At 32.0% G+C, this 72,089-nt stretch overlaps 7 protein-coding genes across 10 annotated transcripts in view; 1 reads left to right on the plus strand and 6 right to left on the minus strand.

The window, feature by feature from the left end:
• Positions 1 to 4,247: 4,247 nt before the first annotated feature.
• On the minus strand, positions 4,248 to 10,060 carry LOC139515128 (uncharacterized protein PF3D7_1120000-like). The gene is made up of 3 exons (XM_071304688.1): positions 9,653 to 10,060; positions 4,507 to 4,986; positions 4,248 to 4,253 (listed from the first exon to the last, which is right to left on the minus strand). The coding sequence occupies exons 1-3, from the start codon at positions 10,058 to 10,060 to the stop codon at positions 4,248 to 4,250; spliced, it is 894 nt and encodes a 297-aa protein (XP_071160789.1).
• A 5,506-nt stretch (positions 10,061 to 15,566) lies between these two features.
• Positions 15,567 to 17,321, minus strand: LOC139515129 (uncharacterized). Its single transcript, XM_071304689.1, has one exon. It carries the CDS (start codon positions 17,319 to 17,321, stop codon positions 15,567 to 15,569), a length of 1,755 nt encoding a protein of 584 aa, XP_071160790.1.
• Positions 17,322 to 21,767: 4,446 nt separating this feature from the next.
• On the minus strand, positions 21,768 to 23,006 carry LOC139515130 (uncharacterized). The gene has a single exon (XM_071304691.1). It carries the CDS (start codon positions 23,004 to 23,006, stop codon positions 21,768 to 21,770), a length of 1,239 nt encoding a protein of 412 aa, XP_071160792.1.
• A 5,427-nt stretch (positions 23,007 to 28,433) lies between these two features.
• Positions 28,434 to 30,288, minus strand: LOC139516110 (uncharacterized). Its single transcript, XM_071305963.1, has one exon. It carries the CDS (start codon positions 30,200 to 30,202, stop codon positions 28,532 to 28,534), a length of 1,671 nt encoding a protein of 556 aa, XP_071162064.1. The 5' UTR covers positions 30,203 to 30,288; the 3' UTR covers positions 28,434 to 28,531.
• Positions 30,289 to 38,509: 8,221 nt separating this feature from the next.
• Positions 38,510 to 40,376, minus strand: LOC139516108 (uncharacterized). The gene has a single exon (XM_071305961.1). It carries the CDS (start codon positions 40,286 to 40,288, stop codon positions 38,597 to 38,599), a length of 1,692 nt encoding a protein of 563 aa, XP_071162062.1. The 5' UTR covers positions 40,289 to 40,376; the 3' UTR covers positions 38,510 to 38,596.
• A 3,693-nt stretch (positions 40,377 to 44,069) lies between these two features.
• On the minus strand, positions 44,070 to 66,445 carry LOC139516114 (titin homolog). Its single transcript, XM_071305970.1, has 11 exons — positions 66,322 to 66,445; positions 57,901 to 58,352; positions 57,331 to 57,515; positions 56,670 to 56,700; positions 55,972 to 56,058; positions 55,473 to 55,578; positions 52,501 to 52,531; positions 51,740 to 51,848; positions 49,474 to 49,590; positions 49,033 to 49,098; positions 44,070 to 47,608 (listed from the first exon to the last, which is right to left on the minus strand). The coding sequence occupies exons 2-11, from the start codon at positions 58,301 to 58,303 to the stop codon at positions 47,406 to 47,408; spliced, it is 1,338 nt and encodes a 445-aa protein (XP_071162071.1). The 5' UTR covers positions 58,304 to 58,352; positions 66,322 to 66,445; the 3' UTR covers positions 44,070 to 47,405.
• Positions 61,790 to 72,089, plus strand: part of LOC139516113 (5'-3' exonuclease PLD3-like) — a 16,191-nt gene continuing 5,891 nt past the window's right edge. The window contains exons 1-6 of one of the 4 annotated variants that reach the window (XM_071305967.1): positions 61,813 to 62,034; positions 62,676 to 62,735; positions 69,038 to 69,276; positions 69,671 to 69,854; positions 71,150 to 71,267; positions 71,578 to 71,711. In XM_071305967.1, coding sequence (XP_071162068.1) covers positions 69,053 to 69,276; positions 69,671 to 69,854; positions 71,150 to 71,267; positions 71,578 to 71,711 — 660 coding nt within the window. In that variant the 5' untranslated portion in view covers positions 61,813 to 62,034; positions 62,676 to 62,735; positions 69,038 to 69,052. Of the gene's footprint in view, positions 62,035 to 62,675; positions 62,736 to 66,579; positions 66,704 to 69,037; positions 69,277 to 69,670; positions 69,855 to 71,149; positions 71,268 to 71,577; positions 71,712 to 72,089 lie in introns of those variants that run through there. The other 3 variants (XM_071305965.1, XM_071305966.1, XM_071305968.1) reach the window with 3 other exon arrangements.

Genomic DNA, 72,089 nt, shown 5'->3' on the forward strand with positions numbered 1-72,089 from the left:
TAAATGGTAGTTTCAAAAGAGAAAATATTTGTTCGAGTTAACAGATGGCGACGGACGACGGACGCCCAAGTGATATTTTCTCATCACTTGGCCCTCTGGGAAATACTAACATTACGGTTTTATTTTTGTTATGTTATAACGAAGATCAATAATTTTAACCATTTGGTAAGGGACTTCCCTTTTCGAATTTTCCTTGAGTTCAGTATTTTCGTGATTTTTCTATTTTATACACAATGCCATGCAATTCTTATAGTATTTGATTAATAATGGTAATTGTTTGATTCATTATCTAATTTCGACAAACATCACAAATATCTATCAAAGTTGAAATGAAGTAGATGTAAGTGATTATAGGCAAACTAAACGGCCTTCAACAGTGAAAAAATACATACTGTATGGTCGGCTATAAAAGACCCGACATGAAAAATATACAGCAAATCAAATGGGAACTAACAGCCTAAGTTATAATAAAAAAAACAATAACCGAAAAACAAAAATGACAGATATGAACCGCTGAACTACAAGCTACGGACTACAGATGGATACAAATATATATACATCCAACAAAACCGCAAAGTCGACGTGGACGGGTACTTTTACATTCCCCTAAAACAAGTACAGATCTGTGAGTACTCAAAGCCAAAGAAATAATTATATACGTGGATACTTTAGTTGGTTATATCTTATTCAAAGTATATGAATTTGTGATCAAACAACACAAACAAACAATCTCACATTATCGTGATCACAAATTGGTAGTTTTCCCTCATTTTTTTATTCTTAGAAATATTTAACAAAAGCACAGTTTTATTTCATCTAGAATAACCCTAACAATGGGGTTGTTCAACGAATTTCACAGTATGTAACGTGGTGTTTTCCTTGTACAATTCATACTCTGAACAACCGATTAATAACTGTCCCTTGTTAAAACAAATACTAACTGGTTTTGTTATTCCACTTGCTGAAAGACAATTACAAATGAATTGTCCTTCCTTAGATAGAACATGAATTGCATTGGTGCATTTCTCAGCTACCAGTACAAGACCAGAAGATGTTGCGACAACGTCATTGGGAGAAAACGAAAATCTTGAATTTATACTTCGGTGACCGTTGTATGTCCATTTTGGTTGTCCCCACTTATCAATTACTACAATTCTTGCCCTTTTTGATTTCAGACGGTCTATCACACAAATATTATCATTAATATGAGAAGTTAACTTTTCAGGAAGAGTAAACAATGTTTCATATTCGCGGCTATTCCATTCCATCCGTTTCATCAGGGATACATCGTTATGTTTATTAATTCTAAGTTCCAAAATTCCAGCAGATCCCGATGTATGAGTAAAACCGACGATAAATTTATTACAGTAAGCAGAATGGATGCCATGGAAGTTAAGATCGTCGCTGTTAAACGACAATGATAGGTTTTCAAATATTCCACTATTCTTTAAGCGTCTCATATCTGATAGGAAAATATCTCCTCCGTAAACTTTGGTTAAATCTAAAAACGTTGTAGAATTTTCTTTATCTCCTTTTTTGTTTTCATCTATAAAATCTTTAATAGTTATCAACTTAGGACCTGATATTGTGAAATATTTTAATTTGCGAGAAGTAGTGCTATGCATAACATATATATCATCACCAAGAGACACTAGTTTACTTAGATTGGGAAAATTTGTTTTAAATGTCTCAATTAAAAATACTTTCGGTACTCTTAATACTGACCCCAATAGTTTTTCTTTCACATTTTGCTGTTTTGGTTCAATGTAAACTAGTTCTGGAGGCTGTATTTCCAAAATTGATTTTTCTGGTATTTCTCTGCTGATGTTTTCTACAATAGAGAAAATGGAATTTGGCTTTTGTTCTTCTATCGCTTTGTCAATTACAATTTTTCTTGCTCTTAATTCTTGTTCTATTTGACTGAGCCTTTTGTGTTCTGTTGAAACTGGATTATTTTCTATATCCCATATCTCTTTCATAATGCCTACAAGCTTCAATCCTTCACTTGATACTAGTTCTATTATTTCATTTTGTCTTTTAGAAATTTTCTTGTGTATTTCGCTGTGTTTAAGGACCTGATGATCATCCATTTTTTTTAAATCAGCTGCTTTCTCTTCAAAGAATGGGAGGCATTCGTCAATTTGTGTTTTGATATCTTTGAGTAAAAGAATTTTTCCTTCGTATACTTTACTTAATTCCTCATACTGAAATGGTCGGACGAAACAAGACGAGCATAACGATTTATCGCAGTTTAGACAGTATGATTCACATTTCTGATCAATATGTGTTGAACATGCAATCTCCTTCAAGTCTACTTTTTTAAGATGTTCGACACCTTCTCTATTATCTCCATGTTGCAAAAGGAAAACGTCGTGTTCAGATAGTTTAGCAAGTTTTGTATGAATTTTTATATTGCATGGATCACACAGATATATATCACATGTCTTGCAATGCCAATTAACACCAGCTGATGATTCTTCACAAAATTGACAGTTTGGATATTTACTAGCCATTTTTCAACGTCCGTCCAATTGCGCTCAAATATGTATTTCATCAGAATTATAAACACGATTGGAGAAAATTTAAAAAATCCAGTACCAGTACACATATATTGTTTTGTATATACACTTCTAAAATTTAAAGTTTGATGTCTGTTATCTTTATCCATCCGATTTGTTTTATTGATTTGATGAAAATTCCACGTAGGAAAATACGTCTAACACTATCGATAATGGTGATAACAGAGAAGTTGAATAGTCTGGTTGTCAAAATGAAATAAATTCGTTTAATCATCATGCTGCATATCAAACGATATTTAGTATTTTTTTGCCCTGAATCACCCTGCTTAATGGAAGCAGGGATTTGTGTCTTTTTACAGGAAACACCAATAGCCTGCTAATCTCATCGCTTGATTTTTTAAGTTGGAAATGACAACACCGTATAGTATCTATTATTTTTTTATTATCATTATTAGTATTTACTAAAGAGTATTTTTTAAATTTATAATCCGTAGTGTTCTTCTGGAGAAGGAGAAAACGTTGAATATTTCTATTTAACATATATGATCCACTTTGTTACTGCGTTTTTACGCCATATTTTCCCGTTTAAAACCAATTTCTATAACTACGTTATATTTTCAACTTTCCTAATAACAAAACAAACAGCCTAATTTATGAACAAAACAATGACCGAAAAAACATAGCAACTAACGACAAACACTGAATTACAGGCTACAGGTACATGCATACAGAATGTGGCGGCGATAAACATGTTGGTGGACGCCAACACTTCCCTAATCCTGCAACAGAACAATAAAAGAATTATACAAAACAAACAACACCTATTAGTTCCCCATAATAAAATGGTCTCTAGCCTAAAAAGCTGTCGCAATTCATACAATTTGCACCACCTTTCTTATCCAAATGTATTAAATAGCTACTGTCCTACAAATCCAGTTTCCCCGGGTTTAGAATTCTGAATGTCATCTATAACTTTTTTTAACACAATTTTATGGTCACATATAAATTGCAGAAAAGAATAGCATAAATTATAAGGGAATTCATTAAATAATATAGTTTTATTTCATAATAACAATAATCACAAACACACAGTTTGAAGACTGAATTTCTGTAAGATCTCACACCATGAATTTTACTAGGTGCAACTTGGTTTTCCGGGAATATGAGAACCCTATCATTAACTGTTCCTTTTTGTCAAAACATATACTAACTGGATTCGTAATCACGCTGTCTGAAATACAATTGCAGATAAATTGTCCTTCTTTGGATATGACATGAATAGCGTTTGTGCCTTTCTCTGCAACAAGAACCAACCCTGACGATGTTGTAATAATGTCATTCGGGGAAAACACAGTTACTGAATTAATACTTGGGTGACCACTGTATGTCCATTTTGGTTTTCCCCATTTTCCAATTACTACCACTCTTGCTTTTTCTGAATTAACACGGTCTATCACACAAATATACCCATTGGTGTTTGTAGCTATTTTTTCTGGACGATTAAATAACGCTTTGTCATTTTCAGTATCGCATTCAACGCGTCTCATATTCCTGCGTATTTGGTAACCGCAACCGACATAAGTTAGTTCAAGAATTCCAGCAGTTCCCCAACTAGAGGTAAAACCTACAATAATTTCATTTTGATCTAATGAATACCTGTACATTTCAGGTCACCGATGTTGAATGGCAGTGATAATTTTTCAAATGTTCCAGTATTGTCGAGGCGTCTCATGTCTGACAATAATATTTCTCCATTATAGTTGGTTATATCTGAAACCTTATCATAATTAATTTTACCTTTTCTATCCACATCTACTACGTCTTTTGTAGTTACGAACTTAGAACCTGATAGGGTGAAATACTTAAACTGGCTAGAATCATGACTATACACAACACAAATATCGTCGTTAAGAGACACTAGTCCACTTATATCACTGAACTGGACATAAAATGTGTGTATTAAAGATATTTTAGGTTTCCTAATTACTGATCCCAAGACATCCGTCATATTTTTTTCTTCTGGTTCAATGTAAACGAGTTCTGGAGGCTGTATTTTCAAATATGCTTTCTCTGGAATGTCTTTTTTAATTGTTTCTACAGTTGAGAAAACTGAAGCTGGGTCTTTGTCTTCTAATGCATCGTGAAGTGTATTTTGTCTAGTCTGTAATTCTTGCTCTATCTGAGAAAGTCTTTCGCGTTCTGTAACCAATGGATTGTTTTCCGTATCCCATATACCTTCCATAGCGCCTATAAGGTTAACTGATTCCTTTGTTACCGCATCTTTTATTTCACTTTTCTTATTACAAATTTTGTCTTTTATATCGTTGTGTCTTTTTACCTCATCATCATCCATTTTTCGGATTTTGGCTGCTTTCTTTTCAAAAAATGGATGACATTCGTCAATTTTACGTTTTAAATCTTCGAGTAAAACGCACTTTTCCTCGTAAACTTTTTTTAATTCTTCATACTGAAATGGTCGAATAAAACAGGACGAGCATAAGGGTTTATCGCAATTTAGACAGTATCTTTCAAACTTCTGACCCGTATGTTTCGTACATGATATCTCTGTCAAGTCCAATTGTCCTTGATTCTCCAATTCTTCAATATTTTCTACGTTTTGTAAAAGTAGTATTTACAACATATGTTTAGATAAGTCTTCACTTTTTGTATGAATATTTGTGTTGCATATATCACAAAGATCTAAATCACATGACTGGCATTTCCATTTAATATCAGTTGACTCTTTGCAAAATTGACATTGAGTTTGATTGCTAGTCATTTTAAAATATTCATTCCATTTTCTTCAAGTTTTTTTATCGAGCTGCATTAACGTTCAAATGAACTGAAAATACCTAAGTTATGCAAGTTCAGTCTAGTTGTTAACTAGTTTGTGAAAAAAAGTCATTTTTTATCCTGTTTAAATAATATAAAACTTTTATGTGACATTAAATATACTAGTACTTGTTGTTCTTCACTGGCTCAATAGAGGTTCATGTGAGCATGTAAGTATTTACATTATAACGTTGAAATGAGATATTCCCATTGTTGTAAAAGAAAAGAAAAATTATGAATCTAGTCATCATTCAATAAATTCACTGTGTTTGAAAATATCACTTACATATCATTTTCTAATTGTAGATCAGTTTGTGGGGGTTGTAATTTTTGTCCCCATTCCAAAGTTTAAATCTCGAGGACAGTTTATTGTATTCTCATTTAGGGCAGTTTAATCAAAATTATATATATAAAGCAGCTTATAGTTTACTACTTCTAAATATATATATCTACTAGTATATGCATTTACGAATTTCGTTTTTAAATTTGCAGTGAGATTTTTTCAACTTTTTGAAATCAAAATAATAAAACAGAGGAATAAACTCCGTCATGCAAAGTTCTAATCAGTATCCGGATCCGGATATACTTAAGATCCATAGTTGTGTCCCCTCTTAAGTTTTAGATTAACAAACATATTGGCTTCGAGCAACACTGAAGAGACACTACTTGTCGAAATGTGCATCTGGTGCATCAACATTTGAAACCTTTAAGTTATTAGATGCACCTGAACCTGTCTTCATACAATGAAAAAATGGGCACTTCAAAAAGAAGCAGCATATACAAATTTTGTATAAAACACTGAGAAAAGGACTCATTCAAAAATTCGTTTAAGAAATATTACTTTTTTTTAGTCGTTTCATTGGTGTATATAGTCGAGCGTATGATTTTATCTAATGTTAAGGATTTCACTTTTTTAGATTCTTTAGATTCAATATTTTTGTGTTTAAATCACATTTGAACTTGGCTGTGTCCCCTTTTTATGTGCTGGTTTAGGTTGTTTTACGTATTCATTTTTATTCTGTAGAAAGTCGATCACCACTTCGGTTTTAACATGTATATCTATTATGCAGTCATTCTTATAAATTTACTGTTTGGAAAAGTATGAATTATTTTAAATATTAAGGATTTTCTTCTTCCAGACAGACACCTTTGCCGTATTTGGAACAGCTTTTTTGAACTTTTTGTCCTCAACGCTCTTCAACCTTATACCTGTTTTGGCTTTCGAACTTTTTGATCTGAGCGTCACAAATGGGTATTGTGTGGACGAACCTCGCGTCCAGCGTATTAAGCGATAAGCCTGGTACCTTTTAATAGCTATTATGTGTGTGTTTCTCTGACCTGTATGTTCTCCCACTTATTTGCATTTTAGTCCTGCCATGTAATATTGTCATTTTAATAATGTTACATTTAACATTGCCGTAAAATAGGGGAGGTTTGGCTTACCACAAAACCAGGTTCAACCCACCATTTTTTGTAAATTATGTCCAGTTCCAAGTCAGAAGAAATGGCAATTGTTATCGTATAGTTTGTTTCTGTGTGAGTGGCTTTGTCGTTTTTTTTTTTTGCTCACTTCAGTGTTTCTAATGATTTGTTGTGGAAATGTACTATATTGACAGTATTGTTTATTTGCGTAATTCTCTATCCTGAATGTTTTTGCATTTATGTGTACTGTATTCCTGTCATGTGATGGTGTCATTTTAGTTTTATATTTAACATTGCCATAAAAGTTCGAGGTTTGGCTAGCCACAAAACCAGGTTTAGCCAAAAATTTTTCTTATATGTCCTATACCGTGTCAGGAAAATGACCATTGTTATGTTATAGTTCGTTTCTGTGATGTGTTTCTGTTGTGTCGTAGTTCCCCTCTTACATTTTATGTGTTTTCAGGTCCTTTTTCACTATGTCAGATTTTTGCTATATATGCCAAGTTAAGTGTTATAAACGTGTCTTTTACCTCTTTGTTCTATTTTCAGACATGTTGCTTGGATGTGTTCGGTGTGGTCATAACTTTAAAGCTTATACCACAAGGATAAAAGTGACCAATATGATAACCCAAAATTTTCATAGACAGTAAATAAGACTTGGTGCTTTCGGCAAGGTGGGCTAATAAGGAACAACTATTTGCGGTAAAAATTCCACCTAATATGAATAATTACTTCCATAATACCGTTACCAGAAGAAGAAAAAAGTTATCGTTTAACCAGTGATTTTAAGTATTTCGATTGCATTTTTAAAAGCCTGATCTAAGTTTTCAGTTTAAGCACATTTACATTGTAACTATTCTCAATATGGTTACACATAATGAAAACATAAAAGGAATTGTATTTTTCTTTGCAAAAAGATTAAATTTTCATTTCTATCATTTTTTTCACAATGTAGAAATTATGAGAGAGGCGATTCCGAAAGGGGCGATGCAAACTCTTTAGTTGGGTAAAGTTTAAAATACCATGAAAAAGAAACCTGGAAAACGTTCATAAGACACAACAGTTTTCAAAAACGACTTAAAACGTAAACCATACCGAAAACCGGGTGTAACCTAATGTACTCCTGCAGGATAAGTACAACCCATGTAATAAGTCTCTATGATACAAAACTACTGTGTGCGGAATTAATGGTTATCAATTAAAAACAAACATGCAAGACACATACCGAATAACGTATTTCCCAACAAACACATTTTGAATCTATTTAAAACATTAAAAAACGCACTGTGAGCTGTTTATTACTATGGTGTCATTCAATTAATTCTACAATATGAAGCTTAGTTTTTCCAGAGTCTGAACAACCGATCATTAATTGTCCCTTTTTGTTAAAACATATGCTAACAGGTTCAGTTATTTCATTGTCTGAAATACAATTACATATAATTGCCCATCCTTAGAAAGGACATGAATTGCATTTGTACTTTTTTCCGCTATCAAAATCAGACTTGATGATGTTGTGACAATGTCATTGGGAAAAAAGTCTTTCGAAATTAATGCTTGGATGACCGCTATATGTCCATTTTGGTTGCCCCCATTTCCGAATCACTACAATTCGCCCATGGGTTGAATTCATTTGGTCTATCACGCATATATTACCACAAACGTCTTTAGTTATTTTTTCGGCATAGTAAATAAAGAATTTTTACTGCAACTTCCGCATTCAATCTTCCGGATCTTGCTAAATACCTTGAATAAATACCAATTTTCATATTCCTGACTTGGTACAGACCTTTTCTTATTTAAAAATATTGGATAAAACCTAGCGTTCAGCTAGCTACACCTCTCACGTGTATGGCAGAAGCATGAAATTCCATTATATTGACAACGATCTGTGAACAAAACAAACAGACATAACAGGTAAAAATGTCACAAATACGGTTTCACAACTTTATTTTATTCGCAAAAACATATTAACAGCATAAGTTGTTGCTTGTTACAGGATCACTCAACGAATTTCACAATATGCAAACTTGCATCTCCCGAATTTCTAAAAAAGAAAGAACCGGCACCTGAGTGTACCTTTTTATTTGAACCGATAATTAACTGTCCCTTTTTGTTAAAGCAAATGCTACTAGGTTCAGTTATTCCAGTTCCTGAAATACAATTACAAATTAATTGTCCATACTTTGATAGGACATGAATGGCATTTTTGATTTCCTAAGCTACGAGGAACCAGACCAGAAGGTGTTGTGATAATATCATTTGGGGAAAAATCATTTCCTGAATTTATGCTTGAATGACCGTTGTATTTCCACTTCGGTATCCCCCATTTCTCTATCGCTACAACTCTTCCCCGTTTTGAATTCAGACGGTCTATTACATAAATGTAACCATTGATGCTTGTAGTTATCTTCTCCGGAAGTGTAAATAGTGTTCTAAATTCACTACTATTCCATTCAATTCGTCTTTTCTTGCATATTTCGTTACGATAATTGATTTCTAATTCAAGGATTCCAGCAGATTCCGTTTTATGCCTATATTTGCTGACTATTTCATGCGTAGAACCTACGGTTAAATGTATAATAGTTATCAGAATGGATGCCATGAAAGTTCAGTTCCTCGCTTGTAAACGACAATGATAGGTGTTCTTATATACCACTATCCTTTATAAGACTCATATTTGACAGCACAACTTCTCCTTTATAGTTGCTCATATTTGCTTTTTTGTTGAAACCGAATTTATTATCTGTTATTTTCTTTACAGTAACAAACTTTGAACCCGATATGGTGAAATACTTAAATTTGTGAGCAGAGGTAATATGCATAACACATATGTCATCATTAAGAAACACTAGTCCGCATATGATGAAAGAATTTACCTCAAATGTCTGAACCAAAACTACTTCCGGTATCTTTATTACTGATTCCAAGACTTCTGTAGTGAATCTCTCTTTGCCCTCAATATAAATAAGATCTGGAGGCTGTATATCCAAAGCTGTTTCTTCTGGTATCTCTCTGCTGATGTTTTCTACAATAGAGAAAACGGAATCCGGCTTTAGTTTTTCTATCACTTCGTCAATTATATTTTTTCGAGCTCTTAATTCTTGTTCTATTTGAGAAAGCCTTTTGCGTTCTATTATAACTAGATTATTTTCTGTGTCCCATATCTCTTTCATAAATTCTTCAAGATTTAAAGCTTCCTGTGATACGAAATCTTTCACTTCATTTTTCCTATTAGAAATTTTCTCTTTTATTTCGTTATGTTTAACGACCTCGCCATCATCCATTTTTCTAAAGTCATCTGCTTTTTCTTCAAAGAAAGGATAGCACTCGTCAATTTTACTTTTTAAATCTTTCAGTAGAAAACATTTTTCTTCGTATACATTGTTTAGTTCCGCATACTGAAATGGTTGGATTAAACAAGAGGAACATAATGATTTATCGCAATTTAGACAGTATGATACACATTTCTAATCCATATGTTTTGAACATCCAATCTTTTTCAAGTCCACTTTAGTTATGTTTTCCGAATCTTCAATAATTTCTTCCTGTTCTGAAAGTACAACTTTGTGCTCAGATAATTCTTCAAATTTTGTATGAATTTTTGTTTTACGTACATCTCAAAGAATCAAATCACATGACTGAATGCTCGCAAAATTGACAGTTTGCATATTGACTTGCCATTCTTAATTGTGTATCTTATAATCGTCAGATGAAACTTCTAAGATAAGAAATTCAGATGTACAGAACTTTGTGAAATAAATTCTTTTTCAGGGTTTATGATTTAAATTTGTACATGCCTTTTGGCAAATCTACTGTTTTAATTTAATGACTCTATAAAAGTCAAAGTAGGCATGCAAGTCTTTAACTAATTTTACAGTCTAATCAGATATTGTAATTGTTATAAAACAAAGGAATTTACATTCTCGGGTCGACCGAATGCAAGATATACACTGCGTATACAAAAATATCACTGACATATTCTAAATAAATTGCAAATTGAAATACTCGATTGTAAATCTTTCCCGTTGCACAAACAGTCATTATTGAAGCAGGGTTTATAGTTATCAAAGGTACCAGGATTATAATTTAGTACGCCAGACGCGCGTTTCGTCTACATAAAACTCATCAGTGACGCTCATATCAAAATATTTATCAAGTCAAACAAGTACGAAGTTGAAGAGCATTGAGGATCCAAAATTCCAAAAAGTTGTGCCAAACTCGGCTAAGGTAATCTTTTCCTGGGATAAGAAAAATCTTTAGTTTTTCGATTAATTCAGATTATCATCTGTTACTTCTTGACATATGTTGTAACTGGTTTAATTTGAAGGCAACATAAATACTGATATATTTTATTTTGTTAATTGGATAAAGCAAAAACATTTACGTTCGGTATAATATAAAAAAAAGTCTGCGAAATCTAGATCACCATCTGGGGGTTTTGGCAACCTTCTTTCAGATCTTCATTATCCTCTAGGGTTACATTACATTAGAACTATTCTTTTTTCCCTGCCAGATAATTTTCTAAAATGATTGAGAGACAAAATTAAAAAATGCATAAATACATTTTCTCCAATATGCAGACTTGTCAGTATAATTTGTGATGTAGCTTTCTACCATTTTCTACATTTGAAAATGCCTGTACCAAGTCAGGAATATGACAGTTGTTGTCCATTCGTTTGATGTGTTTTTTTCATTTGAATTTGCCATTCGATTAGGGAAAAAGTAAAAACACAAAAACACCGAACTCCGAGGAAAATTCAAAAAGGAAAATCAAAAATCAAAAGGCAAAATCAAAAGTCCAAACACATCAAACGAATGGATAACAACTGTCATATTCCTGACTTGGTACAGGCATTTTCTAATGTAGAAAATGGTGGATTGAACCTGGTTTTAAAGCTAGCTAAACCTCTCACTTGTATGACAGTCGCATCAAATTCATTTACATTGTCAACGATGCATGAACAAAACAAACATACTCAAAGATTAAAAATGTCAAAAATAGGGGTATAGCAGTCAATATTGTGTTATAATCTTAATATCACTATAAAAACAACAAATGTAACGAAGAAGTACAAAAAGCAGCCATCAAATTTAACATACTCATTTTGCTATTCTTATACGACTTAATTTATCTATGTAAAGTATACCCGTAAAGGATAGAAGGTTTTCATTACTGGTGTAATATTGCGCGTTTGAAATTCGCACAGGTAGACATAAAAATAATTTTGTCGTTCAAAGTATGACGGCATACATATATATACATATGAGTCACGTAAAGTAGATATAACAAAAAACAGACCTAACAGTAAAAGTAATATAATAAATAAAATAATTGTGTGGTTCAAAGTATGACGGGATACATAAGGACAGTTTCAGACTTAACAGAAAAAGTAGTATTATTGAATAAAATAGTTTGGTCATTCATAGTATGTCAAGATCCATAAGTAAAAGTAATATTAATAAATGAAATAATTTTGATGTTTTACATAACCACAGAGTCACTTCAAAAGAATATCTAAAAAAACTGACTTATCAGTACAAGTAATATTAATAAAGACAAATAAAAGAATACTGTAACACGTTATTAAGATGATAACCAACGTCAGTACGCAGAATCTATACTTCAAGACCATCTTGTATTATTTGTGAAGTTGATACGGAATATTTATCAACGAGTTCTGGGTATCTTCCGATGAACTTTTTTAGAAAAAGGACGAGACGTTCTTAGACATACCCCTGGTTCATCAACTTTCTGCTCAAACACTGGTGACGTTTTACAAAGTCTGAATAGGAGCTGCAAGCTCTTGAATACCTAATAAGTAGGGAAATGTATATTCCATATGCAGGTGTAGTTGGTATATTACTACTAAGGTGGGGGAAATTGATAATTTCAAAATTAAAATCGTCTCGTTTGTCATAGATTCTGGTACTGAGATGACTGTGTATGTCAAATTCGAGGTATAAGTCTAAAAGGTGGAGGAAGCCGTGTCTGTGGTCTCTTTAATTTCTAGTTCTGGTGGGTATATTAATGGAACCCAATCAGAAAAGTTCGGATTGTTAATGGAAAGAACATCATCAATATATCTGAAAGTGAAATTTAATAACCTGGCTTCTTTGATCTTCTTTTTTTTACAAGTGTCTGAAGGAACTCCGATTCATATGAAAATAAGAAGAGGTCGGAAAGGAGAGGCGCACAGTTCGTTCCCATAGGAATGCCGATAATTTGTTGAAAAAGTCTACCTTTCAGTTTTGAATTTTCCTCCGAGGTAAGTATTTTTCTGATTTTACTTTTTCCGTTAATTTAAACCATCAAGATCAGAACCTTTACATGAGAAAAACAGGAAATTTCTTACTGTTCTGTTTTCCAATAGAAGAATTTTTGCAATCAACATCACTGACGTTCTAAATCACAAAGAGGGAACATTTATAATTCCACTTTATCTTCAAAATCAGTCTGTCGCTATATTGTATCCTACAATTACACCAGAACCATTACATCCAAAGTATTCAGCTATAAACAAGCATTGCAGGACCTTGATAAAGAACAATACATAAAAAAAACTGACATGTGACTGATCCAACTCGCCTTATATGTACAACCCATCATAATTCAACATGACATGACTGTTCGCGTATTGGTATTAACCATATTTGGAATCTAAACAACTGGAAGAACTTCTGGATCAGCTTATTCCATTTTTTTTTCAATTAGTTTAAAACTCTTAAATTTTCAACCCTGTATACTACAATGTTCCATGTGAAATTGAGACATCGTCTCAAAGAAATTATCTAAAATACTTCCAACTTAATGTGGTAGCATACGCTAAAGATTAATTACTTTGAGATATCATACGACGTATTTTGTAAAAAGCGAATAAAAAAGAAAAAAACATGCTACACAAAGGAACAAATTGTCAGTATGCTGTTGTTTCTTTATTATTGACAACCTATTTTGTTGAATTATGGGATAGACTTTTTCAACATATTGTCGGCATTCATATGGGCTCAGTTCCTTCTTATATTCATATGAGTCGCAGTTCCTTCAGACACTTGTAAAAAACAAGAAAATGAAAGAAGCGAGATAATTTAATTTTACATTCAGATATATTGATGATGTACAGTTATTCAATAATCCATACTTTTTTATTGGATTCCATCACGTGTATTTTCCCATTCGGCAAAAATTTAACATGCTTTTTTTGTCATGAAATCGCGAAGAAAAGCTGACACGAAAAAAACCGACATACGGTTTCACCCAGAACTAGAAATTAAACAAACAACAGCCACGGCTTCCTCCGCCTCATTTTAGACTGATACATCGAATTTGACATATGCAGTCATCTTAGTACCAGAATCTACAACAAACGAAACGATGTTAATTTTGAAACCATAAATTTCCCCCACTTTAGTAGCAATATACCAACTTCAACTGCATAAGGTAAAATCACAAAAATACTAAACTCGGAGGAAAACTCAAAACGGAAAGTCCCTAATCAAATGGCAAATTCAGAAGCTCAAACACATCAAACGAATGGATAACAACTGTCATATTCCTGACTTGGTACAGGCATTATCTTTAGTAGAAAAATGTGAATTAAATCTGGTTTAATAGCTAGCTTAACCTCTAACTTGTATGACAGACGCGTAAAATTTCATAATATTGGCAACGATCTGTGAACAAACAGATATAATAGATAAATGTGTCCATAGTACACGGATGCCCCACTCGCACTATCATTTTCTGTGTTTAGTGGACCGTGAAATTGGGGTAAAAACTATAATTTGGCATTTAAATTAGAAAGATCATATCACAGGGAACATGTATACTAAGTTTCAAGCTGGTTGGACTTCAACTTCATCAAAAACTACTTTGATCAAAAACTTTAACCTGAAATTTGCACTAGCATTTTCTTTATTTAGTGAACCGTAAAATTGGGGTCAAAACACTAATTGTCATTAAATTAGAAAGATCATATCATAGGGCACACGTGTACTGAGTTTCAATTTGAGTGGAATTCAACTTCATCAAAACCTACCTTGACCAAAAACTTTAACCTGAAGCGGGACGAACGGACGGAAGGACAGACGGACAGACGGACGAACGAACAAACGGACGCACAGACCAGAAAACATAATGCCCCTCTACTATCGTAGGTGGGGCATAAAAATGTCAAAAATAAAGGTACATCACTTAACATTGTGTAACACAGTATGTACAACCCGTCTTCATGACAACGCAAATTATTGTGTTAAACTTTTGTCAGTATTGCTTGTTCGTCGACTCTTAATAATTCCATTACCGTTTTCCTCGATTTCTTTTCTTATTTATCTTGCTTATTTTGTTCTAAATGGATATACAAGATTTGAACATCGGTTAACATGGTGCCACTATTCTAGCCAGTGTTGTCTGTTAAATAGAAGTACAATTTTTTTGTGAATTTATAAGGGTCGTTCTTTTTGTACTTTATGTCTTGCTCTTTTCATGTTCCAATATATTTTAATATTTATTTTTATGTATTGTTATCTCGTCAAACTTTAACATATTTAAATCAAACCAATATTGAGGCTTTGTGACAAAACTATATTGTGTCTTCATCAAATAATATTCTTATATAACGATCTATGTTCTCTTGGTAACAAATTATAACAAAAGATAAGGACTGTGTGATTGACGTCATAATTGGATAAGCTATATCAGTTTAATTTTAAACAGTGTCGGTGGTGAAAATAAACATTTATTTATTTGGAATTGCTCACTGTGATAAGTTATTTAATTTTTTTTTACTAGTCTCATTCAATGAATTCCACAACATGCAACTTTGTTTTTCTAGAATCTGAACAACCAATCATTAACTGTCCCTTTTTGTTAAAACATAAACTAGTAGGCCCAATTATTACACTATCTGATAAACAATTACAGATAAATTGTCCATTCTTAGAAAGAACATGTATTGCGTTTGTGGTTTTCTCAGACACAAGAACCAGGCCTGAAGGTGTTGTCACAATGTCATTGGGAACAAAGTCGCCTTCATTATGTCCTTGTGCTTTTAAATCAAATGTAAATTCACTCATTGCATCTTCTTTTACTTGTACTTCTTCTTTTTCTGCTGTTGATACTGGATTAAGGCTTTGATGGCCATTGTAAATCCATTTTAGTTGTCCCCATTTTCCAATCGATACAACCCTTTGAGAACGGTCTAACTGATCTATCACATAAATATCTCCGTTGATGTCTGTAGTTATCTTTTTTGGAAGGTCAAATAACCTTTTGTTACTGCTTCTACCACATTCAACACGTCTCATCTCCGAATCGCAAAAATTGATAAGTTCAAGAAATCCAGAGGAATATCCTTGTCGATTGGTAAAACCAACAAAAATGTCTTTGTCATTTACAGCATGAATGCCATAAAAGCTCAGTTGATCTATTGTAATGGACGGTGCTACTTTCTGAAATGTTCCATCATTTTTAAGACGTCTTAGTTGAAATGTGTCATCTGACACTAAAATTTCTTCTTTATAGTTTGTTATATCAAAGATCTTCACGGAACCATATCTTTCTTTTGTACTTACATCTTTTATATCATTTTTAACGGTTATAAACTTAAAGTCAGATATTGTGAAATACTTGAATCTGCGATTATCTTTGTTAAACATAACACATATGTCCTCATTAAGAGACACTAATCCATTGATTTCTGGAAAATCCACTTTAAACACCTTAAGCAAATTTATTTTAGGTTTTCGGATTATTGATCCCAATACATTTTTCATATCATCTATTGGTTTCTCAATTGGTTTGATATAAAACAGTTCTGGTGGTTTTTCTTCCAAGAAGGATTTCTCTGGTATATCCCTATTGATGTTTTCGGCAGAGGAGAAAACTAAAGCAGGCTCTTGAGTTAGTGTCACTTTATCAAGTAAATTTTTTCGGGCCTTTAAATCTTGTTCCACTTGACAAAGCCGTTCACGTTCTGATTTAACTGGATTACTGTCCGTATCCCATATACTTTTCATAACTTCTACTAGTGCTGACGCTTCCTTTGTAACTGCATCCTTTACTTCATTTTTCCTATTGAAAATTTCCTCAGTAACTTTGTTGTGTTTATCGACCTCATCATCGTCCCTTTTCCGAAAATCTGCCGCTTTCTCCTCGAAGAATGGATAACAATCGTCAATTTTACTTTTTAAATCTGTCAATAGAAGATATTTGTCTTCGTACACTTTGTTAAGTTTCTCATACTGAAATGGTCGGATTAAACAAGAGGCACAAAGGGATTTGTCGCAATTAAGACAATATGTTACACATTTCTGATCCATGTGTTTCGAACATGCAATCTCCTTCAAGTTCACTTTTCGTAGATTTTCTAATTCATTAATGCTTTCTCCATCTTTGAGCAGCTCGACCTTGTGTTCAATTTTTTTTTCAATTTTAGTATGAATGTTTTTATTGCACTCATCACAAAGATATAGATCACACGACTGGCAATGCCAATTCACATCCGCAGATCCTTCACAAAATTGACAGTTAACATATTTGCTAGCCATTTTTCAGAGGTTCGTTATTTATTTTCTTTTTTTGCTTTTAAGTTAGAGTAATATTTTAGAGAAACATTCTATTCACGAGCTAGTTCATAAACACTTCTGTCTGGTATCTATACGTTTAATATATTGTGTATGTCTTATCTAAATCTCCCTGTGTTCTTTATTGATTTGATAAAATCCCACGTAATGCACTTGCGTCAAACATTGTAGATAAAGTTGTTTAAATTGAAGTAAGATATTGTCATTTTGATCAAATAAAATAAGATAAATTTAGCTTATAACCATGCTACATGTGAACTGTGATTAAATATAACACAAATAGTTCATTCAGTGATTTTATTTCTGTGTGTGATGTTATTCTTTTGCCACCTGCTCCGAATAAATGGTATAATAAGTGTCTAAGTAATCATTTTTGTAGTTTAAAGTTTCTCTCTATCTATTATAGTTTTCAAGATAATAGGCAAAAATGGGGAACAAAATGATAAAATCTGTCATTTATGTGAAATAAGTCCTATAAGCAGTCGTCTGACAGTTTTGATGAAAGATACAACTGATAGAGCTCAACACTCTGAATATTTGTGCTATTTCTGTATTTAAAACAGGTTTCAAAATAAGACATAAAACTTTTTTTGTAAAAGTTAACAGACGACGACGGACGACAGACGAACAAGTGAGCTTTTCTCATCACTTGACCCTCTGGACCAGATGAGCTAAATATACTCACATTCCGATTTTATTTTTGTTATGTTATTACGAAGATCAATAGTTTAAACCATGTAATTAGGGACTTCGCCTTTCGAATTTTCCTTGAGTTCAGTATTTTTGTGATTTAATTATTTTTTTATACACAATCCATGCAATTCTTATTGTATTTGATTAATAATGGTTATTGTTTGATTCATTATCTAATTTCGACAAATATCACCAATATCTATCAAATTTGAAATTAAGTAGATGTTTTCATGTATTGGTCTTACATTGTATTGGGTTATCAGATGGATCTGTATGTTGTACTCTCTTATGTGAAGTCATTAAACATATCTACCGTGCTGCACTGAGTTACATGATATGGTGTCAGATGTCGGTCCACTAAAATCATGAAATAAAGACCTAGAAGAAGTCGAAAAATCTAGTCATTAGTATAAACACTTAGATGTGTGTCAAATGAACGCATCGAGGTGAAATGGCAGACGGTATAAACGGTAGAACACTCTGTATGAACTGGGACAGTGGGGACCTCCCAGGCACCTGGAAAGCAATTAAAACGCATTGCGAATTTATGTTCCAAGGGCCGTTAAAAAAGAAACAGGGAGACGAGAAATGCGCTTATCTTATGATATGGGTTGACGAAAAGGGCTAGAATGTTTACAGTACTTGGGATATGACGGCAGAAGACCAGAAAAAACTTGAAAAATATTATGAAAACTTTGAAGCTTTATATGTTAAACCCAAATCCAACCAAGTTTTCTCAAGCTATAAATTCCAATGTAGACTACAAAAAACAAATGAAACTTGCGAAGAATTTGTAACAGATCTAAAAGTTTTAGTAAAAGATTGTCAGTATGCAAACCCCGATAGAATGGTCAGAGACAGGATTGTTTTTGGAACAAAATCATCTAAAGTTAGAGAAAAATTAATTAATGAAGGATCAGATCTTACATTAGAAAAAGCCTTAGATATAGCAAGAACTTATGAGCTTTCTCAAGGAAAATTACAAACAATGAAGATTGGTGAACAGTATAAACAGAATGAAAATATACGAAAAAAACCTCAAATAAACAGTTATCTGCACAAATATGAACAAGGTGCTAAACCTAGATATAAACAAGATAAATCAAAACTACACGTATTTCCACAGCCAAAGGTAAACAATGCAAAAAGTGTGATAAGAAAGATCATTTTGCTAAAATGTGCAAAACCAGAAAAGAAAAAAAGGTACACGAGATAGACCGAGAAGAATGTTCTAATTACTATGACTCAAGTGACTCAGACACATTATTTGTTGGTGCACTCTACAATGAAAAAACTGAGAGTGACACATGGTGTGAAGATATCACAGTTGAAAATGTCAGTATTAATTTTCAACTTGACACCGGTGCACGGTGTAATGTTCTAGCTGAATCGTACAGATTTTAGACGCATGAAGACAAATAATGTATTAAGCAAACCAGATTCTAGATTGAAATCATTCTCAGGACACAACATAGAATGTGATGGCAAAATAACTTTACCAGTTACATTAAAAAACCAGAAACATGAAGTAGAATTTTATGTTGCGAATACAAAATCACAATCAGTATTTGGAGCTGCGACATGCTCAGAAGTAGGCTTAATCAAAAGAGTGTATTCCTTAGAAGCCAAATATTCAGATTTATTTACTGGACTTGGATGTTTACCTGGAATACATAAAATACATGTAGACGATAGTAGTAACCCTGTAGTACACCCACCAAGGAAGGTGCCAGTTTCACTGAAAGGTAGAATCAAAATTGAACTAGACCGAATGATGAAACTAGGAGTAATCGTTAGACAGAAAGAACCGACTGCATGGGTCAACAGTATGGTAACTGTAGTGAAGTCAAATGGAGATGTAAGAATATGCATTGATCCGAAGGACTTAAATAAAGCGATTAGTAGGGAACACTACCCTATGAAAACTGTAGAAGAAGTAGTAGCTAATACCCCGAATGCTAAAGTATTTAGTCAAATTGATGCAACGTCAGGATTTTGGCATCTCAAACTAGATGAAGATAGCAGCAAACTGACATGTTTTAACACACCGTTTGGGAGATATCGCTTCTTAAGAGCTCCCTTGGGAATTAAGTCAATTTCGGAAATGTTCCAACGAGTTATGACAGAAATAATGAAAAACATTGAAGGAGCAGAAGTTATTGTTGATGATATACTGATATGGGGATCAACAATCCAAGAACATGATGAGAGACTGAAAAAAGTTTTAGATCGAGCAAGACAATGCAATTTAAAACAAAGTTATTCAAAATGTCAGTTCCAAAAAAATGAAGTTGACTATGTTGGACACATTATCAGTAAAGATGGCTTGAATCCAGACACTGAAAAGGTGCGTGCAGTCCAAAAGATGAAAAAGCCAGAAAACAAGAAAGAATTGCAAACATTTCTTGTTTTTTTTACGTATCTCAGTAAATTTCTGTCAAATATGTCAGATGTCAGTGCTCCATTGAGAGTACTTTTAGAAGCAAAGAATGAGTGGTGTTGGGAAAAAGAACAAGACACTAGTTTTAATAAACTTAAAGACATGGCCACTTATGCGCCTATTCTATCCTACTATGATTCAAAACAGCCACTAACATTGAACGTTGATGCTAGTTCAAAAGGCTTAGGTGCTGTGTTACTCCAAAATGACAAGCCTATTGCTTATGGATCGAGAGCACTTACTCCAACTCAACAAAGATATGCTCAAATTGAGAAAGAAACTTTGGCTATAATTGTTTTTGGATGTCAAAAATTCCACCATTATGTATACGGTAGACAAGTACCATCAGTATATTTAGCAATATGATATACAGGAGCAGTAGCAGCAGCAACAACAACCCCTAGGGACTTCAAAACGAATTTGCTAACCTATGCTGCATATCAAACGATATTTAGTATTTTTTTGCCCTGAATCACCCTGCTTAATGGAAGATTTGTGTCTTTTTACAGGAAACACCAATAGCCTGCTAATCTCATCGCTTGATTTTTTTAAGTGGGAAATAATAACACCGTATGGTATCTATTAATTTTTTTATCATTATAAGTATTTACCAAAGAGTATTTTTTGAACTTATAATCCGTAGCGTTCTTCTGGAGAATGAGAAAACGTTGAATATTTCTATTTACCATATATGATCCACTTTGTTACTGCGTTTTTACGCCATATCTTCCAGTTTAAAACCAATTTCTTTAACTACGTTATATTTTCAACTTTCCTATTAATAAAACAAACAGCCAACTTTATGAACAAAATAATGACCGAAAAAACATAGCATCTAACGACAAAAACTGATTTACAGGCTCCTAAAATTCAGACAGGTACATAAATACAGAATGTGGCAGCGTTAAACGTTTTGGTGGGCGCCAACCTCCCCCTAATCCTGCAACAGAACAATACAAAACAATAAACAAACAACGCCTATTAGTTCCCAATAACAAAGTGGTTTCTAGCCGGGAAAAAACTATTACAATTCAGAAAATTTGCAGAACCTTTCTTATCCATATGTATTAAATAGAAAATCTCCTTCAAATCCAGTTTTCCCCGGGTTTAGAATTTTGAATAGCATCTATAACCGTTTTGATGACCACTTTATTGTCATATATTCATTGCAAAAGAATAGCATAAAATGATAAGGTAATTCATTAAAAAATACAGTTTTATTTCATTATAACACTAATCACACACAAACAGTTTGATGAGTGAATTTCAGTAAGATCTCACACCATTAATTTGACTATATGCAACTTGGTTTTCTTAGGCTCTGCACACCCTATCATTAACTGTCCCTTTTTGTCAGAACATATACTAACTGGATTAGTTATCACACTGCCTGAAATAAGATTACAGATGAATTGCCCTTCCTCTGATAGGACATGAATTGCATTTGTGCCTTTCTCTGCCACAAGAACCAGGCCTGACGAAGTTGTAGTGATGTCATTCGGAGAAAACTCAGTTACTGAATTAATACTTGGGTGACCAGAGTATGTCCATTTTGGTTCCCCCCATTTTCCAATTACTACAACTCTTGATTTTCCTGACTTTAGACGGGCAATTACACAAATAAACCAATTGCCAATTGTAGCAATCTTTTCTGGTAGTTGAAATAAAGCTTTGTAACTTTCGATATCGCATTCAACTCGTCTCATTGTCTTATCTATTTCGTAACTGCAACCAATATTACATAGTTCAACAATTCCAGCAGATCCTCCATAAGTAGTAAAACCGACGATAATTTCATTGCGATTAGAAGAATGAATACAAGTGTACTTTAGCTCATCACGTATAAACAGGACTGATAATGTTTTAAATGTGCCAGTACTTTGGAGGAGCCTCATATCTGGCAATAATATTTCTCCATAATAGTTTGTTATATCTGTAATCTTTTGCAAATTTCTATAACATTTTCTACTCTCATCTTGTATGTCTTTTGTAGTTACGAACTTAGAACCTGATATTGTGAAATACTTAAACAGGCCAGAGTTATCACTATACATAACACAAATATCATCAGTAAGGAACATTAGTCCACTTATCTCGAGGAAAAACACGTTAAATGAGTGAACTAAAGATATTTTAGATAACCTTATTACTGACCCCAAGACTTCTTTCATAATTTTCTTCTTTGGTTCAATGTAAACGAGTTCTGGTGGCTGAATTTTTAAATATGCTTTCTCTGGAATGTCTCTCTTAATCTTTTCTACTGTTGAGAAAACTGAAGCTAGTTCTTTTGTTTCTAATACTTGGTCAAGTGTATTCTTTCTCGACTTTAACTCTTGCTCTATCTGTGAAAGTCTTTCGAGTTCTGTAAGTAATGGATTGTTTTTCGTATCCCATATACCTTCCATAACGCATATGAGGTTCAACGATTCCTTTGTTACTGCATCTTTTATTTCGTTTTTCCTATTGCAAATTTTCTCTTTTATATCATTGTGTTTTGTAACCTCACAATCATCCATTTTTTGGAATTCGGCTGCTTTCTTTTAAAAAAAATGAATGACATTCGTCAATTTCACGTTTTAAATCTTTGAGTATAATGGATTTCTACTCGTACTTTTTTTTTTAATTCTTCATACTGAAATGGTCGGATTATAAAAGATGAGCATAAAGGTTTATCGCAATTTAGACAGTAACTTTCAAACTTATGATCCATATGTTTCGTACATGATATCCCCGTCAAATCGAATTGTCATTGATTCTCCAATTCTTCAATATTTTCTACGTTTTGTAAAAGTACAACATTAGGCCACACCAATTTGATAAATAGTTCTTCGGACATTTGCTCTAGAAAAAATGGGGCGAGCGAACGAATTTTTTTTTTTTAGTTATATAAATAAAAGTTTAATAAAAAATTATTGAAAATGAGTTTTAGACAGGCGAGTGGCCTGCAAGAGGAGCGATCGATATCTTTTTGTTTTAAAGTGATACATGCTAGTATGTTTATCAAACAGAATAAGAAGGAAAAGCACTGATGTTTTGATGAATAAGGCCTGTTATCCCATTTGAATACATTATTCTGACTCTAAGCAAACAACTGTAGACTCTTTCACCTTGTAGCATGCAAATATTTGAAAAAACCCTCTTAAATGTGACTTAGAAATGGCAATACAAATGACCTTCACAAATGTAAAGAGCATGCAAAACACATGACAATTATTAAATTGATACTTTCAGTTTGTAACTTTTTGGTGAGAATCCTTTTTTGACAATGTTTGAGGTTTAATTAAATTCCACCAAGGGATGTTCCAAAAATAAATGTCATGAATGTAGGGTGGAGGAAGGCACTTTTTATTTGACCCCACCATGCATACATTTTAAATTGGATATTTCATTTAAATGTTCAAGCAATCTTTCTTAAATAACCACCACCCATCAAATTTTAATACAGGTGCCTTCCTCCCCCCATACAATTTATTCTGGAAAGGTCCTAAACAAAACATGGGATTTTCTCATGGTTTAAGAATGTTTGGTTGCCTATAATTGCTTACATCTACTTCTTTTGAATTTTGGTGGATAGTTGTCTTATTGGCAATTTACTATATCTCCTTATTGTTATATTATGATCTGTGCTTCGAACAGAAGGATATGTGTTCTCATCAAAACTAATTTCTACTGTGAAGTGTAAGATACACTCTGGGAATGAATCAATTTTTGATATCGAATAGATTTAATTTTGATAGTAGGATTTTTACATATTTCACAGTAAATTGCAGTCTTTGGTGGATGTGGTCTATATACCACAAAGCATTTTTTTTTTTTTTTTGCACAATTGTCCCTGATTCTGAAGACCATCCACACTCTATAGTAGTAGCCAAGTCAATAAGGGCACACAACAGTTTCTCTGGGCCGATCAATTTCTCCTTGCCCTGTTCACATGATTTAAGTTTAGATTTTATAGGAAGTTCTATTGTTTTTTCATTAACACTGCAAACGCATTTGCTTTAATGGGCCTTTGGGGACCTGTTGGTAATTTATTTAAATTATTGTTTGGATCGGAGGGTATACTTCTATCTATTTCAAAATTCACAATTTTACTCCCAACACAGAAATATCCATGTAAGTGCCAACATGATATGTGTAGTCCGAAATTACTCTAATGTCCAACGGCTGTTTTGCCAGACAATCCCCACCCCTAGCTTGTCTGGCAAAACAGCCGTTGGACATCTGAGTAATCTCGGAGTATATAGGTGATGCCGACGGCTGTTGTTGAATTTGTATGTGTTGATATCATCACACGAAGTATTGACAGACTTTACCATTTTGTCTTCATAAAATGTGTCTTCAAATGTATATGATGACAACAACGGATGGCAGCCGTTTATTCAATAATTGCCCGTCCTCGGCATTGAGCCGAAACTACAACAACTGATGCATGGTTTGACATTATGATTTTTATATTTCCTTTCACTTTTTATTAATTGATCACACATGCGTTTGAACCCAGATTAGATTATATGCAAAAACAAAGCGTCAATGAGAAAAAAAACATTTCAAGACAAAACTAATTTCGGAGCGGCATGCGGACCAAAAAAAAATACGGAAGCGGTAGTTTTTTTGTTTGTTGAAAACTTGATTTCTCAAAAACAGGAGCGGGGAAATCCAAAGAACTATTAATCAAATTGGTGTGGCCTTATGTTTAGATAATTTTTCACTTTTAGTATGAATTTTTGTATTGCATATATCACAAAGATTTAAACATGTTAGATCACATGACTGTCATTTCCATTTAATATCTGTCAATTTGTCGCAAAATTGACAGTTGGTTTGATTGATAGTCCTTTTCAAATATTCATTCCATTTTCTTCAAGTGTGTTATCGAGCTGCATTAACGTGCAAATAAACTGAAAATACCTAAGTTATGCAAGTTCAGTCTAGTTGTTAGCTAGTGTGTGAAAAAAGTCATTTTTTTATCCAGTTTAAATAATATAAAACTTTTATGTGACATTAAATATACTTGTTTTTCTTCACTGGCTCAATAGAAGTTCATGTGAGCATGTAAGTATTTAGATTATAACGTTGAAATAAGATATTCCCATTGTTGTAAAAGAAAAGAAAAATTATAAATCTAGTCATCATTCAATAAATTCACTGTGTTTAAAAATATCACTTACATATCATTTTCTGATTGTAGATCAGTTTGTGGGGTTGTTATTTTTGTCCCCATTCCAAAGTTTAAATCTCGAGGACAGTTTATTGTATTCTCATTTAAGGCAGTTTAATCAAAATTATATATATAATGTAGCTTATAGTATGCTACTTCTAACTATATATATCTATATGCATTTACGAATTTCGTTTTTAAATTTGCAGTGAGATTTTTTAACTTTTTGAAATCAAAATAATAATAAAAAAGAGGAATAAACTCCGTCATGCAAAGCTCTAATCAGAATCCGGATCCGGATATACTTAAGATCCATAGTTTTGTCACCTCTTAAGTTTTAGTTTAACAAACATTTTGGCTTCGAGCAACAATGAAGAGACACTACTTGTCGAAATGTGCATCTGGTGCATCAAAATTTGAAACCTTTATGTTATTAGATGCACCTGAACTTGTCTTCATACAATGAAAAAATGGACACTTCAAAAGAAGCAGTATATACAAATTTTGTATAAAACATTGAGAAAAGGACTCATGCAAAAATTCGTTTAGAAATTAAAACGTGTGCTATTACTTTCTTCAGTCGTTTTATTGGTGTATATAGTCGAGCGCATGATTTTATCAAATGTTAAGGATTTCACTTTTTTAGTTTCTTAAGATTCAATATTTTTGTTATAACAAAAAAAACTTTTTTGTGTTTAAATCACATTTGAACTCGGCTTTGTCCCCTTTTTATGTGCTGGTTTAGGTTGTTTAACGTATTCATTTGTATTCTGTAGTTAGTCGATCACCACTTCGGTGTTAACATGTATATCTATTATACAGTCATTCTGATAAATTTACTGTTTGCAAAAGTATGAATTATTCTAAATACTAAGGATTTTCTTATCCCAGACAGACACTTTTGCCGTATTTGGAACAACTTTTTTGAACTTTTGGTCCTCAATACTCTTCAACCTTATACCTGTTTTAGCTTTCGAACTTTTTGATCTGAGCGTCACTAACGGGTCTTGTGTGGACGAAGCGCGCGTCTGGCGTATTAAACTATAAGCCTGTTACCTTTTAATAGCTATTATTTGTGTGTTTCTCTGACCTGTATGTTCTCCCACTTATTTGCATTTTAGTCCTGCCATGTAATTTTGTCATTTTAATGTTACATTTAATATTGCCGTAAAATAGGGGAGGTTTGGCTTACCACAAAACCACGTTCAACCCACCATTTTTTCAAAAATATGTCCTGTACCAAGTCAGAAAAAAATGGCAATTGTTATCGTATAGTTTTTTTTCTGTGTGAGTGGCTTTGTCGGTTTGTTTGTTCACTTCAGTGTTTCTAATGATTTGCTGTGGAAATGTACTATATTGTATTGTTTATTTGCGTAATTCTCTATCCTTAGTGTTCTTGCATTTATTTGTACTGTATTCCTGTCATTGATGGTGTCATTTTAGTGTTATATTTAACATTGCCATAAAAGTGCGAGGTTTAGCTAGCCACAAAACCAGGTTTAACCAAACATTTTTCTTATATGTCCTATACCAATTCAGGAAAATGACCATTGTTATGTTATAGTTCGTTTCTGTGTGTGTTGTTGCATTTTAGTGTTGTGTTTCTGCTGTGTCGTAGTTCTCCTCTTATATTTTATGTGTTTTCCTCGGTTTTTGGTTTGTAACTCAGGTTTTTTTTTCACAACCAATTTATGAATTTCGAAAAGCGGTATACAACGGTTGCCTTTATAGATAACCCACTTACTTAGTTATTTATTCGCCGGCTGTGTCCAGTCAGTTCCTGTTTGCAATAATTTGACTGAGTGAATATTTGCATGTGGGTGCATGCACAGCAGGAGACACTTTCCTTGTCGACACTCCGGGTCTCTCTCATTTGTATATTATGCGATTGACTAACGTTGTTTTTACCCTGATTTTCATTTTCTTAATTGACTTATGGACAAAAATCATCTGTTTTTAATCATCCCATTTTGATTACATTTGACAGTTCGTAGATCTAAAAAAATCTACTTTTGTGTCACCTATCAAATTTTTGCTATATATGCCAAGTTAAATGTTATAAACGTGTCTTTTACCTCTTTGTTCTATTTTCAGACATGTTGTTTGGATTTGTTCGGTGTGGTCATAACTTTAAAGCTTATACCATGTATACCGCATGGATAAAACTCACCAATATGATAGCCCAAAATTTTCATAGACAGTAAATAAGACTTGGTGCTTTCGGCAAGGTGTGCTAATAAGGAACAACTATTTGTGGTAAAATTCCACCTAATATGACTAATTACTTCCATACTATCGTTACCAGAAGAAGAAAAAAGTTATCGTTTAACCAATGATTTTATGTATTTCGATTGCATTTTTAAATGCCTGATCTAAGTTTTCAGTTTAAGCACATTTATATTGTAACTATTCTCAATCTGGTTACACATAATGAAAACATAAAAGGAATTGTATTCTTCTTTGCAAAAAGATTAAATTTTCATTTCTATCAACTTTTTTCACAATGTAGAAATTATGAGAGAAACGATTCCGAAAGGGGCGATGCAACCTCTTTAATTGGGGAAAGTTTACAATACCATGAAAAAGAAACCTGGAAAACGTTCATAAGACACACCAGTTTTCAAAAACGACTTAGAAATTAAAAGACTTAAAAACACAAACCTTACCGAAAACCGGGGGTAATCTTAGGTACTCCTGCAGGATAAGTACAAACCATGTAATAAGTCTCTATGATACAAAACTACTATGTGCGGAATTAATGGTTATCAATTTAAAAAAACAAACATGCAAGACACATACTGAAAAGCATATTTCCCAACAAACACATTTTGAATCTATTTAAAACATAAAAAAACGAACTGTGAGCTGTTCATTACTATGGTGTCATTCAATTAATTCCATAATATGAAGCTTAGTTTTTCCAGAGTCTGAACAACCGATCATTATTTGTCCCTTTTTGTTAAAACATATGCTTACAGGTTCAGTTATTTCAGTGTCTGAAATACAATTACATATAAATTGCCCATCCTTAGAAAGGACATGAATTGCATTTGTACTTTTTTCCGCTACCAAAATCAGACTTGACGATGTTGTAACAATGTCATTGGGGAAAAAGTCTTTTTCGACATTAATGCTTGGATGACCGCTGTATGTCCATTTTGGTTGCCCCCATTTCCCAATCACTACAATTCGCCCATGGGTTGAATCCATTTGGTCTATCACACATATATTACCACACACGTGTTTAGTTATTTTTTTCGGCATAGTAAATAAAGAATTTTTACTGCATCCTCCGCATTCAATCTTCCGGATCTTGCTAGTTTCGTCAACAGAATGGACATCGTCAACTAGAAGAATCCCAGTAGAAGATCCATAGTTTCTTTTAAAACCTATGATAATTTCATTAACATTTGTAGCATGAATACCACAAAATTCAATGTCTTTGTGTGTTGACAATGATAATAATTGTTCAAATTTTCCATCCCTTTTCAGCCTTCTCATTTGAAATGAGTCATCTGACAGTAAAATTTCTCCGTTACAGTTTGTTATATCGAAAATCTTCGCAAAACGAGTATAGTGTGGTTTAGTTACGTCCTGTATTTCATTTGTTAGTACAAACTTATTACCTGCTATTGTGAAGAAGACAAATGTGCGGGAAGTACTGTTAAACATAACGAGGATGTCATCATTCAGAGAAACTAGTCCACTTATCTCGGGAAAATCTACCTCAAATGTCTGAATAACAGTTACTTTGGGTATTTTAAGTACCGATCCTAAGACTTTTGCCGTTAAACTCTCTTTTGGCTGAATGTAAATCAATTCAGGGGGCTGTATTTCCAAAGACAATTTCTCAGGTATGTCTTTGCTAATTTTTTCTACAGTTGAGAAAACTAAAGTTGGCTGTTGTTTTTCTAAAACCTCAAAAAGTGTATTTTTTCTAGTCTTTAATTCTTGCTCTATTTGACAAAGCCTTTTTCGTTCAGTTATAACTGGATTATTTTCCGGATCCCATATATCTTTCATAACTTCTTCTAGTTGTAATGCCTCCGTAGTAACTGCATCTTTAACTTCATTTTTCCTATTAGAAATTTTCTCTTTTATTTCGTTGTGTTTTGTGATCTCATCATCATCCATTTTTCTAAATTTCGCTGCTTTCTCTACAAAGAATGGGAGGCATGCATCAATTTTTCTTTTTAAATCTTCGAGTAAATAATATTTTTCTTCATATACATTATTAAGTTCTTCATACTGAAATGGTCGGATAAAACAAGACGAGCACACCGATTTATCGCAATTTAGACAATAAGATACACATTTCTTTTCCAAATGTTTCGAACACGAAATCTGCTTCAAGTCCACTTTTCTTAAATTTTCGAAGTCTTCAATTTGTCCACCATGTTGTGAAAGAACAACTTTGTGTCCAGATAATTTGTCAATCTTAGAGTGAATTTTTATATTGCATACGTCACACAAATGCAAATCACATGCCTTACAATGCCATTTTACATCAGTCGACTCTTCACAAAATTGACAGTTTCCAGATTTGCAAGCCATTTTAAAGTAAAGATAAGAATTATATATCCAGATTTGTTTTAAAGCGGAACAAAAATAAAACTCACAAGTTAAAGTAGGCAGTTCCCTTCCAGAATTCAATTGGTTAATGAGTTAAATTTTAGATCATATCTTCGCTGTTTAAAGTTAAAATGTCACGTGTCTAATCATATTTGCTAATTGGATTACTGACTTGACAGAAGTCTATGTAATCATGTCATTCATTGGATCAATGTTAAATTAATTGATAACAGTCACAGTAAAAGTTACAATTACCTGATTTGGTGTCCAATATTATATAAAAATAAAACTGACGTGTTTCAGCTTTGATTTTGTCATTTGATTAGTGTATTTCTGTTTTGAATTTTCCTTAGAGTTTGGTAATTTTCTTATTTTTTTTTGTTAAAGAAGAGTAACAGAAAAGTTAAATTGATAATGATAAATCGTGCAAAAACATTGTCAACATGGTCAAGGAATACTCCAAACGACGTAATTTAAGTATCAAATAGATATCATAAAACAATGAACTTTATTTAACAGTATTGAAGATATATTCATGTATATTCTTTGTTTTTTCCAAAAACGTGAAAATCTAAATATTTTTAAATATTGTGCTTGGTGTATTATATCTATAAAATGTGTACATATTTACACATGCTACTATAATAAATATAATTTGTGGGAATCTTATATTTAACAAAAAAGTATCAACAAATGCACCGAGCTCCAATGTCAATTCAAAAAGGTGAAAGTCCATACAAATTGATATAACAAAACTTTATCAACCCACAGTACAACTTGAAAAAATGTAATATTCCTGACTTGGTGTAGTCATTTCCGGAAACAAATGATGGATTAAGCCTATTTTATATCTAGTTAAACCTCCTACTTGTATAATATTTGTTTATAGATCAGTGTACATTTCCAATTTATGATATCAAATGGGTTGAGGCATGATCAAATCAACATTACAAACCAAATCTACATTCAATTCATAAGCTCTTGTCATTGCAATTTAGCCATAGTTTGGTTCAGATTAGTGTCCATCAGTTTTCGATTTATTCAACAAATGCTCACATGAATTCTGTACCAAAACTGTGTGATAAATGTCTTCCTTTTTACACAATAACCATTGGTAATGATGTTACTAAAGGAGGAAGATACAGAACATACATACATAAAAACCTATTTATTTACTTTTACCTTAATTATTCATCCCTTATTTCTATTTACTATGTAATTGCATTATATCACATATCAAATTTATTCGTTTCATTGTGTGTAAATTTGTGTTACTACGTTTTTGATTGAGTTGAGCCTTCCAACTGATATGTTATAGTGTATCTTTTTATGCTGTAATGTTATACTATTGTTTCAGAAAAGGGAAAAATTTTGCAATTGGTACCATTAAAACGTTTAATCCCGCTGCAATTGTCCCAAGTCAGGAATCTGATGTTCAGTAGTTGTCGTCTGTTTATGTGGTTCGTAAGTGTTTCTCGTTTCTCGTTTTTATATAGATAAGACCGTTGGTTTTCCCGTTTGAATGGTTTTACACTAGTAATGTTTGGGGCCCTTTATAGCTTGCTGTTCGGTGTGAGCCAATACTCTGTGTTGGAGGCCCTACCTTGACCTTTAATGGTTTACTTTTATAAAGTGCTACTTGGATGGAGAGTTGTCTCATAGGCACTAATTTCAGATCTTCTAATATCTATATACAAGACACGATGTCTTTTTCATTTATAGCCATGGCGTTGTCGGTTTGTTTTAGATTTATGAGTTTGACTGTCCCTCTTTTATACCAACTGTCACATAAACTTAACATTAACCAAGAAAACTGAAAACATTGACCAAAGAACCATATAAATGAGGTCAAGGTCAGATGAACCATGTCAAGCAGGCATGTACAGCTAACAATTCTTCCATACAACAAATATAGTTGACATATTGCTTATAGTTTAAGAAAAACAGACCAAAACACAAAAGCTTAACACTGAGCAATGAACCGTTTAAATGAGGTCAAGGTCAAATAAAACCTGCGCGACTGACATAGATCATGAAATATTTCCACTTTCCACATGAGTGGATATGCCCTGGTTCTTGCAAATATCACGCAGCTATGGGTAAATAACTCTATTGACTTGTGGTGACCAAGGAAAGTCAAAGGCTATAGGAGACAAACCAGAAAACAATCCACACAGATGCAATCATAAGCATGTTGATGCAATCATCTATGGAAAGGACTACCCAGAGAGAAAACCCGGTCCACCAGAGTGGAGGTTAGACTTACAAACCAACTTTCAAACATTTCAAAATAACAGCAGAATGATAAAATTATAACAGTTTTATTAATCATCTACAAACATATAGAAGACCAGCTTCCATGAAATATAAAAATCCATTTCTTATTAGCATAATTAGTATAGGGTACATTCTGATTTCTGAAATTATGACAAACAATCGACAGAAGGAATTAAAAGATAACATTGTCTTTAATTTAAATTAACTTATCTGAGGTTTTTTTAAACTAAAGGAGAACAACTGCAATAAATTGCTGTTAGACATTCAGATGGCTTTAAAATTCAACTTTGATTTACAGATTAAATATAAAATTAACGGTACCAATTTTCTTGCACCAGATGCGCATTTCGACAATACATGTCTCTTCAGTGATGCTCGTGGCCAAAATATTTGAAATCCAAAGCTTATATAAAAGATGAAGAGGTATAATCCAAAAGGTCCAAAAAGTATAGCCAAATCCGTGCAAGGAATCAGAGCTTTGCATGAGGGAAATACAATTAGACAACAAAACACTTTTGAGAGTCCAGTGCAAATCACAAAAAAAATTATAACTAATATTGATTGTAAGCCATGAACAATTCTCAGTCATAAGTTTTTTAGTGAAAACTACCACTGGTTTGCAGCATTTGGTAAATAAAGATTTCTTATACTAATATATGCCAAATGTACACTAGCATTTGATGGTCATTCTTCAATCAATTGTACAGTTGTTTAAATTTAAGGGGGATAAAAGATTTGTTGATTTCTTTTCCTTGTAATTTCTTTTCAAAATTTTTCAACAGTCTAGTAGAAATGTTTATTTACTGTAATAGTAAATAGAGACTAAATTACAAAAGTGAAATTTGTAACTTTTGGCATAAAATTTCCCTCAATCAAACATGTTCACGTGTTTCAAAATATTTTTTTAATATTCTCAGGATTTTGTCACCTCCTAAATTGGAAAGTAACAGCTTTAGATATGATATCACAAAAGTATAATAAATAAACTCATCATAGATACCAGGATTAAAATTTTATATTTACGTTTCGTCTGCTAAAATGAATATATTTCGTTTATAAATCATATAATATCAAAAAAGTATAATAAATAAAGATATTTTGCTTATAAATCATTTAAACTCAATGAATTATTAGCAACTAATGATTTCATCTAATTCTATAAAACATTTCAAACAAAACAATTATAAAGTGTGTATTATTACAATAGATATCTATAAATGCAAACCGTAAATGATTAAAATGTATCAGGTTTGGTTTTTGTAAATATATGAAGAAAAAAATATAAAATTAAAAACCAATTCTTCAGAGAACAATTGAAGGTCTTTCCACCTCGATAATAAGAATGAAATTTAAAAAACGATGTTAGAAAATATCACTCCTTGTTGATGTAATTTGGTTCTTCAAATTGATATAAAAAAAAAAGATTAATAGGTATATGCAGAAGACTTAATTGTTTTATTATGAACAAAAAATAATTTTTAACAAAGGTCAAAATCTAGAACGTCAAATTGACCTTTGAACTTGACCTCAATTTCAAGGTCATAAGTCAGTGATCTCAAATCAAAAGACACCAGGTCAATCATTTGTATGGTTGTGGTGAAATACTGATTTCAAATACATAAGGGGAAAAAACTCCTATAAGGGTTAACCAAAACACTTCGACTGAAATAGGTTGAAGTTGCGCCTTTTTGTAAACAGTAAATTTGCAAACAAATCATATCATTAAATCTAACAGTTTCTTTTGAATAACGATAAACAAGCAACAGACGCCTAACGGATGAAAATAAAAGTTGTCCGTTGACAAAATCGTTATTCGTTGGGAGTCCGTTGATGTACTGACCATATAAAGCGGACGTGTAACGAATGCATAACGGACACACACCGGATATGCAACGTACAAGAAACGGAAGTATACCGGATAAAAACGGATGAACAAGATATACTGAAAAATTAAAGACAACAATAATAAAACATGTAAATCGCATACATATTCAAAATGTGTCTGTGTATCTGGTTTTTGTTTGTTCTTCAAAATGCATCCAAAGGGCAGTGTCTGGTCTGAATAAGAGCTGCTTGATTGTGAAGACGTGCCCTTACTCTAAGATCGATTATGAATAATAAGAATTCATGAACTTTAAGAAATCTGACATACCAATAATTGGTATTTCTGACGCGAAATTTTCAATTGGCATTTATCCGTTTCAGATCCGTTCATCATCCGTTTTATCCGTTATGCGTCCGGTGGAAGTCCGTTTCTCATTCGTTCAACATCCGTTTTATCCGTTAAACGTCCGGTAGAAGCCCGTTGGTGGATTTATCTGCCAGACCTCCAACGGATGTATAACGGACACGTAACGGATACAAAACGGACGAGTACTGTACAAAACGGATGCCTACCGTCCGTTCAAAGTTTTTAACATGCTCAAAATTTTCAACCGGACAGAACCGATGTGGACGGATAAAACGTACGCTAAACGGACACACAACGAATATGGACGGACGTCTAATGGATAAAAACGGACATGAACGGATTGAAAAGAACTGTTCCGTTAGGTATCCGTTTGACCTATCCGTTAAGGTGTGACCGAGGCTTTTGTTTTAAAATTCTTTTACTTTTTTATATATAAGTATCCATTGGGGGAAATATTCTTCAAATGCCTTCAGTAGATGATTCATGATTTACATGTTTAAACATAATTTTATAACTTTACATAATGTTTGTGTATATGATTTCAAGTGAATTTGTTTTGGTTTGAAGTCATTAAAGTAAAATTGATATTGTAGATACAACTGATATAACTAGAAGACTAAACAATTCAACTAATGGTCAAATATTGAAAAACACAAAAATTTAATATGGTGTATAGTATTAGATTAAAAAAAGATGAAAAATAAACTAAAAATTGGTGTAAAACACATTGGTTCTAAAATATAATTTGCATACTACATGTATTGCCTAATAGAAAATATACAATTTCTGTTGCAATATGTAATAAAATGCAGACACATTTATAAGTTTGTGTGTGATATCCATAATATATAGCTTTTCCCAAATCATTGGAAAGTATTACGAAAATAAATAAATCAATCAATCAACAGTATCTTGATTTTAAAATCATGCTCCAAAAGCCCTAATCACAAGGCCTTAACACAATCCATAATGTATAGATTTCTTGGATTTGGAAATAAATCATCACTAAATGCATAAATATTTGATCAATTTGTGCCAATACATTACAAATTTAATTGATTTTATTTTCAAATTTGATCAAACTTTTCTAAAACCGAAAGGTCTCATCTGGTTATGAATACAATTCACTTCCAAAAAAAGTCAGAACAACAATATGGTATTAAAAGATTTACAAATAAATGAGGATTAAATATAAAACAAGACGAGCATAACGATTTATCACAATTTAGACAAAACGATACACATGTTTTATCCATATGTTTCGAACATGAAATCTCCTCCAAGTCCACTTTTCTTACATTTTCCAAATCTCCAATACTAGTATTCTCTCCATGTTGTAAAAGTACCACCTTATGCACAGATAATTTTTCACTCTTTGTATGAACTTTTGTATTGCATTCATCACAAAGATTCAGATCACATGACTTGCAGTGCCATTTAAAAGCCTTCACCATGTTCACCCATATCCGTTATTTTCAAAACACTCTTTTGAAGGACTTAGAACATTTCTACAATGTTTGCAATAGTAAAAGGCAAACAATGGCTCACAAAACACATTCTTTTCACACAGCAAATCTATGTGTATTCAGTGAGTGTATTACCTTACAAAATGACAGCAGAATATTATAATTATAACAACAGAATGATATAATTATAACAGTTTTATTTATCATCATCAAACATATAGAAGACCAGCTTCCATGAAACATAAGAATCTATTTCTTATTAGCATGATTAGTATGAGGTAAAAAATCTTATTAACAACGCTAATAGAAACACAAGTCACTCCAATCACTAACGATTAGACAAAAATATATGCTGATTGCTTACTTGTCAATGTTTTAAAATTTTGAACAGTCATCTTATTCGTCACGGTAAAGAGATGAACAAACATCGTCGGGTGTTCTCTTATGTCATATTTTACCGTTATGTTTTGAACAGTTCTGTTGTTGTTTCTGTTTTGTTTATCCACTTTTTTATGAACTTGTGGAAATTAAGAACTCAATATATATTGTATGACTCCAGAATATTATTGGAAATCATTGTATAGAATTTTTGATGATTTTGGTGTTAGGTTAGTGTCCCATTGATTAACACTTCCTTTCCAAACACATGATGCAATGTTTTTTCTTAATAAGAAGTTGCTGCTTTATACAATGAAGTTTTTAAACCAAGATTTGCAAGTGGTGGAGTTGAAATCATCCGAGAGAATCGGAATGAGTCATGCAAATTCAGTTTTGGCTAAACCAATTTTAAATATACGTAATCGTATAATATGTTTTCAACTGCCTCGTGATATCCGATCTTTCACGATCCGAAAAATCATCTGTCTGGAAATATTTCATGTTTTGCTAAATTTCTGATTGTGCTAACACAAAGAATTGAATCATTAAGATTGAAAGTCTTTCGATGTATAAAAACATCTTTTTTGTGTACATTTTAAATGACATTTAAAAGTCGATGTGCAATCTGCCCTTTGTAGTTTTAAACCTTTATTTGGTTTCTCAGATACTGATCATGATGATGAATCATTTGAACAAACAGTTTTATTTTCTTTTTGAAATATGTCCGTTTATTTCATTAGATTGGATAAGTTATTGACCGCGCATATGTCTCGTAAATAAGATTTCGTTAGGTAAGGTATTCTTTTACAATCATTTTGCCCGACATACTGAATGACACCCGTGTTTTATAATTCGAGTCTATGAGAGTATAGAAGAACTTTAATAGAAAAAAATTAAAGATGTGTCATTAAAATTATAGTGTATTAAGATTTTAATCATTGTTTACTTTGTTTTTCACATTTTTGTAATTTGATGTAGTATACTAGTAGTCAGTTTTTACCCCAAAATTTACACACGCTGAAATTTCTCGTCTTCTTTACTAATCATTGATATTACGTGATAGTCCTAAATTTAAAGCTTTATAACAACTGTCACATAAACTCAAAATTAACCAAGAAAACTTAACATTGATCAATGAACCATTAAAATGAGGTCAAGGTCAGATGAACCATGCCAGGCAGACATGTACAGCTAACAATTATTCCATACAACAAATATAGTGGACCTATTGCTTATAAATTAAGAAAACAAGACCAAAACACACTTAACACTTAGCAATGAACCTTAAAAATGAGGTCAAGGTCAAATAAAACCTATGCGACTGACATATATATCATAAAATATTTTCATACACCAAATATAGTTGACCTAATGAATATAGTATTAAAAATATAGACCAAAACTCAAAAAATTAACTTTGACCACTGAACCATGAAAATGAGGTCATGGTCAGATGACACCTGTCAGCTAGACATGTACACCTTACAATCATTCCATACACCAAATATAGTAGACCTATTGCATATAGTATCTGAGATATGGACTTGACCACCAAAACTTAACCTTGTTCACTGATCCATGAAATGAGGTCGAATTCAAGTGTCTGACGGGCATGAGGACCTTGCAAGGTATGCACATATCAAATATAGTTATCCTATTACTTATAATCAGAGAGAATTTAACACTACAAAAAATCTTAACTTTTTTCAAATAGTCACTGAACTATGAAAATGAGGTCAAGGACATTGGATATGTGACTGACGGAAAGTTCGTAACATGAGGCATCTCTATACAAAGTAAGAAGCATCCAGGTCTTCAGCCTTCTAAAATATAATGCTTTTAAGAAGTTAGCTAACGCCGCCGCCGCTGCCGGATCATTATTCCTAAGTCGAGCTTTCTGCAACAAAAGTTGCAGGCTCGACAAAAAGTAGATGTGATCAAATAATAAAAAAAATTTGCAGAATTAAATGAGTTAGGTTTCCTGAGCAATTCAATATAAAATGGACAATTTTATTAATCATAAAATGCACATTGATATATAATGCAGTGTTTCTTATAATGACCTCATTCCACAAAATCTACGACATACAACTTGGTTTTTCCAGAATATGAACAACCGATCATTAAATGTCCCTTGTGAAAACATATATTAATAGGCTCTGTAATATCAGTGTCTGAAATACAATTACAAATGAATTGTCCATCCTTTGATAGGACATGAATAGCATTCTTGGTTTTCTCAGCCACAAGAACTAGACCTGACGATGTTGTTACAATGTCATTTGGAGAAAAATCAATTTTTGAATTAATGGTCGAATGACCACTGTATGTCCATTTGCATTGTCCCCATTCCCCAATCACTACAATTCTTCCTGTTTTCGAATTCAAAGGTTGGTCGATCACACAAAAATGTCCATTGATGTTTCTGGTTATTTTTTTCGGTAGAGAAAATAATGTGTTACTGATGCCTTCAATCCGTTTCGAAGGCATTCGAAAGGAAAACGCAGACACAGACAAGCCACCGGGACGCATGAAATTCATATTGAATTCAAGAATTCCAGCAGATGATCCTATCTTATTAGTAAAACCGACGACGACTGATTCGTCCCTCTCAGATACATGAATGCTAAAAAAGTCTAGTTGATCTTTTGATATTGACGGCAGTGAAAATATTTCAAATTCTCCATTTCTTTTAAGCCGTCTCATTGCAAACTTGTCATCTGACATTAAGATTTCTCCATTAAAGTTTGTTATATTTGAAATTTTTGCAAAATGGCCATCTTTCCTATTTGCGTCTATCATGTCATTTGTAGTAACAAACTTAGAATCTGATATTGTGAAATACTTGAATTTGCGAGATTGGCGGTGAAACATAACACAGATATCAGCATTTAGAGACACTAGTCCGTTTAGTTCTGGAAAATCAACTTCAAATGTCTGAATTGGTATTACTTTGGGTATTCTTATTACTGATCCCAAGACTTCTTTCAGAGAAATATGTGGGGGCTCAAGAAAAATCCATTCTGGAGGTTTTATATCTAATGCTGATTTTGCTGGTATATCACTGTTGATTTTTTCTACAGTTGAGAAAACTGAAGCTGGGTCCTGTGTTTCTAACACTTCGTCAAGCGTTTTTTTCCCTGTCAATAATTCTTGTTCTATCAGAGAAAGTCTTTTGCGTTCTGATACTACTGGGTTATTTTCTGGGTCCCATATACCTTCCATAACTTCTACAAGATTCAATGCCTCCTTTGTTATTGCATTTTTTGCCTCATTTTTCCTATTCGAAATTTTCTCTTTTATTTCGTTGTGTTTTGAAACCTCACGGTCATCCATTGTTTTAAATGTGGCTGCTTTCTCTTCAAAGAATGGGTAACATTCGTCAATTTTACTTTTTAAATCTTTGAGTAAAAGATATTTCTCTTCGTAAACTTTGCTTAGTTCCTCATACTGAAATGGTCGGATTAGGCAAAACGAACATAAAGATTTATTGCAATTAAGGCAGTATGTTAAACATTTCTTATTATTATGTTTCGAACACGAAATCTCCTTCAAGTCCACTTTTCGTGAATTTTCGAAGTCTTCAATTTGTCCACCATGTTGTGAAAGAAAAACTTTGTGTCCAGATAATTTGTCAATCTTAGAATGAATTTTTTTATTGCATACGTCACACAAATTTAAATCACATGACTGGCAATGCCATTTTACCTCAGTCGACTCTTCACAAAATTGACAGTTTCCAGATTTGCAAGCCATTTTTAAGTATAAATAAGAATTTTAATATCCATATTGATTTTAAAGCAGCCCAAAAAGTAAAACTAACAAGTTAAAATATGCAGTTCCCTTCCAGAATTCAATTGGTTTATGAGTTGAATTTTAGATTTTATCTTTATTGTTTGAAGTTAAAATGTCACGTGTCTTATCATATCTGCTAATCGAATTACTGACTTGAACGAAGTCCATGTAATTATGTCATACATATGATCAATGTTGAATGAATTGATAACAGTCACAGTAAAAGTTACAATTACATGCTATATTGTCCTATATAAAAATAAAACTGATGTGTTTCAGCTTTTGATTTTGTCATTTGATTAGTTAGTAATCACTCAAGTATGAAGTCAACTCCTTACCGGAAGAAAAAGTAGATTATAGACTTTCCGTTTTGATTTTTTCGCGTTCGGTATTTTTTTTTTTTTTTTACTTTTTGTAAAAGGACAACCACGGAAAATTAAATTGTTAATGTTGAATCACACCCTAAAATTGGTCAAATGCATTGTTAATGAATACTCCAAAATACCTAATACTATTACAAATCGATATCCAAAAATAATGAATAAAATTGAAAATGGAAATGGGGAATGTGTCAAAAAGACAACAACCCGACCATAGAAAAAAGAAGATCACCAACAGGTCTTCAATGTAGCGAGAAATTCCCGCACCCGGAGGCGTCCTTCAGCTGGCCCCTAAACAAATATATCCTAGTTCAGTAATAATGAACGCAATACTAATTTCCAAATTGTACACAAGAAACTAAAATTAAAATAATACAAGACTAACAAAGGCCAGAGGCTCCTGACTTGGGACAGGCGCAAAAATGCGGCGGGGTTAAACATGTTTATGAGATCTCAACCCTCCCCCTATACCTCTAGCCAATGTAGAAAAGTAAACGCATAAACAATACGCACATTTAAAATTCAGTTCAAGGGAAGTCCGAGTCAGATGTCAGAAGATATAACCAAAGAAAATAAACAAAATGACAATAATACATAAATAACAACAGACTACTAGCAGTTAACTGACATGCCAGCTCCAGACTTCAATTAAACTGATTGAAAGATTATGATTACATCATATGAATATCAGGCACAATCCTTCCCGTTAGGGGTTTAGTATCATACCATCATAACATATATGAGAAGAACATAACCCGTGTCATGCCAACAACTGGTTTTTGAATAAATGTGTTTAGTTCCGATGCAAAGAACTTTATTTCACAGTATTGAAGATATATTCATATATAATTACTTATATTATTTTTTAATATATTATGTGAGGTGATTTATATTTTGCCAGTGTATCCTCCTCATATTATATCTATAAAATTTGTACATATTAACACATGTCACTATAATAGATTATTTACTATCAAATATATTTAACTTAATGTGGGTTATTTTTAACAAAAAAGAATCAAACAAAGCACCGAACACCTATGTAAAATTAAAAAGGGGGAAGTCCATAAAAATTCACATAACACAACGTTAGACTTTATCAACCAACAGTACAACTTAGAAAAAAATAATATTCCTGATTTGGTAAAGGCATTTTTTGAAGAAAATTATGGACTTATTCATTTTAAATCGAGCTAAACCTCATACTTGTATAATCCCTAGTTTTTGGTAGGGTTTGTGTTGCTTATTCTTTAGTTTTCTATGTTGTGTCATGTGTACTATTGTGTACATTTTAAGCCATGGCCTTGTCAGTTTATTTGCGATGTATGAGTTTGACTGTCCCTCTGGTATCTTTCGTCCCTCTTTTGTATAACATTTGTTTATAGCTCATTGTATATTTACAATTTATGATATAAAGGGTTGAAGTAAGATCAAATCAACATTACAAACAAATTCTACAGTCAATTAATTCATAAGATCTTGTCATTGCAATTTAGCCATAGGTTGGTTCATGTCAGTTGTTGATATATTCAACAAATGCTCACATAAAATCTGTACCAATACAGTAAGATAAATGTCTTCCTTTTTACACCATAACCCATGGTGGTGCTCCTACTAAAGGATGGAGATACAGAACATACATACAAGCTACGATGTAAGGGGGCAAGGGGTGATCAACACATGACCAACACGACGGGTGCCACAAGTGGAGCGGGATCTGCTGACCCTTCCGGAGCACCTGAGATCACCCCTAGTTTTTGGTGGAGTCCGTGTTACTTATTCTTTAGTTTTCTATGCTGTGGCATGTGCACTTTTGTTTTTCTGTTTGTCTTTTTCATTTTTAGCCATGGCGTTGTCAATTTATTTTCGATTTATGAGTTTGACTGTCCCTCTGGTATCTTTCGTCCCTCTTTTATAATTAGACATATCAACAAATAATTAGTTCTGTTAGAAACAAAGCAATTCATTTCATAAATTTTGACACCAGGAAACAATTCAGGATATGTCACTAGTAAATATTCATATTACATAAAAAAACAAAAGCTGACTAAGTTATGGCACAAATAATCGTCGAATTTTTGACATAAGGAATCAATTTTTCTTTAAATGCTTGCATGAATTTTTTGTTTCACTTCAAACTGAACAAACCGGAAAATAAAAAAAAAACAACCTAAGGAGCTTTATTTTATCACTCCCACGGTAATGTAAAGTTTGTAAGGAATCAATCAGGCATATCGGAGTTTATGTTCAATACATATGTGAAAAATTGCCTTATTTCAAACAAATTATAATTCTATGACAAAAAACAAGAATATCAAAGTAAAACAAATGATATCAATTTAGGCATACAGGAGGAGATGTGCATTATTTAATAATAAATAGCACTGATTCAAATTGTCAAGAAAATCCATTAACCTTCAAATGACATTCTAGTAGCCAAATATTTTCTAAATCGAAACTGATCTTTCTTCTATCAATCCAAATTTTGTCTTAAACCTACACGAGAATTAGACACAGCAAATATGATTGTTAATACATAGTGAGGACAGACAGATGAACAGACAGATGTTTACTATAATAGTAATAGTACTTGTATGGCGTTAAAAATTAATGGGCCTATTTTCACCAAAAATCAACCAAAGAGATTATAGCTTAATTTTAATTTACCAAGTATTAATTAAATCCTCATACTGGTCCCATTACAATATGTAAGTCGTATATGTATATATATAAATGTATAAATATTCATATTGTTATGAGTCGTTTATATACCATATGAATAGAGAAGGAGCACATCAACAATCTCAATGGAAATGATATCTAATGACCTTAATAAATCTGCACTCAAAAACAGTCAAATGACTGTGTAATGCACACCTTGATGATTTTAATGTCTGTTCTGGTCAATCTCGCTTTAATTACTGGCTAACAGCTTGATGAGAAAATCATAGCCTTTCCTGTCATTTACAACATCTCGTGCAGGAAGACCTATGTAGCCAAGAGATGAGATCGATTCGAGGTGACAGATAAAACTGGTTACCTCAAGGCCTCAGGCAGAACCACAAGGTGTCAGAAGTTTGGCCTCTAGCTGCAAGGCATGATAGACCCATCCGTAATTGGATATGCCATGGTGCTTGCAAGTAACACGCAGATATGGGTTAATAACCCCAACGACTTGTGGTGACCAAGAAAAGACAAAGGCTATGGGAGATAAACTAGAAAGAAATTCACACAGGTGCAATCCATTAGCATTGTAATGCAATCATCTACAGGAAAGACTACCCAGAGAGAAAACCCGGTCTATTCGAGTAGAGGGTAGACTTACAAACTAACTCTATAAACATTTCAAAATAACAGCAGAATGATATAATTATAATAGTTTTATTAATCATCTACAAACATATAGAAGACCAGCTTCCATGAAATATAAAAATCACTTTCTTATTAGCATGATTAGTATGAGGTACATTCTGATTTCTGAAATTATGACAAACAAACAGCAGAAGGAATTAAAAGATAACATTGTCTTTAATTTAAATTGACATATGTGAGTTTTTTTAAACTAAAAGAAGATTAACTGCAATAAATAGCTGTTAGACATCCAGATGGTTTAAAAATTCAACTTAGAATTACAGATTAAAATCAGACAACAAAACACTTTTAAGAGTACAATGTAAATCACAAAAAAACTTATAACTAATATTGATTGTATTGATTTTTAGTGAAAACTACCACTGGTTTGAAGCATTTGGTAAATAAAGATTTATACTAATATTTGCCAAATGTACACTAGCATTTAATGGTCATCTTCAATCAATTGTACAGTTGTTCAAATTTAAGGGGGAAAAAAGGTTTGCTGATTTCTTTTCCTTGTAATATATTTTCACAATTTTTCAACATTTTAGTGGAAATGTTCATGTTCTATTATATCAAATAAAGTCTTAACTACAAAAGTGAAATTTGTAACTTTTGGCATATTTCCCTTTCTTAAACATGTTCAGTATTTTCCAAATATTGTTTTCATCTTTCTCATGTTTTACTCACCTCCTAAATTGGATAGTAGAAATTATACCTTATATATGATATCACAAAGGTATAATAAATAAACTCATCATAGATACCAGGATTAAAATTTTATATTTACACCAGAAGCGCGTTGAGTCTACTAAAATGAATATATTTCGTTTATAAATCATATAATATCACAAAAGTATAATAATTAAAGATATTTTGTTCATAAATCATTTAAACTCAAATGAATTATTATAATTAGCAACTAACGATTCCATAAAACATTTCAAACAAAACAATTATAAAGTGTATATTATTACAATAGATATCTATAAATGCAAACCATTAATGACAAAAATGTATTGGGTTTGGTTTTTGTAAATATACGAAGAAAAAATATTAAATCAAAGTATTAATAAACAACACTACAATCTACATAACATAATTAAAAGTTTAAAAAAAAAAATTGAAATAGTAACCATTTCAATTCTTTAAAAATCAGTCTTTTTTTTCTTTTTAATTTTGACTAATAATTTTCAGGCCATACCCACAGACTTTTCATTTTCCGTGCTTTGTAAATTAGTGAGTTCCTTTTTACGAAATTCAACCCATGAGTTGGTTAATTTTGACTTTTGATTTTACCGCTCAATCAACAAAATTTTCATTTCCTTTGTTTTTAAAATTCTTTCACTTTTTTTAAGAATCCATTGGGGAAATATTTTTCAAATTCCATCTTTCATGGATGACTTCAGTAGTAGGTGATTCATGATTTACATGATCAAACATTATTTTATAAGTCTACATGATTTCAAGTGAATTAATTTAGGTTTCCAGTCATTCAAAGTAAAATTAATATTGCAGATAATTGGAAGACACAAACAATTTAGAAGGGCACTAGCTAGGAGATATATAAAAAATCTAAAGTATTATTTTTGTTCAATCATTAAAAGAAAGTGAAATAATAATTTTCTTTAGGCAAACAGTACGGTTCAATTTTTTCAAATTAAGCTAAGAAACATTCAGGATGAAATATTCACTCACAAGTGAATAATTAGACCTCAACTGTATTCATCTGAACTTCAATTTAACCCCTTAGCTAAAGGTGAATAATGCATGACTTGTGCATTTAAAGGAAAAAAAATGTTAACATTTAATTAAACAAAAGGTATATCATTTGATTTATTGATTTGATTCACAAAAAAATTATTCTTAAACAGGTAAAAACGTTGAGTAACATATATTTTTAATCAATAATATGAAATTAAACAGACCCAAGAAAATCCAAATGCAGGATTTAGCTTTTTATTTACATATGGTCAAATAATAATATTGAAAAACACAAATATTCAAAATGGTGTGTAGTATTCAGTTAATAAAGTTAAAAATGGGCTAAAAATTAGTGTAAAACATATTGATTCTAAAAAATAACTTGCATATACATGTATATTGCCTTATCGAAAAAAAAAACAACATTTCTGTTGAAATATGTCTGACAAACATATATACAAAATGGAGACACACTTATTTATTTGTATTTATTTATGTGATATCCATAAAATATAATTTTTCCCAATCCATGGAAAGTATTACCAAAATAAATAAATAAATAAAACATTCACACTATACATAATGTACAGATTCCATAGAAAAGGAAATTAACCATTTCTAAATGCATAAATACTTGTTCAATTTGTGCCAGTAAATTACAAATTTGTATGGGATACTTTTTTCAAATTTGATCATACATTGTACCTGGCTTATACTAAAAGGTCTCATTTGGTTATAAAATACTATTCAAAACCTAAAAAGACTGAATAACAATATGGCATCAAAAGATATACAAATAGTATACAAGTTGAAGGGCCGTGTGAGCCAACATCATCAGCAACATAATTCCCTCTTTTATAGATATGAGAATACAAAGCCCTGAGATACAATAGTATATAAGAAAAGTAGGATAATCATACAACACCACCTTATTTTACATAGCAGTAGCTTAGGGTTATTCCATTTCAATGGATGGGGTGGGTAGGAAGACACTTTCAAACTCCTTTCAACAACATACATACTTTCTTCATGCATGTAATTTTGCAAACATCAAATACACATGTACATGCAATCACATTGACACCCAACCTGTGTCCATGAATAAAACTTCCCTTTTTCCTTTTTATTCTCCCACATTCATGACATTAATTTTCATGGAAAAGACCTCGAGTCAAGTGTTTTACAAGTGTGTCCACAATAAGCGGAGACATTTGTCTCTTTAATCTAACATTGCATAATTGAATCTTCAGAAAAAGTTGATCCAGTTCGTGCAACACATTATAATTGACAACATGCGTCCATATTACTTGGAGATTGTGAGTGAATTTTTGCTTCAAATGTTTTGCTCAATGTGAACAGGCAGTTGATTGCTTGTTGAAAGTTACGAATCAACTTTTTAACTTTAAAGAAAAGTTGTCTCCCCTAGTGAATATTCAGTTAGTCCATAAAATATAGAAAAAAAATTCAAAAAATATAATTCAAGAAATCAAATGTCATTTTCACACTCAAATAATGATTTAAAATTGTACTTGCAAAACAAATTTCGGACATGGAAGCTAAAAACCAAAGCCCTCCATTAAAATTTAAAAGTTGGTTCATAAATGTGATGAATGTAAAACAATTGAACATCTTCAATACAATTACATAAATTTAGCATTGGGTCCTGCCTGGTACTGATAATACCAGTATTTCAGTCTCATATATCCATAGTGTAGATCAGATTTTAATTTAGTACATGCATTTGATCCAACCAGGTTACAATACAGGTACAATCCTAGGATAATCAGCAGTATACAACACACAACTAGTAACGCCCATAATACAGTCTTGGCAAACTTCTCCTCTGAAATAGAAAAGTATAATACATAACTATTTAAGGGGGCTCGCGGGTCTAAATGAAATTTTTTATTTAATATAGGATTTCCCTATATTTTTCTATAAATGAACTTTATCTTATCCTTAATAAAAAAATAAAATAAAAAAATGGGGTCACCGTTCATTTACGCTCACAATCTGCCTTCGAAAGAAGCATACATTTTTGTTAATGTCCTTTTTTTCTATTGAACTAATAGGAGAAATAGCGGTAATATCGAAATAAAAAAAGAACTTAATTACAGAAATCGCTTAAATTTTATAATTATTTAGTGTATGTACAGCTTATTCGAAAACAACAATAAAAAATATAGGTCACCGATGAGTTAAAAAAGATATTTCAATTTTAATGCCAAAAAATGGCATTTTTGCACCAAAGGGAGATAATTTAGAGCTTTTTCAATTAAATCGACATTTTAAAAGTCACCTGGGGTCAACACGAATTAATTTTTTGGAATGATTTTTGTACCATATGATAAAGTAACAACTACTAAAGGTAATTAATAAAATTTATAATGTAAAATAAAAGTTTATTTTTTTTCTAAAAATCTTATACCCGCAAGCCTCCTTAAGGTTGACAAAATAGCAAATCGCAAAACATATACATAGACAGAGTTTTCGAAAATAATTTGAGCATGCAACATTTTTTCGATTTTGTTTTTAATCTTTTTAGACTTTGTTTCTTAAGGTAATGAAGGTAATTAATTGACTAGGAATTAAAAATGTAATGAATTTGACCTGAAAAAATGATTACATAGTAATTCTGATATGGATTCTGTGGACTGCCCATAACATGAACACTGTACTTTGATAAGACAAGAAATATTTACACCTGTATGCATATTTAAATGTCATTAATTAAATCACAAAAGTTCCCTAAAATTTTGCATCACTTACTTTCAAAAGTGCATGTATGATTTAAAAAGAGGTTTGGTTGACTACTGCTGTCACTTCGTATAATAAAATTTGTTTAAACTAATAACCTGACTTCTAAAGAGTTTATAAGCAAAGATAGACAAACAATATAATGTCAAGATAGCCTGATCGGCATAACAAACCTCCCCTTTGCCTACTGTGAATTCATTCATTTTCGTGGGTACCAATTTTCATAGATTGAAGAAAACTTGCATTTTCGTGGATAACTAATTCTGTTGTTTTGTTAAAGTCTGCATATATTCCTTTAGAAAATTTGCAATTCATTGAACATTTAAATTCATGGCTCCCCTGTTCCAACGAAATCCATGTAAATTGATATCCAACAAATATAAAAGAATCCATAGTATCTCGAAAGTAATGTGTGAAGGTAAAACCTGGGTACATGACAAAACATGGGTACATGACAAAACATGGGTACATGACAAAACATGGGTACATGACAAAACATAACATACATACCATGCTGTATTTGTATATTGCTTTGAAGCTGTGATTCATCAAAGTGCACTTTCTTTTCTTTTTCACCTGGAAATAAACAAATTCATTGTATCAAGGAAATTTGAAATCTATAAACATAAATACTTTACTTTGATGCATAAAACCTGTTTTTCTTGTATGATATAACAAAAAAATATTAAATTCTTAGGCTCTACTGAATGCCAAATTAAATATTAAGTTGAAGAGCAATAGTGACCAAAATTTGGAACGTTTTGCCAAATACAGCTAATTTCGTCCTTTCCTGGGATAGGAAATCATCAGTTTTTTCTACAATTTAAAGTTTTGTAAACAAAATATACAAACTTTGTCACATTTTAAAATTAAATCCATTGTTTTTTTACACTTTTATTGATTTGAAAAGTCAGACCATAGATTTCATCATAAATATCAACATATACTTACTAATTTTACGTTTTCTGAGAATAGAAACTGGTTCCTTCTGTTCCCCATCTTCTGTCTGTGCTGATCCCTCAGCATCATCAATATCATCTGGTTTGTCAGCAAACTTCTTTAATGATTCTGTTATTAGAAAGATTAGAAAACCAACAATTACAAAATCAAATTCAACAGTACACACAAATAAATATTAATACATGATGTATCTAGTATCAAATAAGAAGATTAATCGCCTTATTTTTTACAGTAACACATTTTTTTCGTATCAAGTCAGCACTACAAAAAGTATGGAAAAGACCAATCACATTGGAAAAATCCTTATTGAAAAAATTACTGTTCCAAAATAAACAAAAAGCATTTAAAACAAATTTCAAAACTTAAATCATATTTAACAAGAATGTGTCCACAGTACACGGATGCCCCACTCACACTATCATTTTCTATGTTTAAAGGACTGTGAAATTGGAATAAATTCTCTAATTTGGCATTAAAATTAGAATGATCTTATCAAAGGGAACATGTATACTAAGTTTCAAGTTGATTGGACTTCTACTTTATCAAAAACTACCTTGACCAAAAACTTTAACCTGAAATTTGCACTATCATTTTCTATGTTCAGTGAACCGTAAAATTGGGGTCAAAACTCTAATTTGGCATTTAAATTAGAAAGATCATATCATAGGGCACATGTATACTAAGTTTCAAGTTGATTGGACTTAAACTTCATCAAAAACTACCTTGACCAAAAACTTTAACCTGAAGCCAAAAACTTTAACCTGAAATTTGCACTATCATTTTCTATGTTCAGTGAACCGTAAAATTGGGGTCAAAACTCTAATTTGGCATTTAAATTAGAAAGATCATATCATAGGGCACATGTATACTAAGTTTCAAGTTGATTGGACTTCAACTTCATCAAAAACTACTTTGACCAAAAACTTTAACCTGAAGCCAAAAACTTTAACCTGAAATTTGCACTATCATTTTCTATGTTCAGTGAACCGTAAAATTGGGGTCAAAACTCTAATTTGGCATTTAAATTAGAAAGATCATATCATAGGGCACATGTATACTAAGTTTCAAGTTGATTGGACTTCAACTTCATCAAAAACTACCTTGACCAAAAACTTTAACCTGAAGCCAAAAACTTTAACCTGAAATTTGCACTATCATTTTCTATCAGTGAACCGTAAAATTGGGGTAAAATCTCTAATTTGGCATTAAAATTAGAAAGATCATATCATAGGGAACATGTGTACCAAGTTTGAAGTCGATTGGACTTCAACTTCATCAAAAACTACCTCGACCAAAAACTTTAACCTGAAGCGGGACAGACGGACGAACGGACAAACGAACGGACGAACGAACGGACGAACGAACAGACGAACGGACGCACAGACCAGAAAACATAATGCCCCTCTACTATCGTAGGTGGGGCATAATTAATAGCATATGTTATGAGCTTCATTACAGAAATTAAAAAAAAAAAAGACCAAAAGAGCATGGAATATTAATAAACAGTGTCTCTTATCTTAAATGTATATAATATTGCTGATAAAAAAAGTGATTTCTCAAACTACTTCAAATTGATATTGGTATCAGCATTTTATACAGAATTTTCAATAATGCAATGAATATCTTCTAATATGATTTTATCAATTATATTCTTGATTTATAATAGTTTTAAGCAAGTGGTCAAATTGGTTCAGCTTTTTGGGTATAAACATTGTCTCATTATTGAAGACCATATAAATTGAAACCTTAAATCAGTGTTTTCCCCAGAAATTTTGGAAAGCATTACATTTGGCGTAAAAAAAAAAATCTATTTTTTTCAATGTAATTTGTCGCGTCGTGGCAATGTTCTATTTCCTTTATGTTAAATAGGTTATTGTTTATTACAAAATGTATTATATTGTTTGTATGCTATAGGCCCTTATTTGATGAATAAAATATTCTATTCCACCCCATTCTTTGTGTCTATATTGTTGAATTCATAACTGATTATACAATTAACCTATAACCTGTACTGCGATGCTAAAACGGCCTGCGGAGAACACTGCTTAAATAACAGCAAAGACCAATCACCAGTTATGTGCCAACCAACTTTTCAGTTCAATTCAAATTTGACAGAGGCTTCTTGTATTCAAACAGTGTTCATTATTGAAATAAATATTGCATAGGTTTGTATTAGCAATAAAATTGAGAATGGAAATGGGGAATGTGTCAAAGCGACAACAACCCAACCATAGTTGAATCAGTATGATTCAGGTACCTTCGTATTGTTCAGCTCCAACCTTGGCATAGACAGTTGCAAAGAAGTCTAGACTTTCTACAGTAACAGGATCCTTGTCACCCAACACTTGTTGTCGTAACTTTGTAGCCTGCAAATAATACATTTAAAACAAGAATGTGTCCTCAGTACACGAATGCCCCACTCGCACTATCATTTTCTATGTTCAGTGGACCGTGAAATTGGGGTAAAATCTCTAATTTGGCATTAAAATTAGAAAGATCATATCATAGGGAACATGTGTACCAAGTTTGAAGTCGATTGGACTTCAACTTCATCAAAAACTACCTCGACCAAAAACTTTAACCTGAAGCGGGACAGACGGACGAACGAACGGACGAACGAACGAACGGACGGACGGACGGACGGACGGACGAACGAACGGACGCACAGACCAGAAAACATAATGCCCCTCTACTATCGTAGGTGGGGCATAAAAATATAATCTGATTCTCATGCAAAACTTTGACATCTGAAAAAGTGAACATGCTTAAATTGACATCATTTGGACATCTGAATAATTCCTAGTAATTTATAAGTCCTATTATTATACTGAAAATATGTACCAAATCATCTCTATTCAGAACTTAATGAGAGCAACAACCTTACCAATACCTAATCCCTATTTTCATGACATTATATATTATGTAGCTTTATACTTGAGACTGATTACAAATTTGTTTGAAACAAAAGATCTCTTAATAAAACATTTTTTTTAAAAGCAAAATCAAAGTAATACAAACCTTTCCTGCATACTCTAAAGCTAGCTGTGGTCTGAAATAGAAGTAAAGTAAATATTTTTTAAAAGAATAATAAAGAAACAGTGGGAAGAAAATACAGCTGATCATTGAAGTGTGTACTAAAGTATAAAAGTTGTTATGTCTGAAGGGTGAATTAGGAATTCTTTAGATTTAAAGCTATCATACATATAAAAACAAATTGGTTAAGATTGACTGATATTTTGGTGTTTAAGCCATTTCTCTCTTCCTTTTATCATCTTTTTACATACATGTATATATATTTTCATGGTGATTGTTCATTATGCCAATATAGTTATAGAATATTCAACTGTATATATTAATTATCAATTTTTGTTGGGGTTCATATTGCACAGTCTGTGTTTTGAAAATAATTATTTGTCTTGAAATTAGGGATGTCAAAAGATCTGAAATTTAATACTCATTCATGATACTCGAGTACTCATGAGTACACAGATGAATCTTAAACGTCTATCCAAAAGTTTAGATTTTAAGGTGGGATGCAGTGTTTTTGTTATAACCTTTCATAAACATATTAACAAAAGACAAAGGTACTACATGTACAAACATAGTTTGATCCTCTGTTTTTTGTGTCAATTAAACAATGAATTACCGACCGCTGTTTCTACAAATAACCTATCATAATAGCAATTATTGTTTATGTACGTGTTCATGAACCAAATTCCAATAAAATAAAAAATATTTGCATAGAAAGTCCAACAAAGTAGACAATATATGAAATTCAATATGACTTGTCCATTAATTTGCAACAACAATGTTGGGTTTCAAATTACTTGTGCTTTTTCGTGTTGTCAGGTTTTTTTTTCAACTTTTGGGATTGAATATCGCTCTCGTACTTTGGCCTACTTTTAAATTGTAAACTAAACAATTATAGTTAAGTTTCAAATACAGAGTAATTAAATCAATTTCAATGTACATCTCATACCAATCATGTTTACGTAGAAGTCTTGATTAACAAACAAAGGTAAATTTTTACGGTTTGTGATGAGTTAATGTCTAATTCATGAAAGTGTTGATCTTTGTACAAACACCTTATTCATTAAATAAAATAGTAAAATAAGTAAGCTAACAGTTCCATTCTATCAATTTCATCCTTCCATTGGGACTCTTCAGGATAACTGATGTAGTGTCGCTATAGGCAACGGCGTTAAGGAGGTTTGTGACGTTCCGGCATTGTTCGTTATTAAAAATTCTCTGGATTTAATTTCGATCGGAACGTTGTTATGAAATAACGTTCCATCTCTTTTCTATATGCTTCATCCCGTCTACATTTAAAAATAGGCATTATTTGAAAATACTTTTTACCACAAGTGTCAAGATGGGCACTTATTGGCGAATTTCTGTATTGTGGGTGTTTTATTTGTTCTTTGTGAACTCGCACCCGTTCACAGAGGCTATTTCCGGTCTGTCCAATATAATTTTGGTGACAACCAGGACATATGACGCAGTAAATAAGATTTGTTGTCTTACAAGTCATATTGGCGTTCACATGAAATTTTTTGCCATCTTTAAATGATTTCATTTTACCCGTTTCTAAATATTTTATGTCTTGACCGCAAACACCGCATCTTGAATCTCCGCAAGACTTTATTTCAAAGTCACTAACCATCGGTTCGAACCGAAACCGAAATTTCATGTGAACGCCAATATGACTTGTAAGACAACAAATCTTATTTACTGCGTCACATGTCCTGGTTGTCACGAAAATTATATTGGACAGACCGGGAATAGCCTCTGTGAACGGGTGCGAGTTCACAAAGAACAAATAAAACACCCACAATACAGAAATTTGCCAATAAGTGCCCATCTTGACACTTGTGGTAAAAAGCATTTTCAAATAATGCCTAATTTTAAATGTAGACGGGATGAAGCATATAGAAAAGAGATGGAACGTTATTTCATAACAACGTTCCGATCGAAATTAAATCCAGAGAATTTTTAATAACGAACAATACCGGAACGTCACAAACCTCCTTAACGCCGTCGCCTATAGCGACACTACATCAGTTATCCTGAAGAGTCCCAATGGAAGGATGAAATCGATAGAATGGAACTGTTAACTTACTTATTTTACTATTTTATTTAATGAATATATATATATCTGCAAATGTGAAAATTATTTTTTACGCCTATATATATATATAGATTCCACCACTGCATCGAGTGTAATACGATATTTATCCACTCGAGACAGTTAAATTTTCAATTTTAAAGTCCGAGCCGCCTCGGCGAGGACTTTAAAATTGATAATTTAACTGTCGAGAGTGGATAAATATCGTATTACACGAGATTTGGTGGTGGAATCTGTTTCTCTAATGATTTTCTAACATTATGCAGGCAAACTTATTCCTTCTTTTCGAATGATCTGCAAAAAGATGTGTTCTTTCTATGTGACGTCGTCAGGCATGGTCGCCTTTTTTCATGTCGTCACAATAGGAAATTCAGAGGACAGCAAGAAAATTCGACGTCACAATCGGATTTTAACCAATGAAGTACTGAGATCAAACGAACCACACGTTGATTAAATTTTTTTATACAATGGGTGCAGAAAGGGATAAATTGACGAAGAATTAGAGAAATATATATATATGTTGTTAATTAATTTTATTTAGTATTATGAAGGGGATATTTCATCAGAACTTAAGTTAGTGGAAATGTGAAGAGAAATCTCAAGATGTATAACAGGCAAACAAGTATCTGAGTACTAAAACAGAACTGAATGCTCGGCCTTCCTATCAAATACCTGAGTACTCAAGTATTCGTTGTCATCCCTACTTTAAATTGTTTTTTTGTTTACTGCAATGGCATTGTCAGTTTGTTATCTACCAGTGTCCCTTTTGTATCTATAGCCTCTCTTTTTCAATAAATGCTTACATTTTTTAAACTGAACAAACTTTGCAAGAAAGTCTAATATAAGATAACTATGTCACACTTACTGTTCCCTGTCTAAACAGAGTCTAGCCAAATGTTCATATTCTGATGCTCTCACTGTGTCTGTTGTCATGTTTGGTTGTAAGGTGCCTCCTTTCAACTGTGCTTCCTCTATAACATTGTTCTCAGAAATTAACAATTAAATTTTCTCCATTTATATGGTATATGTTGCTCTTAAAAATTTGTATTCAATAATCATGATAATGTGTTCTACAATTCTTTTTATGTTAAATAATTTTGTATATTTTTTTTTTCATTTTGTATTGAACATTATGTACATATATACATGTCTACATATCAATGTAAGAGCAATCTGACGACAAAAAACAAACAAACAAGGGACATACAGAATACAATTAACATGTAAAAGTCTTTACAAATGTTTATACCATATGGCTACTCAAAATTACAATGGGTCTAGAAAAGTTGTGATTAAAATCGTTAAATCTAAATACATACATACATGTATATTTTTAAAAAGTAGGAATTATGTATCATACTCACCAAGTTTATGTTGTATATCAGTGGTGTCTATCAAAGCACTTTCATAATATACTTTTTCTGCCTGAATGAAATGAACAGCTTTATCATCTGAATATGTGTTAAGAAATTTGTATGTAGTTGTGTTGATAATTTAGAATGTAGCTATATATATAGTTCTTCGTTAAATTGAAAAAGCATTATCATCAAGAACATAAAACTGTGTACAGGCAGATGAACAAAAGATTCACAAGCTACACAGATCTAAATACATTTGTACATGTCATAAGGTTGTCTATCATAGTTTTGCATTTTGAAGGGAAAACATTGCCTGTCAGTGCATATTATGTACATTTTTGTATTCAATAAAAGTACCTGTGAACTCTTGCTCAACCACTGAAAGCAAAAATTCATAAAAAGGGTAGTGTAATGTGAAGTCACCCATAACAACCACATTTACTAAGAAAATATTTAACCATTTTTTTTTTATTTTGAGACCTTGACCTACTTTGAACTACTGCACTGTGCATTCAGTGCCATTCACATGCAAGCTTTGAATGAAGACAGTCTAGATGCAAAATTCAAGTTCAGTTATGACAGTGTACCAACAAGTGTTTAGAACCATATGGTTGCTATGACTTTCTTAACAAACCATACTTAGAACTTTAACAACTTTTCTTTAAATTCTTATAGATCCTTTATATCTCAATATGGAAGGATACATTCTTCTTTGTGATAAAATATATCAGCAATCTGAAATAATAAAGATAATGTTAGTCAAATTATTCTGAAAATATTGTGGTAAAAATTTATTACAACATAAACTCTTCTCATGTTTGTAAAATATACTGGTTTATTTCATTGACTTTCAGTTTTTTTTTGTCTGGTACATGTACTAATATATATATTTACAAGAAACCTTTTTCATTAAGTCATTACATCTTTATTATCTTATTCGATTTGTTATACATGTATGTTATCTAATTTAAAATAGAAACCCTTTCCCAATTTCTGTTTATTTTTTGCCATTTTTTCCCTTCAATTTATTGTCCAATTCCACAGTGTCAATTCTATCAGAACAAAGATTAAAAGATTCATAGAAAAACTGATTCAAAGTGAAGCAAACTACAGTCACAAGAAAATTTCTAACTTCTTTTTGTTAATTATAATAAGATATTGTACATTTTGTATGTAAAAAGTTATTTCATTATAAAGTCTGGCGACTTGCATGACTCATGTCTTTTCTTTTCAAAGATTTTAGATACCTTTAGTACCTTTTGCAAAATTTCAAGTCAGGTTAACAAAAACTAATTCTGGGAAAACGTTAAAATTCGCTCTCAATAAGAAATGGTGGAAAAACTTGTAAAACACATAAATACTTACATTTCTCAGACATTGTGGAAGTAATGGAAACCTTGTATCTGGCTTTAAACCAGTTAAACATGCCAAGTAACATTTCAGTGCTCTATTTCTCTTTCCATTTTTTTCAAAGTTCAGACCTTTCTCAAACATTTTGTTTCTTGAGTCACTGTCCATATCAGCACAATCTCCAAGACCTATTCCTTCATCTATAAATAGAAAAACATATTTATTACAAGACATCACAATGTATTATGTACATTAACATTTTTCTTGCTTACGACTACCCTAATGGAGCAGGACTGCCTACCCTTTAGTAGCACCAGCAATATTTGGTGAAGTTTGTACAGCTCAGTCCTTAGTGTCTTGAGTAGTGTTTGTTAACACCTGTTAGTCTTTTGGATGTTTTTTCTTTTAAAAACATGGTGATTTAAAATAAACTTTTGAATCTTAAAGTTACATTTTGATTAAATTCAAGCGCAAACCCTATTGAAAGATTTTAATATAATTTTTTTTTTGAATAAATTTGTTGTGACCGTAAGTAACCAAAGGGGGGGGGTTATACATTTGTTATCCTTTGATCATAAAACTTACCATCTTCATCTGATTCTTCAGCATGATCTGGTGAATTATTTGACACATTCTCTTCTCTGGCAGTTTCCTGGTTGGTATTTGGCACTGTTGTGTCTTTTGATTGCATAGGACTGTTTTCCTGTTCAGAGGTAGAGGTATCACTTTTATCACATTCTGACCTGACACTTTTCTTGGAACCTTTATCTGATTTTTTAGAAGACTGCTTTGATTTTTTAGCTGCAGGTTTATCCTGATTTACTGTTTCAATTGTTTCAGATTCTTTTTGCGCTGAATTATTTGCCTGTTGCGTATCTGTAGCATTTGTCTTACCTTCTGACGGTTCTGGCTTTTCTGAACTGCTGTTTGATTCAGCAGTGCTTACTTGACCAGCTGTTTTATTTTCGGAATCTCCATTGTCAGCCATCTTTCTACTCCTGCTCTATCAGCTTTGAAGCATAGACATCGGTAAAATCCTAAAGTATAAATTGAACAATATTAAACATCCTGTTCCTTTGCTTTTGATTTTGTTTCATACATTTATGTATGTGTGTACTTGATACAAGAAATCTTTTCTTTCCCACAAGATTAATTGTAAATTTGTGCTTGTTACATATTCATGTACATGTATAGTATAAATGTATATTTCCATTAAAAGAACTGTTACACTACCATGAATTTTTCATTTTCACCCACCCACAAAACAAAACTCGTAAAACTATAAGCCAAGACCCTGTGGAGTGTAGATGTTCATGTGTTTTTCTTACGATTTGAACATTAAAAATTTGGAAACTTGAGAATTGATTTTACCATGAAATTTAGAATTGTTGTTGGTGTTATAATATACCACAGCCATACAAAATATATCCCAAAACATATATATATATATAATTCAAGAAATCTGAAACAAAGAAAGTGAAGAACAGTGTTGAAAATAAACAACTTTTATTTTGTCTGCATAAATGTAAAGTATGTACATGTTTACATATTTTACTCAACATGCTCATACATTGTACATCATGCATATTTATTTTATCATCTGTGCTAGCCCTAAGATTAAAATCCAGTCCCCTCCTCTCCACACAACCAATGGTGGAGAAGAGGGCACTGTATAGTAATCTTTGGCTATAGCTAACAAGGTTGATATTTCATATACACATCATATTATGATATAAATGTATTCAACTTGATTAATTTCACCCATAAATAAATATGATAAAAACAAAAGAATTTAATCAAGTATGTTAATGTTTAAACTTTAACCAGGTGCTCCGCAGGGCGCAGCTTTATACGACCGCAGAGGTCGAACCCTGAACAGTTGGGGCAAGTATGGACAAAACATTCTAGCGTGATACAGCTCTGAATTTGGATTGTGATCAAATTTTTGACATTACATGGTTTTTTTTTACACAAAACAAATGTCAAGATTTTACAAATTTTACAATTAAAGATTTCTTCTTCAAACTTTTTAAATCTAAAATTAAATAGTTGGCACAGCATAGGTTTCTGACACAGAATGAATGTGGTCTAATGAACTTAAAAGTTTGTTTTTGCCTTTTAGCAATTCACTATGCTGTTGAATATTAATCCTCTCAAAAAAATGTTTGAAGAAATTTTCTTTTTATTTATGAAATCTGAAATGAGAAAAATTTAACCCCCCCCCCCCCCTCTTTTTTCACATCCCCGTTTCCTTTTTTCCAAAACTGATATCAATTCAAATTTCTAATGGAGTTTGCAACAATAACTACTCTTTTAAATACATCATAAAATATTAAAATGTAAAATAAAGTGCTTGTTATCACTGAATGGTAAAGATTGGTTGGTAGTAAAAGTGAATATACATTGTTTATTGTATAAAACAATAAAAAAAACTTCATCAGCAACATTTTATATTGGCAAATTTCTAATGAAGTTATTTACATAAAGTAATGGGCAAATAAAAATAGAAAATGACATCATAGTCATGTCTGGCAAATGTCCAACATACATTATCTAAAAACATTTTAGATAAGCTAAGGAAATAAGATGTAAAAAAACTGCTTGTTATCACTGAATGGTAAAGATTATTTTAATTTATCAGTTGGTAGTAAAAAGTGAATATACATTGTATATTGTATATAACAAAGATTTAAGTTGATTCTGGACAAAGAAAGATAACTCCAATTAAAAAAAAATCTTGCTATTGCACAATATTTTGCAATTAGATATTTCTTGCTTACTATTCTGGACAAAGAAAGATAACTCTAATTAAAAAAAAATTTGCTATTTCACAATATTGTGCAATTAGATATTTCTTGCCATTGCGCAATACTGTGCAATTGAAAAGACTTGCTATTACAATACTTAATATAATAATTTTAGATCCTGATTTGGACCAACTTGAAAACTGGGCCCATAATAAAAAATCTAAGTACATTTTTGGATTCAGCATATCAAAGAACCCCAAGATTTCAATTTTTGTTAAAATCAGACTAAGTTTAATTTTGGACCCTTTGGACTTTAGTGTAGACCAATTTGAAAACAGTACCAAAAATGAAGAATCTACATACACAGTTAGATTTGGTATATCAAAGAACCCCATTTATTCAATTTTTGATGAAATCAAACAAAGTTTAATTTTGGACCCCGATTTGGACCAACTTGAAAACTGGGCCAATAATCAAGAATCTAAGTACATTTTTAGATTCAGCATATCAAAGAACCTAACTGATTGATTTTTTGTCAAAATCAAACTAAGTTTAATTTTGGACCCTTTGGACCTTAATGTAGACCAATTTGAAAACAGACCAAAAGTTAAGAATCTACATACACAGTCATGACAGTTAGATTCGGCATATCAAAGAACCCCAATTATTCAATTTTGATGAAATCAAACAAAGTTTAATTTTGGACCCTTTGGGCCCCTTATTCTGTTGGGACCAAAACTCCCAAAATCAAACCCAACCTTCCTTTTATGGTCATAAACCTTGTGTTTAAATTTCATAGATTTCTATTTACTTATACTAACGTTATGGTGCGAAAACCAAGAAAAATGCTTATTTGGGTCCCTTTTTGGCCCCTAATTCCTTAACTGTTGGGACCAAAACTCCCAAAATCAATACCAACCTTCCTTTTGTAGTCATTAACATTGTGTTTAAATTTCATTGATTTCTATTTACTTAAACTAATGTTATTGTGCGAAAACCAAGAAAAATGCTTATTTGGGTCCCTTTTTGGCCCCTAATTCCTTAACTGTTGGGACCAAAACTCCCAAAATCAATACCAACCTTCCTTTTGTAGTCATTAACATTGTGTTTAAATTTCATTGATTTCTATTTACTTAAACTAATGTTATTGTGCGAAAACCAAGAATAATGCTTATTTGGGCCCTTTTTTGGCCCCTAATTCCTAAACTGTTGAGACCAAAACTCCCAAAATCAATCCCAACCGTTCTTTTGTGGTCATAAACCTTGTGTCAAAATTTCATAGATTTCTATTAACTTAAACTAAAGTTATAGTGCGAAAACCAAGAAAATGCTTATTTGGGCCCTTTTCGGCCCCTAATTCCTAAAATGTTGGGACCAAAACTCCCAAAATCAATACCAACCTTCCTTTTGTGGTCATAAACCTTGTGTTAAAATTTCATAGATTTCCATTCACTTTTACTAAAGTTAGAGTGCGAAAACTAAAAGTATTCGGACGCCGGACGACGACGACGCCGACGCCAACGTGATAGCAATATACGACGAAAATTTTTTCAAAATTTGCGGTCGTATAAAAATCATGATATTTTGTTAGTCTGAACCCTGTTAGATTTTTCACATGATCAGTCAAAACTTAAATAAATGACAAATTAAAAAAGTTTGGACTTTGTGATAAAAGTTTCATGTAAGTGCTGACCTTTGAAAAGGAAAAAAAAGGTCATGAAAATGTTATGAACAACTTCCTGTACTTGAAGTAGTCATCAATTTTATTATTATACATGTTATATAAATCATTTAACATTAGTTCAGTTTATCAAATAACCTTTTCACAATGGTATCATTTTGATAATTAATAACTAAACTTTATTTTGTAATTATATAAAATGGATATTATTGGAAAGTGACAACTATAAGCATTAATTCATAAGTGACCATTGGATTCTAAATTGAAGCTATGTCTTGTGAATACTATAAAGTAAGTATTTATAAATTTAAATAAATTGGAAAGGATGCAATTCATTTTTAGCTTTACAATCAATTTTTTTTTTAAAGATTTGGTAATTCATTAAATCTATAAATTAATACAAGCAATTTTGCTAGTCAATGCAATGAGCAGTGGTAATTGAATGCTGCAATGTTGAGTGAAAATAGAAAACTTTAGCTTTTCAAGATTTTTAAAAATATGTATATCTGTACATGAAACATGTGAAAGGCTTAAAGGGAAATATCATTGTATTTTGTTATTCAAAGGGAAATCAAAATAAATGAATATTTTTTTATTACATTGCCATTGGTTGTAATGAAATAAATCAATATCATACTAAATTGTCTATTATTTTGCAGATAAGACTTATTTGATTTAAGATAAATCTTTAAAAAAAACCCAAGAAAATTAACTGACAATTAAAGGATATGTTCCTCTTACATTGTAGCACCTATTTGCATTATGAATACATATGAAATAACTTACAGCATTAAAAAATATGGAACCTTTTCTTAAATGCTGATAACATTTTCAATTTCGGCAAGAAATTTACATGTACATGTATAATATACATTTTTGTATGGTATTGGTAATCAGGATTCAGGACTAAGAATTCATTAACTTCGTTAAAGGTTCAAGCAAGAAGCTAATAAATTTATGAAGAAGAAGTCCTTCTTAATAACCTGATAACAGTAAGAAATTTAAATGCATTTTTTACCAGTGAATTCTAAATCATTTAGGTTTATTTTTACCCTTTGACTAAAATGACTGTGTTTATACGACATAATTTACATGAATTAAAGTACACAAATTTAAACAATCAAGCTTTAAGATATGTACAGAGACAATTAATTGAGGATTTCTGAAAATTGATAGGTACACTTGGTGCAAACAAACATGTGCATGTGAAAAAAAATTAAAGGTACATGTATATCATTTTTGTATATTATATGCCAATAGCTTGATACAGATACACGTTTATACTGCACTCGTTCTATAAGAGCAGTCAAAATGCGTTGACCGTATATTTCTATGTCATATACAGTCACTGACATGATATCACTTTTCCTCATGAATATTTAAATAGAAATTGCCGAAATTATAATTAATTATTCATATGGCCTATTCAACCTGTTCTTGTTTTCAATGTATACGACAAATTAAACTTATTTCTATTGCAATTTATATAAAAAAAAAACATATTTCACTTGTTAATATTTTTGGTTTGCAAACTATAAATCATTATATTTCATTCTTATTGTTGATAACATTTCTAACATATTTGTTCACCATCAATTGCAAATTTCAACAGGTAATGTACATTTCATTGTGTTGCTTATTTCTCCGCATGCATGATATGAGGCCTTCTTTTAGGAAATTGAAAGGGGTAGATACAAAAATATAAAAAGAGAAGAACGCTTATGTCAACTTTGTACATGTTGTCTAAATAAAATAGATGACGAAGAACATTTTTTATTTACATGTACAAAAAATAAAGATTTGAGATTTGAATTTTTGCAGAAAGTTAGAAATATCTATTCCAATATAGATCATGATAGATAATATGGATAATTTGGATAAATTGGTTTTATGTCTTTCATGTCCGTCAATTATGCAGTATGCTGCTCCATTTGTTAAAAAGTCATGGTTACTGAGGAGGGTGGACTCAACAATTGCATGATAGATATAGGAAGATGTGGTGTGAGTGCCAATGAGACAACTCTCCATACAAATAACAATTTAAAAAGTAAACCATTATAGGTTAAAGTACGGCCTTCAACACAGAGCCTTGGCTCACACCGAACAACAAGCTATAAAGGGCCCCAAAATTACTAGTGTAAAACCATTCAAACGGGAAAACCAACGGTCTAATCTATATAAACAAAACGAGAAACGAGAAACACGTATATATATATTACATAAACAAACGACAACTACTGTACATCAGATTCCTGACTTAGGACAGATACATATATGTATGTAATGTTTTGTTCTTTTGTTGTTTATTTTGTATGATGTATTGTAAAATTATTATGTTGATTTATGTATGCCTTCAACCCATATGAGTAAAAATGTGCATTTATTCGATAAACTTATATATAAAAGGGGGAAGTTTCCCAATAATTAAATCAAATGAAAAAATTAACACATTAAACAACAATTGAAACTGTTTTTTTTTTAATATTGCAGTATAAAGACAATAATAGTGTATTGACTTGACATATCAACGATATGAGGATTCGGCCCGAAACGGGGAAAAAGCTCGGCAGAGCCTCGCATTTCTCTGTTTCAACGCTACATCCTTATATCGTTGATATGTCAAGTCAATGCACTATTATTGTCTATATAAAAATTCAAAAACAATTTTTGCTTGAGAAAAATAAAAAAGTTAACTTGCACTTTTTTTTTGTTCCTGCTGAAGAGGTACATGTACAGTGTAAAATAAAAATTCATTTACAGGGGCAGTTCCAGTCATATTTAAAACGGGGTTCCAAACCCAAGATAAAAAGGGGGGTGTCCAACTCTTTCTTCCAATTCAAATGCATTCATTGTCCCCCCAAAAAAAGGGGGGGGGTTCCCCTGGATCCGCCACTGATAAGGTATATATGGCCAACTTACATTGTAGTTACTAAGTTATATACATACAAATGTATGTATACAAGTGTAATTTAAATCACATACTGTCTAGCTGTGTGCAGTTTATCTAGTGCCCATATCAATCAGTACAGTATATTTTGTAGATTTGAACTCTAGTTATCTAGATCTTTTTACACATGTTAAATACATGTACATGTAGTATCAAGGAAATATTAGATATTTTAGATTAAAAGTTAACTTTTCTTTTACAACATTAACCCATGACACATTAACATGTTCCTGTATTGTTTAAAATCACAGTTTATGGCCAAAGGAGGTAAAGATCCATCTAAATTCCATTTAATCTATGAATGTCAAAGTTTACCAGAACCTGTGTGAATTTACGTAATGACGGACAAATTTGCAAACAAGTGTAAATACGTGAACTGATTTTGATCAATCACATCTATCTATTCCATAAATTACGTTCACAATAAACATGATAAATATTTGAGACCTCTGAAAAACAAGAAAAAAGATGTTTAGACGAATTTGACCTTAACAGAAGCTGAAAATGACCATTTGACACCTGAGGGTATACACAGGTATCAGGTCCGTTCGCGCCCAATATAGTTTCGCACCCTACACGTTCGCACCTCACATTTTCGCCCCCCACGTCCGTTCGCACCCTACATGTTCGCGCCCAATTTTTAATAAAATTTAAGTTAATTGTTAGAAATTATTCATATGAATATAACAAATAATTGTATTCTTTTTGAATAAAATTTGAGAATTTATTGAATACTAGTAGATTTTTTTTTTTTATCAATCTGATGATTTATTATTAAATGTTGATTATGTATGATTATTGCTAATTGGTATTTATAAACAGCCTAACTTAGTGTTATTGTTTACTGTTGTTTATAAATCATGATTGTTGTTTTAAATTGCTTTGATGTAAATACTAATAAAATAAATATTAATTATAGCAATACACTTACCATGCATACCAGTTGTTCAACATGTTGTCAGATTCGCACTTAATTGACTAGAAACAGTGAAAAACAAATTATTTCAATACACTAACCAAAACACGATTAAGAATTATTCAACACACAAATGAAATAGTTGTTGTCAGAATAATATAATCTGACTTAAAAACAAGGACTTTTTTTTATAAACTTGTCATGACACAAAAAAACTTGTCAGTATCTCGAATTATTTAGAAACAATGGCATATATATTTATACCAATACACCTCCAAAAAATTGGTAAAATTGGGTGCGAACGTGTGGGGTGCGAACGAACTTTTCGCAAAATTTGGGTGCGAACATGTGGGGTGCGAAAGTGAATGGGGGCGAATGTGGAAAGGTGCGAACGTGATTGGGCGCGAACAGACCCGGATTCGTATACACATGTGGGGGCAATATTCCTCTGACATTTGTTCCTACCCTCAAAGTCATATCAAGCTATGCTTAAAATGTGTATTTTTTTATTTCCGAAATCACAGGATGTGTTACACCATATATTATAATAATTTCTGTTATATTGATGCCATAGCGGGTTGAGCAGAAAAAAAACGACTGGATGTCCTAGAGGGAAAAATTCCACAACAGTTTATTAAACAGTTAAAAGTTTATATAGGACATTGACACATTGGGAACTATCTCCAACACTCAATGGGGTTCTCTTTTAACTGACCTTTTTATGTAAGTTTGCTAAAGAGTTGTCAATTTTACAAGATCATGTATTCAAGAGCAAACTTGCAAGACGCTTTGAGTGGTTTTACTGTCAAGCCTGACAATAATTGTAAACTTCCGGTTTATAAGTGGGTGTGTTGGAATGCTACATGTCTATTTTGATTTGTAAAACAAATATGTAAATGAATGATTCTGTCTATAACATTAAAAAGATCTTTAATTAAATTTGATAACAATTTATTATCAATTCAGATGTGACTGTCATCTTTGAATTAACAAAATATATTTTATAAATATTTGAGTGTAAAGTCGAGCGCGCTAAATCTGTGAAAAAGCACATGATTTGAAAGAAATGTCAACAGAGAGCAGACGTCAATTGTAAGGTAGTTTATACTTAAAACCTGAACTAGCATTGTTTGTTTAGTTTATCATACTAAACCCACAGTAGACATTTATATTTTGTAGACTGTCATAGATTGCAGCATCCGTTTTGCACCTCCTCAGAAGGAAAAAGGGGAAAAGGGGTGTCTCAAAAATTATAGGATTTTGTTTGGATATTATAAATTAGATTCGTTTAATTATTTAAATTTTTGATAATTCTGTAACAGTGGCTGTTTTTTATGACACATTCACATTGAAAATACGCAGCTTTATACCATTAAACATCCTTTTGACAACATTTTCTATGTGGATTTGGCAGTTGTGACTTGTCTGAGATTACTCTGACATCCAATGGCTGTTTTGCAATACAAGCTGAGCTTTCCCACGGCCCCAGCTTGTCTGGCAAAACAGCCATTGGACATCAGAATAATCTCTGACTAGATTACTGGTTATCTGCCAATACAAGGCAGTGTACTTAAGACCTGTTCTTTTTATTATATTCATAAATGATTTACCAGATGTTGTGGAGTCTATAGTAAAAATTTTCGCAGACGATACCAAAATTTATGCACCTACTTCTAAATCTGATGTCTTACAAAATGATCTATACGCACTCTACAATTGGTCCAAGTTATCGGATATGAAATTTAATGTGAACAAATGTAAACAAATCGACTATGGAAGAAATAATCCTTAAAATGTTTATATCATGAACAATATTGATATCACGAAAGATGAACAAGAAAAGGATCTTGGAATTATTTTTCAAAATGATCTTAAATTTTCACAACATACATGTATATCAAGTAAAATAAATAAAGCCAATATTATACTTCAGCTGATTAACCGAACCTTTAACTTTAAAGATCAATATACATGCATTTTTAAGACTATACGTTGTGTTGGTACGACCGCACTTGGAATATGGATACACAATATGGTATCCGCATTTAAAGAAAGATATTATTGCTGTAGAAAAAGTGTAGATGAGAGCAACTAAATTAATTCCTAATATATATATACGACATTTAAACTATGAAGACAGATTAAAAGTACTTAAACTACCTTTTCTTACTCACAGAAGGCGAAGAGGTGATATGATACAAGCTTTTAAAATATTAAAAGGAATCGAAGATATATCTTATGAAAGATTTTTTACTGTCATCAGTACAAATACCCGTGGGCATAATTGGAAATAAGCAAAACCTAGCTAGATGTAACACTTCTTTTCGATTAAGACATTTCTCACAATGTATTATTAATGATTGGAATTTAACCTACCAGTTGAAGTTATTTCATAAAAAACTGTGGAAGCTTTTAAAATTAGTATAGACCGTCATTGGGAGTCATGTATCAGTTAAGAAATTGATAAGGACACAAATAGTTTTCTATATAACTTTTTAATTGTGTGAAATATTGCACCAAATCATGCAGGATTGATGATTGTATCAGTTTTGAAAGTGTACCAAAATATAGTGGTCTAAAAAGGATAGGATCCTTCCATATGAGCCCCACAACAATCTTACAGGTATCTTACACCTTGTCCCTATTTTAGAAATCTGTTCTGCTTGAACTTTTTACGACAAACAACAATCACTTTCATTGTGGCATCAGATATTTTCTATTATGACATCAAAATAATACAGGAACTTTTGTGATTAAATTGAGAATGGAAATGGGGAATGTGTCTAAGAGACAACAACCCAACCATACATTTGTAGTCTGGCATAGAGCAGACAACAGCCAATGCAAAGGCCAATAAGTCTTCAATGTAGCGAGAAACTCTCGCATCCTGAGGTGTCCTTCAACTGGACCCTAAACAAATATGTATACTAGTTCAGTGATAATGGACGTCATACTAAACTCAGAATTATACACATAAAAGAAACATTTAACTAAAATTAAAAATCATACAAGACTAAAAAAGGCCAGAGGCTCCTGACTTTGGACAGGCACATAATTGCGGCGGGGGTAAACATGTTTTTTTTAGATGTCCAGGAATGGCCGTCAAATAGCAATAATGTGTAATTGGACAGGCTTGGACACCCTCATAGACCATAGACCTTTTCATACTTTGAGAATATGTGACACTAGAACTATTGACACCATATAATAATCACTTTTCTTTTGTGATTATTTTCTTATTATTATAAGTATTCTGACGCCAAAATTTTACCAGAAGTGTACATGTAGGCACATGATGCATTCATCAGCTGAGCCAGTTGAACAAATTTTGGTCCGCCTTTTTATACAGAAAACAATTTCCGATGTTATTTATAACTAACTTGTACATACTGTCAAAATTGATTATAATTTACAAAATGTACTCTTTTTAGACCAAAACCTCTGTGATGGAATCTGATAAGGAGATTTTAGTGGAATATCACCAAAAATATGCTGCAGCCAAAAAGAGAACATGTATACTTGTGACTGCTATAGTAACAGCTATTGTTCTGATAGTTACAGCAGTTTGTACGTTAGGAGTATACTTTGGTGTGTATTATAGTCCAGAAAATGACAAGGCAGCAACCAAACCTAAAAGTTTAATGGGTCAATCTTGTTCTGACCCATGCATGTAAGTATATAAATACATTAATTGTACATGTACTTTAGGTAATGTGAAATATTAAGTTAGTGATTTTATAATTACAAAAATGTACCTTTACTGGAGAAGGAAGATATGAGAAATAGAATTACCTCCCTTAACTAACTTTTGAATATACACATCTACACCTAATATGAATATTGTAGTGGACAAGCTAATCATTATGGGGTTTTGCTGCCGTTGTTTAGTATGTAAAAATATGTATAAAACATTGGGACAAGTATTATGGTACTACTTGTACATGTACATGTATGTTTTGTGCTACAAATGATTTACTATTTCCCACTAGACAATGAAAAATTGCACATAGGAAATAACATCAACCATGCATAGTTTGATATACAAATAACTTTTATTCTTTCAGATTAAACCTGGTGGAAAGTATTCCTGATAATCTAACCTTCGTCAAAGGAGCACCACTCCATTCCTCCACCTATGAAGGGATAATGAGTTTAATGGCTAATGCCAAAGAGACCATAGAGATAGCTTCTTATTATTGGACACTAAATGGGCAAGATTTACCCTTCCATGATAACTCCTCTTGGGAGGTATGATTAATTTTTAATGTCATTATTTTAATTATTATGCATTAACATGATTGAAGAAGGATACATGTACAATGTATATGCAAAACAAGTTATTTATAAGTGCGATTTTCATATGTCATAACCAACCAAAATTAGAGATTAATCATTGCAATTTCATAAAAAGCTGCATAAAGTCATTCTGAAATATATGTATCAGATATAAAAATAAAAGCCGTTATCATTGCAATACTCAGCCAGTACTGGCTAGTAACATTATTTCTTAATTTACCGTAAAGATACTAATAATTTTACAGCTTAAAAAAACATTTGTATGATTGGGAATTGCTTCACTTTTTTATTTTTTATACTGAAATTAACACATACCTATTTTTGGTAAAGAGAGTAACAGGGAGCATCAAGTTCTGGAGTAGCTTGGAATCTTGATGAGTTTGTAACAAGCAGGATGAATTTTCTAAAAATTAGTCCGTTCCTATAGCTTTATTTAGAATCATTTCATAACAGCATGGGCAACCGCCATACTTTTGTTGGTTTTTAATGTGCGTATTGTTATGCGTTTACTTTACTACATTGCTTAGAGGTATAGGGGGAGGGTTGAGATCTCACAAACATGTTTAACCCCGCCGCATTTTTGCGCCTGTCCCAAGTCAGGAGCCTCTGGCATTTGTTAGTCTTGTATTATTTTAATTTTAGTTTCTTGTGTACAATTTGGAAATTAGTATGGCGTTCATTATCACTGGACTAGTATATATTTGTTTAGGGGCCAGCTGAAGGACGCCTCCGGGTGCGGGAATTTCTCGCTACATTGAAGACCTGTTGGTGACCCTCTGCTGTTGTTTTTTATTTGGTCGGGTTGTTGTCTCTTTGACACATTCCCCATTTCCATTCTCAATTTTACATAATGCTGAATCATTTGCCTTTCACTTGTTTGTCATCGGCTATTAATAACAGTGATTTTACACTTACTCAGTCTTTCAGAGGCCTTCCAATGGGGATTTAAATAGAATAAAAGAGTAAAGTACATGCAGGTGCACGAGAAGAAAAAAAGAAAATTTAAGTATTCAACATTTCAATCAACATACAAGGTTTAGTCCTCTGCTATAGTTATTCATATTATTTGAATTAGGTGTTTATAACCTTTGACGACCCCACATTCAAATGTCTTTAACTCTACAATATGACAAGTGGGTATTACAGACCAATGTTCACCTAATCTGACCCAGTCAATTGATAAACTGAGCGCGCCAAGAAATGTCTTGACCAATCTGTTATGAAAATGATTCTATATTTATTTGCAGGGAGAATCAATCCTTGAAACTCTGATATCATCTGGAAGAGACAAAAAGATAAAAATCAAGATTGTTCAAAATAAACCCAAGGGAAAAAACAACAACACAGAAGCATTAGCTAAATATGGTTAGTTGTTAATGCAGGTGTAGTCTGTAAATTTTCAAAATCAAAAGTTTCACTGCTAAAAGCGAGTTCTAATGTAAATTTCATTTATTCTTCTGTATTGTTATAGTTTCAGGATCTAAACCTTCAGGATCTCAACATCACTATCTTCTGAAATTTGGAAACTTTCATGTGAACATGCTTTACAATGTAATGAGTTTCACATCCATCAGTCATTAAATTCCTGTTTACATGTTTAACTCACCTTCTCACAAAATTTGTTTTATTTTGTTGTTCAACTCATTTACATAACTTATTCCATTACTTTTAACAGCTGGTGCAGAAGTAAGAACATTGGATTTTGACAAGCTGTTGGGTAATGGAATTATTCATACAAAGATGTGGTTGATAGACAGAAAACATTTCTATGTGGGCAGTGCCAACTTAGATTGGCGATCTTATACACAGGTAGGATAAAATATTTCTATGTAGGCAGTACTAGTGCCAGCAGAGACTGGCAATCTTATACACAGGTAGGATAAAATATCTAATTTTAGAAATACCTACTTATAATCTCATTTAACATAAAATTATTTGTTTGCATTTCAGATCAATCTTACGGTCACTATTCTTTAAATGCTCAATTTTTTTCTAACAACAACTGATAATTAAGGAATAAACTATCGTAAATAATTTATCACTATTTTAGGCTCTATGAATGGAAGGAAACATCTCTATTGACTTGATATAAGAGCTATTTCCATTTGCCATTGTGTTGGATGACAAAGTACTAAAATTCCTTCATACATGTACATAGACATTTTTAAATTTTTATTCGAAACAACA

The sequence above is a fragment of the Mytilus edulis genome, chromosome 3 (assembly GCF_963676685.1).
Source record: "Mytilus edulis chromosome 3, xbMytEdul2.2, whole genome shotgun sequence".
Taxonomy (NCBI): domain Eukaryota; kingdom Metazoa; phylum Mollusca; class Bivalvia; order Mytilida; family Mytilidae; genus Mytilus; species Mytilus edulis.

Coding starts and splice junctions, on each gene's coding strand:
- LOC139515128 (XM_071304688.1), bottom strand. CDS start 10,060: ATGGATGATGGCGAGGTCGTTAAACATAACGAAATAAAAGAGAAAATT. Junction 4,987..9,652: donor TTTTGGTTCAGACATTTGAG/GTAAATTCTTTC, acceptor CGACCATTTCAG/TATGAAGAATTAAAAAAAGT.
- LOC139515129 (XM_071304689.1), bottom strand. CDS start 17,321: ATGGCTAGCAAATATGTTAACTGTCAATTTTGTGAAGGATCTGCGGAT.
- LOC139515130 (XM_071304691.1), bottom strand. CDS start 23,006: ATGGATGATTGTGAGGTTACAAAACACAATGATATAAAAGAGAAAATT.
- LOC139516110 (XM_071305963.1), bottom strand. CDS start 30,202: ATGGCTTGCAAATCTGGAAACTGTCAATTTTGTGAAGAGTCGACTGAT.
- LOC139516108 (XM_071305961.1), bottom strand. CDS start 40,288: ATGGCTTGCAAATCTGGAAACTGTCAATTTTGTGAAGAGTCGACTGAG.
- LOC139516114 (XM_071305970.1), bottom strand. CDS start 58,303: ATGGCTGACAATGGAGATTCCGAAAATAAAACAGCTGGTCAAGTAAGC. Junction 49,591..51,739: donor TGGAGCTGAACAATACGAAG/GTACCTGAATCA, acceptor TTCTAATAACAG/AATCATTAAAGAAGTTTGCT. Junction 49,099..49,473: donor TCTCAGAAAACGTAAAATTA/GTAAGTATATGT, acceptor GTTTATTTCCAG/GTGAAAAAGAAAAGAAAGTG.